Source organism: Papaver somniferum, chromosome 2 (assembly GCF_003573695.1).
Source record: "Papaver somniferum cultivar HN1 chromosome 2, ASM357369v1, whole genome shotgun sequence".
NCBI lineage: Eukaryota > Viridiplantae > Streptophyta > Magnoliopsida > Ranunculales > Papaveraceae > Papaver > Papaver somniferum.
The window spans coordinates 94,425,366-94,497,454 of record NC_039359.1 but is presented as its reverse complement, the minus strand read 5'-3'; the positions used below and the strand labels follow the sequence as shown (position 1 = coordinate 94,497,454).

At 36.4% G+C, this 72,089-nt stretch overlaps 2 protein-coding genes and 2 long non-coding RNA genes across 10 annotated transcripts; 3 read left to right on the top strand and 1 right to left on the bottom strand.

Moving 5' to 3' along the window:
• Positions 1 to 27,051: 27,051 nt before the first annotated feature.
• Positions 27,052 to 30,330, top strand: LOC113348449. Of its 7 annotated transcripts, XR_003359682.1 has the most exons (10): positions 27,056 to 27,423; positions 27,722 to 27,799; positions 27,924 to 28,084; positions 28,229 to 28,298; positions 28,489 to 28,666; positions 28,890 to 29,059; positions 29,139 to 29,192; positions 29,310 to 29,382; positions 29,814 to 29,921; positions 30,043 to 30,330. It is a non-coding gene; the product is annotated as an uncharacterized LOC113348449 (long non-coding RNA). The 7 variants fall into 7 exon arrangements; XR_003359686.1 differs by having other exon boundaries at positions 27,052 to 27,799; positions 28,895 to 29,059; XR_003359685.1 differs by having other exon boundaries at positions 27,052 to 27,799; positions 28,866 to 29,059.
• Positions 30,331 to 44,885: 14,555 nt separating this feature from the next.
• LOC113348447 lies at positions 44,886 to 55,458 on the top strand. The gene is made up of 18 exons (XM_026592219.1): positions 44,886 to 45,478; positions 46,611 to 46,856; positions 47,561 to 47,751; positions 47,853 to 48,024; positions 48,693 to 48,830; positions 48,901 to 49,090; positions 49,788 to 49,933; positions 50,189 to 50,365; positions 50,598 to 50,708; positions 50,828 to 50,947; positions 51,268 to 51,424; positions 52,237 to 52,400; positions 52,543 to 52,629; positions 52,795 to 53,123; positions 53,236 to 53,314; positions 53,520 to 53,659; positions 54,218 to 54,485; positions 54,799 to 55,458. The coding sequence occupies exons 1-18, from the start codon at positions 45,188 to 45,190 to the stop codon at positions 55,129 to 55,131; spliced, it is 3,339 nt and encodes a 1,112-aa protein (XP_026448004.1). The 5' UTR covers positions 44,886 to 45,187; the 3' UTR covers positions 55,132 to 55,458.
• A 205-nt stretch (positions 55,459 to 55,663) lies between these two features.
• Positions 55,664 to 57,633, top strand: LOC113348448 (U-box domain-containing protein 15-like). The gene is made up of 2 exons (XM_026592220.1): positions 55,664 to 56,124; positions 56,659 to 57,633. Exons 1-2 carry the CDS (start codon positions 55,847 to 55,849, stop codon positions 57,473 to 57,475), a joined length of 1,095 nt encoding a protein of 364 aa, XP_026448005.1. The 5' UTR covers positions 55,664 to 55,846; the 3' UTR covers positions 57,476 to 57,633.
• A 212-nt stretch (positions 57,634 to 57,845) lies between these two features.
• Positions 57,846 to 61,420, bottom strand: LOC113348445. The gene is made up of 2 exons (XR_003359679.1): positions 60,085 to 61,420; positions 57,846 to 59,254 (listed from the first exon to the last, which is right to left on the bottom strand). It is a non-coding gene; the product is annotated as an uncharacterized LOC113348445 (long non-coding RNA).
• Between the last annotated feature and the right edge of the window lie 10,669 nt (positions 61,421 to 72,089).

Here is a 72,089-nt window from a genome sequence, read left to right as displayed (position 1 = left end):
CAATTAGGGGGAAACTTGGCTAGCCCAAGAACAAGTTTTTCATCTCCTACACATTGCCTATTTATACCCAAATTAACAAATTAGGGTTTCACACACATTTTTCCCAAAAGTATCAATACACAGTACAATTTAGGGATAAATTATTACCCAAAATTTGGCCTCCAAACTCCAAAAATTGCTCGACCCATGCTCTGAATCGTCCTTATGATGCTCTTCCTGCTCCTATTGTCCCCTAATTTCTAGCTATTTTACTCACCCCAAAACCTAGGGTTTCAGAGGTTGTGAGATGAAGAAAATAGCTAGGCTAGGGTGTTGTCGGGTGTTGGAGATGGTGGTGGCAGTGATGGAACTGGTGGTGGTGAAGGAAGCTCGAGGTCTGGTGGTGGCAGTGGGTTGCAGGCGATGGTGGTGGCAGGACATGGTGTTGCAGAGCCTGTGAAGGAGAAGGTGATGGCAGAGGTGGTCGATGGGTTTGAGGAGAAGGATCTGTTTGGTTGGGTGTAGGTTCTCGACTGCTTGAGTGTGAGGCGGGCCCATCGTATTTCGATGTCTTGCGATGCTTAGCCGTGGGGTGTGGAGAGGGTAGGTAGATCGGACGGCTAAGGAAGAGGCAGCTTGTAGCGACCGTAGGATGTAAAATACAACGAAGTCAACGGTGCTAGATTGAGTTAGGTGTTGTAGTGTTAGGCGGAATCATCGGGAGTTGATGCACAGGCATAGGAGCGACCGTTGGATTCAACTACCATCTAATCTGAAGGCTTGGAATTTCAGCGCTGTGGTGCTCGGCAGAAACATCAGATTTTGATGCTCTATGAAGGAGCGACCGTCGGATGCTCCTGAGAACTGATCTGATGGCTGAGAACGGAGGCGCTTTTGTGTGTAGAAAATGAGGTTGTGCGCACCATTCTTTGCGGTTTCCTTGCGTAATTTCTCCCGGCTTTTCACTACTTTTCTGCTCTTTTCGCTCCACGTCTCATCCGAACTTTATTTATTACCTAAAAATGCAAAATTAATTAATAAAAATATTTATTCTTGAAAACAATGAAAATACAGAATATGGGATAAAATGTAGAATTAATGCGCAAAAGATGAGTTAAATGCCAACAAAAATGGATAAATATATACAATATTTGGCACTCATCAGTTAATAGCAGAAAGGGGAACCGATCCTATGGACATGTGAAACACATTCAAGTTAGATACCATATATATGTGGGGAACCGATCCTAGTACCTAGTCAACCGAATTTTGGAAAGCTGGTGTGACTATACACAGTACTCACATGGAGGTAGAACTGAAACTTATTTTGGTAGAACTGTTACACCCATGATTTGTGATTGAATGTTATTTGATCAATCACATAGTTCTTGAAATTCAGATGAACCAATTATAAACTTGTTTGGAAGTGTGGCAAATCGGTTTCAAGGTTGTAAGTATGAAAGAGAACCTACAAAGTTAGGATGTCGATATACTTTGAACACGTGCTGTGAATGTTTATTATTTAATTGTTCAAAGTTATTCCTTAATAGCTAGGGGAAGAGAATCCCAGGATCGAAACATAAATAAGTTAACAATCTTTTAATTAAGGTTATTAATTTCATTTTTAGGAAAATAAGAATTAGTAATGTGCATTTACTAATTAAAGATTTTCCGAGAGATTTCGATCATTATTTTTGGACAGAGCATTTCCAGGAATTATGAAAACCGAATATGTGCGTTAATGAATATCTTGAGAATATTTTCGGTTTTGGAAATTCCTTGGTGTCCAAACTTCCTAGTCTATAAATATTGAAGTTTACATTTCTAGCAAACTAATCCTTCGTAACAACAAACTACCTCTTGTTGTGCTACTACTGGTGAAGCCGCCTATTCGGAGATGAGAGTAACCTAATTAGGCGAAATCTCTTACGGCCGCTCGGTTTAAAGTCTTCTTTGGGATTGAGAAGCTCTAGTCAATACCGTTAGTGGGAAACTAGATAATTGCAGTTTATCTTTTGTTTTCATTGATTTGATTGACTAACGGTGGTTGAACTTTGATTGCACCTAGTTTGTTTATGCTTGAGAATCTTCTTTTCTGAAATAAGATTCACTCAAACTAGTTCAGAGTTTCGACAGGGATCTTTAGACTATTGTTAGTTCTAAAGACGATATTGTGATAATCTATTGTTAACAGACTCTATTCTGTGCGTGATTGATCACAAGAGATTCAAGTGATTGTGTGCAGGTATTTATTGAAGATATAAGAATATTTGAAGACGAAGAAGATATTGAAGATTTCTGATTTGTGAGTTCATAATCTTTGGTATGCACAATACTTGTTTCGGTAAAAAGAGGATCCAATTAATAATCGGTTTTATTCTTGTGATAGAATTAGATTGATTAATTGAGTAGATCGGCATCAACACAATTCTTTGGTTTAAGAGTGTTGATCGCAAAACCTTAACGGTTACTTTGGTAATTGAACATAAGATAGATATAAGGACCTGACAAAGAAGTTTATGTTAAGATAAACAAAAGATCCTTTGTCCGACTCATATCACTTGGTTGAAGAGAGTTAATACCAAACAGATTTGTTGTTCCTTTAGTTTGGAATACAAACCAAAGGAATTGGTCCAAGTACGTGACTTATTTATAAGTTGGAGGCGTGGGAATACAGACGGTACTAGGTGAACTATAGGTTTAGTTGCTTGGTCTCAACTATACGAAGTTGGTGTAATTTTGTGTAGCGGCTTAATCCTGAGAGTATTCAATTCTAGACTAGGTCCCGGGGTTTTTCTCGTTAACAAAATCATGTTGTGTCATTTACTTTTATTTTCCGCAATTATAATTGTCTTTATTATAATTTAAAGTAAATTACACAAACTTTAATTCCTATTTACTTGATAAGTGAATCCTCTTGTGTTTGGTTAAGTCCGAACCTTTTTATCAAGTAAATATACTTCGTTGTTGTATTGTCTCGATCTCGTATCCATAGACGATCACACGAAGTGTGAACCGATTAGTTGTATTGTCTCGACTTAGTCCATAGACAATCACTTTCGGAGAAAGAACTCATAGGTAGGAAAAGTTTAGATTTAGGTATATTTGGGTACCCTCGTCTTTTCAGTGAGGTTGTTATACCCCCACTTTTTCGATTGGTATCAGAGAAGGAAAACACGTTTAAAGACCTCATAAGTCTGTGTTTGTAGCGATCTGACTCTATGGACACAAATTATATATCCATAAACGTACCACCAGTCTTCGATGGCTCAAACTACTTGTGGTGGAAAATTGCTATGCGTGCTTTTCTTCAAACTCGTGATTTTCAAACATGGGTACGTGTTGTTAATGGCTATACACCTCCGGTTGATACAGAAGGAGATGTGTCTAGCCTTAAGGATATTGGTAGATATAGTCCAGAAGAAATCCTTGCTGCAAAGAAAAATTCTGATGGCTTAAATGCTATCATACATGCCATTACCTCAGATCTTCAGCATCATGTGACTACGTGCACAAAGTCTAAAGATGCCTGAGATATCTTAGAAACCGTATTTGAAGGGAATACCTGTGGAAAAAAGCTAGGCTTCAAAACCTAAATTCGAATTTGGAAAACCTTCGTATGGTAGATGAAGATTCATTTGATGAGTTTAATCACAAAGTGTCTAAAATTGTTAATGCATCCTTTGCAGTGGGTAAGACTATTCCTGGAAAGGACATTGTGATGAAGATTCTCAGATCTCTGCCAGATACGATTCTAAGAAGCATGCCATCGTTGAAAGAAATAACCTTGATGAACTTTCCAGAAAAATTCTCTGATTGGAAAGTTAATTTTTTTTGATCTTAATCAAAACACAGTCAGGACATCTGAGTTCAATGCTGTGACCAACGCAAGTGAATCTTCTAACTTGTCTTGGGCTGACGAATGTTGTTCTAATAATGTTGATTTTGATAAATCACTGATAACAGAAAAGATCAAGGATTCTGTAAAAAAAAGTAAAAGATGTGTTAAATGTCTCTCTCTAGTTAATGCTTCGGATGATTCAATACAAGAAAAATCTTTCCTGGGTGTCAACGTCTTGGATGCGTCTGATGTGTGCAATGAACTTTCAGCTCTTGCAGTAGAAACCTCCACCTACTCAATTTCTGATTCAGAGCTTGAGTCTGACACAGAGATTTGTGAATTCTTGAATAAAAGTAGAGAGATTCACCAAGAAAATCTCCAACTAAAGGCTTCGTTGAAGAAACTTGAATTATCGCTCCAAGTGAAAAATCTTGAGATATATTGTCTTAATGATGAATTCACCAGAACCGTGTCTCTAAAGGAAAAAGAGATTAATACTCTTAAGAATGACCTACAAAGGTTATCCGGAAGTTATGACAAAATCTCAGCAACGTTATTCAGTCAGAAGTCCTTTGGAAACACAAATGGTTTGGGGTTTAAAAGCAAAACTGTAAACACAAACAACTCTCTTGTTCCAACTAATGCTGGAACAATGTAAGTTGAGTGTTGTGATAAACAGAAGGCAATTCAATGGAACAAGAAATCTTTATTGATTTGTTCGTTTTGTGGAAATGCAAATCGTGTTCAAAGTATGTATTAGAGATTCAAGAGGAAAAACAAAAGAATTGTCAAACTTCAGGAGAACATGCAGAGGATGAATCTTGCGTTGGATGATTAATAAGATTTTCATAAAAAGTCCAGAAACTCCAGATTCGGACGAGGTAAGAAATCTGTTTATTCAACAAACCTTGATAAGCCACTAGTCGGTAAAAGATGTGAGCATTCGGCTCGCTCCGTCACTGTCTAATACCAGTGACGTCCGCGTCCGCATCTTCATCTTTAGCTTGAGAAAATGAGGCTTGCATCAAAAGTGTCTCAAGTCCTTGTATTTGTGTATTCTTTTCTTATTTTTTTTAAGAAAATAATCTCCTAATAATTTAGATAATGGATAACAAACCATGAAAGGCTTTTTCAAAGTTCCTCTAGGGTTTTGATAGCCATAGTCTATTCATAATCATTTGTGATCAAGTCTTTCTTATCTTTTCCCCTTGAAAGATACAGTTTCATGGCTCCTGTAACTAGAGGTACCACAAAAAGGGATGCAGTCGAAGCAGTTAATGTGTATCTGTGTGAAGGAATCACTTCCTCAAGGAAGAAGAAAGAGAGATATACAAATGATGGAGAAGGTTCTTCCTCTAACTTCCTATTGTCAGTTTGTCACTTTGATAAGGACTTTAGAGGTATGGTGAAAGACTTCATCACCAAAAGAAATGATTTAAAATCTCTAATTGTTTCGTCTTTAGAAAAGATAACTCATTATGAGCAAATGTTGTCTCTAACAAAGAGCACCTCGTGTGAGCTAAAAAGAGAACTTAGTGAGTTGAATGATATTTCTGAAGATTTAGAGGAATTGAACGATCCCATAATCAATGGGTTTTTCAATAATGAGAAGGAATTCTCGGTAGATGCTCTGAGAAATCTCTACAATGTCTAGTAAATCTTCTTATGAGAATTTTATTCTTGTGTTTCTAAGAAGAATAACTAGAATTTGGAGTATCCATTATTGTGATTACACATAGCTATGTCCAATGTTTTTCATCTTCAATGTTTTTAGATTTATTTATTTAAATTCTAAAGTTTGTTTGGAAGATGATTTTGCAGTACTAATCTTTATGGTCTTATATATTGCAATTTTTTATGGGATATGTATGTTTGCGTCTGTGAACTATGATTGTCCCATACGTGGTCAAAAGTTAAGTCTTTCATATGTCGATATGCAAGTATTGATAAAAGATTGAATGAACTTTTGACAAACAAAGGTTAAACCTTTCATGTCATTATGCAAATACTGATGGAAGAAATGATGAGATTTTGTCTACAAAGATTAAGTCTATTGTATGTCACTGTGCAAATAGTGATGAAATATAGAATGAATCTTTGTTTATTCCGCAGTATTGATCTTCCCTGATCCATATATTATTTTTTATGTATATACTGTGTGGCTCCGTAAGTTCTCTTATGTTGAGCATTTCCGATTAAATTAATCATGGGTTCTCTTGTGGTTAATTTAGTTGAGTTTTTGGATACAAATTCATATTCTTGTGTGATTTGTTGTTGTCCAAAGAAATCCTTCTTTTCTTGTGAAAGTAAGGTCGCTCTTGTTGTTCTTTAGGGAATGACATTTTATGGGGGTGAGTTCTTAATTGAACTTGTGCTTAATTGCAAAATCGTTGTGGGGAGTGTGGTTGTGGAATATTATAGGGGTTATCTTGTATCTTTATAAACTCCTTGATGAATACATTTAGTTTCGGCTATATGATTGCATATAAAAAGTTGATATGTGCTTTCTTTTGGTCATGAAGTGTCTCTGTGGAAATTTCATTAGGATCCTACTAGTTTTCGTACCTATGCCAATTTTATTGACAAAAAGGGGGAGAATTAATGTGTTGTTCACACTACAAATACATATGGTTTTCAGATCATTATGTAAGGGGGAGTGGTTTTCATGTGAGATGAAGTATTGACTAAGGGGGGGTGATACATATCACCATAGTATTGTTGTCGAAGTTGTGATACAATTGAACTTTGATGTTGTGTAATAATACTATGACACTGTATAACAATGATTGAGAGCTTTTGTTTTCTCATTGTTATGGCTACGGATCTTCAACAAAGATAATGTTGCATTGAATATCTTTGGAATCATTGGAGTACTTGGAAGTGACGAAGATTTCGAGTAATGTTGAAGAACCAAGGAGATCATGCATGTGGAAGGGAAGCTGCAAAGTTTATTTATTTTGTATTCCGTATGTATTGATAGTTCTATCACTAAATTGGCAAAGGGGGAGATTGTTAGAGCACTGCTCGGTCGAACTTGCAAGCGTTGTTATCTCAAGCTTGTTTGTCATGTTTAGTTGCCAAAACTATAAGTCTTGATTTCTAGTCTACTTATAACTAAGTCTCGGACTAGGATAGAAAGTGTAGTTGAGCTCTAGACTCCACGGCGTTCATCATGCAAAGACGAAGAACTACTCAATGAACTGGTGGATTTTCATCGACTAAAAGGTATGTGGACACTTGAACTTATCTATCACTCAAAAGTCCATCTACTCTATCTCCTATCTTGAGCCGTATTGCTATATAGACTTCGATTATACACATTTGCTATTTCGAGCCGAGTTTATCTCGCTTATCTATTTCTCGAAATATGTGTTGGTAAGCTTTCGCTTTGGCCAAGTTCATCTTTACAAGCGACGACATCATGTTGATTATTTCAATATCTTGAAAATTGCTTTGATGAAAAATAGTGTGTGAATAACCTCTATTTAACATCCTATAAGAATGTTTCAATGATTGAAATGAGAGTTTAGAATATATAACCTTGAACGGATATAAAGATTGTATGTGAACTCATACTTGTGTAAGTCCAAAATCCTTGAACTAAAGTATGCGTACTTTACTGGTTCAGGATGTCCAAAAGCTAAGTCCACGTACCCGTACGCGTACTTCCGGAAGTTCACATCCCGTGAATTTCTGCTGGAGTTTGTGAACTGAATACAAACTCACTCCGGGTACTTAAGTATGCGTACCGGTATGCATAATTTAGTGGGTTATTTTCTAAAAACGGTTTATTCGTGAACTAAAACATATATAAACTAAGGAATGCATATTTACAAACCGTGGCTATAATGTTCATGAATCGATTCGAATGAATCAAAATTGTTTTTGTTTAGATTGTGTCTTATATACTTCTAGGAGATCTAAGCAATTGAACAACTCTATAACTAGTTCTTTTGAGTCATTTGAACTAGTTACGGTAAAGATGAATAAGGTTGATATGAAAGTTCTCATATGGCTAACCATTGGTTAACTACTGTTGAACCAACGACTTGTACACGTTTAGGTACGATTACGCAAACCTAAATGAATGTGCATTTCAATTGTGTATAACTAGCTAAGTTTGATCTAACGGTTGAAAGATATTAGCTTGAATCTAATCAGGTTTTCATCTAACGGTGAATATTGAATGCTTTGTTACCGAGGTACCCTGATTTTAAATATATATAACAGAGAACTATAGCAAGTGGGAAACCTAATCCCCACACCTTTTGTGTGATACTAGTTGTATAAGCTAGAGTCGATTCTCCTTTATCCTTAGGTTTCTACCGAGACCCTGTAGGTTAACGACTTGAAGACTTCATTGGGATTGTGAAGCTAGACCCAACTATTTTCTTCGTAGTTGCGTGATCTGATCTTGATGTTTCTATCGCTATTGAGTGCCATAAGATTGGCTTGAGATTAATCTCTCCGATAGGCAAGATAGAAAAGTAGTCACAAACATCTTCGTCGTATCGTTTGTGATTCCACAATATCTTGTTTCGCTAGTCGATTAAGATTATTGTGAGGTGATTGATATTTTTAGGCCATTTTTCGGGAATATAAGTCTGGTATATCAATTGGTTCTTGTTCACCTTGATTTATCAAAAGACGGAACAAAACTCGTAGGTATTTCTGTGGGAGACAGATTTATCTATTCTTGTAGACTTTTCTGTGTGATACAGATTTGTTTATTGAAGTATTCCACTCTGGGTCGTAGCAACTCTTAGTTGTGGTGAGATCAGCTAAGGGAATCAAGTGCGTAGTATCCTGCTGGGATCAGAGACGTAAGCAGCGCAATTGTACCTTGGATCAGTGTGAGATTGATTGGGTTCAACTACAGTCCAGACCAAAGTTAGTTTGTAGTAGGCTAGTGTTTGTAGCGGCTTAATACAATGTGTGTTCAATCTGGACTAGGGCCCCGGGTTACTCTGCATTTGCGGTTTCCTCATTAACAAAATTTCTGGTGTCTGTGTTATTTCTTTTCCGCATTATATTTTGTTATATAATTGAAATATCACAGGTTGTGCGTTGTATCGATAAATTGGTAAATCCAACCTTTGGTTGTTGGTTGAAATTGATTGATCCTTGAACATTGGTCTTTGGTACTGTTCAAGTTATTTCTCTTGTATTCAATTCAGACTCGCATATTTCTATTTGTTTGAGTTGGGATTTAATCGAGATATCGAGATATAACTCTTTGATATACTTTTTATTAAGATTGAGTCTGACTGTCTAGTTGATTCTCTTAAAAGTATATTGGAGTTTAGTCCATACAGATTTCTAAGCGAAATATTGGGTGAGGTTGTTGTACCCCCACTTTTTCACTATTTATTATGATCTACTGTCAGACAGTGGGGACATAAGTTGTGTGGTTGTCGTTCCCAATGGTATCTTACCCAAGTGACACCTCCATCCCTTGTATTCCACCAACCACCTCTGAAGAGGGGTTTGCTTAAGTCTATCTTTACTCTAGCATATATCATGCTCCCAAATGTAGGTCTACAGTTTTCAGGATTAATCCAAATCTTTGGACCCAACTACCAAGGCTTCATTAATTAACTGAACTGAATGATTCTCAAGTAGTAAGTTTTTGAATTGATTAGTCTATTCTTGATAAGAAACTTCCAGTCTTTCAAAGGGATAGCATCATCATAAATTTGAAGGTTGAGGTGATACTTACAAACATTCCAGGGTCTTCTTTTGAAAACAACTTCCATAAATTCTTTTGAGGGAAACTTGAAAAGAAAGATGTTTCTGTCCAGAGCACGAACCTCTCTAATTTATATGGCTTCTAGAGACTCTTAAGTTCCTTCTTAACCAAATCTTTTTCCATAGGATCTTCAACAAACAGTTTACCTATCAAGGTGTGACCTCGTTCTTCAATTGCAACCGATAAAGCTTTCACTGATCCAACTTCCCTTCTTAACTTCATAGCAGAGATGTCACGAATGTTAGCATTCTGCAGTTGATTAGTGATAGCAGAGACAGGGTTTTTAGATGAAGATGCCATTGTATTTCCTTGAGAATAATGCAGAGTAAATTCTAGAAAAGGATAGTGATTAAGTCTCTACTTTTTTTGGTTATAAAGAGTGAAGGTAGCGGCTGAATAATCAAAATTGGTTATAGAGAAATAGGGGAGATATTTTATTTTTGTGTAGTCTATAACTGTGAAGACTATTAACGAATATCTGGCATTAAAATGGAATAATATTGTTAGAGCATTGCTCGGACGAACTCGCATGCGTTGTTATCTCAATCATGCTTGTCAATGTTAGTGATCAAAACTATAAGTCTTGATTTCTAGTCTATTATAGATAAGTCTCGGACTAGGATAGAAAGTGTAGTTGAGCTCAAGGACTTCATGGAGATTCATCATACAAGTAGAAGAACTACTCAAGGAACCGGTGGAACTTCTCGACAAAAAGGTATGTGAAGACTTGAATTTATCTATCACTCAAAAGTCTATCTACTCTATCTCCTACCCTTTGAGACAACAAGTCGTATGCTATATATATATAGACTTGGATTATACACATTTGGTATTTGGAGCCGAGTATATCTTGCCTATCTATATCTCGAAATATGTGTTAGTAAGCTTTTCGCTTCAATTAAGTTTATATTTACCATGTGACGAAAGTCATGATATGTTTCAATCGTCTTGAAAATTGCTTTGACGAGAAATGGTGTAGCAACTATATAACGTCCTCTAAGAATGTTTCAATGATTAAAATGAGAGTTTAGATTACATAACCAATGGTGGACATAAGCATTATTGTGGAAACACATTTATGTATAAGTCATATTCCTTGAACCAAAGTTTGCGAACTTTGTTGATCAAGAGAACCGGAAGAATGGCGTGAGCCAAGTCCGCGAACTCAGTCCGCGAACTGCCGAAGTTCTCAAACCCGAGAAATTCTGCTGGAGTTTACAAACTACTTGCGTGAAGCTAAGTCCACGAACCCAGTCCGCGAACCGGTGAAGTTCTCATACCCGAGAATTTCTGCTGGAGTTTGTAAACTATGCCCGATAACTTAAGTCCGCGAACCTAGTCTACGAACTTGAGAAGGTTATATATCTGAAGATGATTTCTGAACTTAAACTTAAAAAGACTAAAGAATGTAGTTTGCAAACCGTGGCTATAAAAGTTCATGAACCGATTCAAGTGAATCAAATCATCTTTGCTTCAATTGTGTCTTGTGTAGTACATAAGATTTCCTTACAATTCAACAACTCTCTAACTAGTTCATTTGAAGTCATTTGAACTAGTTATGGTGAAGAATAACATGGTTGATATTAAATGCTAACCATTTGGTTAACTATTGTTGAACCAACAAGTGCATACGTCTTGGTATGGTTAACAAACCTAGAAGCGTGCATTGTCAAGTGTGTGTAAAAAGCTAAGTTTTCGATCTACCGGTTGAGAAATATTAGCTTGAATCTAAATCAGGTTTTCATCTAACGGTGAATATTGAATGCTTTGTTACTAAGCTAACATTGATTGCAAACCCTGATTTGAAAGACTGAATAAAGGAGACATCTAGTATTGTGCAAAAATAATCCCCACACCTTACCTGTGATACTAGTTTGCATACAGAGTCGATTCTCCTTTAACCTTTGGTTTTCTTCTTCTAAAACCAGGTTAACGACTTAAAGACTTCATTGGGATTGTGAAGCCAGACCGATAGTACTTTTATCGTAGTTGTGTGATCTGATCTTGCATCTTCTATCGTACGAGTACAATCAGATTGATTGGATTGAGATTGATATTTCCGATAGGCAGGATATAAAAAGTAATCACAAACATCTTCGTCTCATTGTTTGTGATTCCACAACATCTTATTTCTCTACCATACGATTAAGATTGTTGTGAGGTGATTGATAACTCTAAGCTGTTCTTCGGGAATATAAGACCAGAATATCAATTGGTTCATGTTCACCTTGATTATTATCAAAAGACGGAACAAAACTTTTAGGGTTTATCTGTGGGAGACAGATTGATCCTTTGATAGACTTGTCTGTGTGATACAGATTTGTTTATTGTCAAAGCCTGCGATTTTGGGTCGCAGCAACTCTTAGTTGTGGGTGAGATCAACTAAGGGAATCAAGTGCTCGGTATCCTGCTGGGATTAGAGGTGTAGGAGCATAATTGTACCTTGGATCAGTGGGAGATTGATTGGGTTTCAACTACAGTCCAGTCTGAAGTTAGCTTGGAGTAGGCTAGTGTCTGTAGTGGCTTAATACAGTGTGTGTTCAACCTGTACTAGGTCCCGGGGTTTTTCTGCATTTGCGGTTTCCTCGTTAACAAAATTTCTGGTGTCCGTGTTATTTCAATTTCCGCATTATATTGTTTTATCTTTATAATTGAAATAATACAGGTTGTGCGTTAGATCATCAATTAGAATAATCCAACCTTTGGTTGTTGATTGTCATTGATTGATCCTTAGATATTGGTCTTTGGTACCATACAAGTTATTCCTTGTATTTGATAAAGACTCGATGATTGTTATTAGCTTGAGTAAAGATCAAATCAAGAGAGAGATATTAACTCCTCGATATACTTTAATCTAGATTGAGTCTGACTGTCTAGTTGATTCTCTAGCAAAGTATATTGGAGTTAGTCCATACAGATTGCTAAGAGAAATATTGGGTGGTGTTGTTAGACCCCCGCCTTTTCAAATATTGACTTAGAAAACGTAATATACGCTTTGATATTTTTCTAATAAACATAAACCGCATTGAATGGATATAAGAAGTACGACGAAATGACCGTTGAGAAAATATAATGCCTCTAATCACGGGTTTTCAAATTTTGAATTTTTTGCGATTTGAAAGACATTGTAGAAAAGAATCGAATCAGAAGAACTGAGTTAACAAGCTGACTATTATAAAAATCAGTTGTGACATTGAAATCATATAGATGATTTACTACAAAATACTGGAACATACTGTTGGAATCCATCATGAGAATGATGGTATTCAAAACTGTCGGAGAAGACGATGTGCATACTGCTTTTGATTGGAACAATACTATTGGAACGAGGAGAAGAATAAACCAGGTCCAATAATGGATGCCATCCATGATTAATGAAGGATGAGGTCCTGCAAGAAAATTTAAGAACTCATTAGAGAAATAATAAGAACTAAATAGACATATAAGAAAGAAAAAAAGCAATTGATTGTGAAGAAATGGCTACTTGAAAACAGTAAATATGGAAGAAGATAAGGTAGGTCAATTCAAATAAAGAAAAACGAAAACAAACTAGTTAAGACAGGATAATATGATGAAATCATAATGGAAATCATAAAGGATTTAGTGAGTAATCGTGAGAAAATAGAGAAGTGATGAAAAGATTAAGAAACTGAGTTAACTCAGTTTTTTGCCGGGATTAGTCATGACTCAAATGCCGTGAAAAGTCATATTTGTTAAATAGAAACTTCTCTAGGGTACAAACGCCCCATCGAATTATTCGTTACAATTACATTGATGCAAGTTGGGCATGAATAATTCCAGATAAAGGTGTTACATGCACGTTTCTTTTTGTTGTCTCTTTATCACAAAATTCGTCAATCCATATGCTCTCTGGTTTGCCTATCGATGGGTATGTGTTAGCTTGACTTTTTTATTGAGCGCAGGTGATGTTGGATTTTGGATAGCATATTTCAAATGATCCATGGTATTTGAGTATCAGCTTTCTCGATTAACTCTTGTTTCGAACCAAATTTTTCTCCAACATTGTGCAGTTGCCATCCTTACAACATGAAGGAAATCCCAAGTTTCATCCACAGGTGTGGTTGTTTCTCCTATTGGTGATGTCATTGCCATTACCACCAAGCTTTATGAGTTTCTGCACATCCATCCTGCCCCTGCAATTTATGGTATACCACCTGGTAAACATCTTCTTGCTTCATCCATATTTATCTTTAGCCAGTCTTTAGGTGGTGGGTACCATCTTACCTATCCTCTTTTCTGATGGTACATGTCTGTTGTGGAGATTCCACTGCATGCTTGTATTCGAGAAGAGCATGGTGTTAATGTGTTTATATGCCCATCAGTATTCTTGTGTCAGAAGCAAAGCAACCTGGAACGTCTGATTTGATACCATAACTAGAAGTTAATTTCGAAATTTACAAGCAAGAGAAATTTACTTTGGTAAAAAATAAACCTTTGATTTTAAAATTTGTTGCGAACTTGAATGATTTCCGAATTTTCGACTTAGTTAAAGTAAAAAGTAACTTCTTAAAGTATACCCAAAAACCTTATTAATTCAGAAACCTGCCCAAATAAACATATCCACTAAAAAAATAGTATTAGAAACTTAACCGGAGTTCAAAGGTGGATATTATCAACTTAAAAGCAAAGAACAAAGAAGGGACTCGCAGGAGGCTCATATGTCCTATATATGTGAGGGGGAATTGGACTCACTCGAAAGAGGGCAAGGCGAGCGAGTTATGCGGCTCCCATTCTAATTCATTAATATCCGTACCGTGAACCTGATTCCCCTTCCTGCTCATGTTCAAGTTCCAGTTCTCGTTTCAGTTCCTGCTTCCGTTCCAACTTCAGTTCCTGCCGAGTGAAGGTCTGAGCAAGATCATCCAAGAGCGTATATATCGAAGTTCCAAGGATATAATTTCCCCAGGTTCAATCATAATTACTTGAAAGTTGAAGCTGACAAGTTTTAATATTTTAATGTTAACGGTTGTGAAACTACAAAATTTTAAAATAGTACCGTTACTTGAAACTGACATATTTTTGTTTTCTGGCTACCGACTATAAGTGAAACCCGTCGACCAATACCGAGCGGAAATCAAAATAAAAGGAAGATCACCATACAAGCATACTAATACCATATTTCTTGCTAAATTTAGCTACATTATCCATCGACTTATAAAAATCTCTATTTAGAAAAGACAAATTCATTTATTAAAAGACAATAACCTAGTTGCAGCATCAAAGAAGAGTTTTATGTCAGTCCAAATGATATTGTTATAATTTCCTTTATGATACTCTGTGTGTTAGAGCATTGCTCGGTCGAACTCGCAAGCGTTGCTATCTTAAACTTGTTGTCAAGTTTAGTTGCAAAAACTATAAGTCTTGATTTTTAGTCTACTTATAGCTATGTCTCGGATTAGGATATAAAGTGTAGTTGAGAATTAAACTTCACGGCGTTCATCAATCGAAGACGAAGAACTACTAAGGGGAGCTTGTGGGACTTATCAACAAAAGGTATGTGGAGACTTGAACTCATCTATCAATCAAAAGTTTATCTACTCTATCTCCTATTTGAGACAAAAATCGTATAGCTATATAGATTTCGATTATACACATTTGATATTTCGAGCTGAGTTTAACTCGCTTACATATATCTCAAAATATATATTGGTAAGCTTTCGCTTTAACCAAGTTCATCTTACATTCTTGACGAAAGTCAAAAGATGATCATGTTAAAATCGTATGGTAACATCTTACATGATTTGTGTGAGACAATCATTTGATGTAGACTCGAAATGTCTCGTATTGATCATTCGATCACTTGAAAATTGCTTTGAAGATAATAGTTTGTGTGAGACAGCTATTGTCGTCTTCCGAGAATGTTTCAGTGATTGAAATGGGAGTTTAGAACTATTAACCATGATTGGATATAGCACAGTATGCGTACTTGTATGCTAACTGTTGCAAGTTATTCCAAGTCCGGGAACCATGGTATGCATACCCGTATGCATACTGATTGGTTTAATGGAAGTCCGGGAACTTAGTATGAATACATGTATGCGTACTGGCGTGAGTTTCAAGTTCCGGGATTTAACTGAGTTTGGAAGGTATGCGTACCTGTTCGCATACTGGCAAACCCAAACTTAGTCCGACCACTTAGGTATGTGTACCCGTTTGCATACTTGAGTAGGTTATGTTCTAAAATCGGTTTGTTCATGAACTAATACATTTATATATTAAGGGATGCAATCTTTTTCAAACCGTGGCTATAATGTTCATGAATTGATTCGAGTGAATCAAAATCGATTTTGCTTGAATTATGTCTTGTATACTTCTATAAGAATATAAACAATTGAACAACCGTAGAACTAGTTTCATTTGAATCATTTGAATTAGTTATGGTTAAAATGAATAAGGTTGATATGAAAGTGTTCATATGGCTAACTTCGGTTAGCTATTGTTGAGCCAACAAGATGTACACGTTTAGGTACGGTTACCCATATCTAAATAAAGTCACTTTTCATTTATGTGTAACAAGCTAAGTTCGATCTAACGGTTGAAATATATTAGCTTGAGTCTAATCAGGTTTCATCTAACGGTGAATATTGAATGCTTTGTTACCAAGGTAACATTGATTGCAAACCCTGATTTGAAGACTATATAAGGGAGAACTCTAGCAACTGGGAAATATAATCCCCACACCTCCTATGTGATACTAGTTGCGACTAGAGTCGATTCTCCTTTAACCTTAGGTTTTCTCCAAAACCATGTAGGTTAACGACTTGAAGACCTCATTGAGATTGTGAAGCCAAACCCGACTATTTATATGTAGTTGTATGTTCTGATCTTGTTGTTTTCTATCTTGATTGAGTACTATCTTCTCTAAGATTTGCTCGAGATTTAATCTCCGATAGGAAAGATAAAAAGTAGTCACAAACATCTTCGTCTCATCGTTTGTGACTCCACAATATCTTGTTTCTCTACCATACGATTAAGATTATTGTGAGTTGATTGATATTACTAGGTTGTTCTTCAGGAATATAAGTCTGGTGTATCAATTGGTTCCTGTTCACTTTGATTTATCAAAAGACGGAACAAAACTCTTAGGTATTTCCGTGGGAGACAGATTTATCTATTCAATAGACTTTTCTGTGCGAGACAGATTGGTTTATCAAGTCATCGACTTTGGGTCATAGCAACTCTTAGTTGTGGGTGAGATCAGCTAAGGGAATCAAGTGCGTAGATTCTTGCCAGGATTCAGAGGCGTAAGCAACGCAATTGTACCTTGATCAGTGTGAGATTGGTTAGGCTCAACTACATTCCAATCTGAAGTTAATTTGGAGTAGGCTAGTATCTGTAGCGGCTTAATACAATGTGGTGTTCAACTCTGGACTAGGTCCCGGGGTTTTTCTGCATTTGCGGTTTCTGCTTTAACAAAATTTCTGGTGTCTGTGTTATTTCTTTTCTGCATTATATTTGTTTATATAATTGAAATATCACAGGTTGTGTGTAATTTCAATCAGTTTGTGACTCCTACTTTGGGTTGTTGATTAAATTGATTGACACTTGGATATTGGTTTTTGATACCGTCCAAGTTATTTATTATATTCAATCAGGCTCGCAAATTCCTATTTGTTTGACTGCAAATTGAATTGAGATATAACTCTGGGATATACTTTTCTTAAGATTGAGTCTTACTGTCAAGTTGATTCTCTTGAAAGTATATTGGAGTTAGTCCATACAGATTGCTAAACGAAATATTGGGTGAGGTTGTTAGACCCCCGCTTTTTCACCGTGATTCCATTCAAATCAGACTCAATCACGAAGTATTAAGGCTTCGGTTATACGCACCACAAAATAACTTTACAAAGGCGTGGCTCTGGCTTGTTGATATCTGGGCGCCTGAGATTGTAGAACTTTTATGTTGACGTTTTCTCCATAATAAAAGCTTTCTTGGTCTTGACGAGTTTTACCAACGTATATACTTTTGCCGCGAGTATGGTTTTATATTTATTTCCGCTACTTGATTTGCTTCCGGTTGATGTGGATTAGTGGGTCATTTACATCCTTCAGAATCAACTACACGAGTATTGGTAACAATATATGCTTTAATACTGACATTAGGGTTTGGTAAGTTTGGTTGAGTGTGTTACAACATAGCTCGGTTGAACCCACCAAGCGTTGCTATGTCAAGTTTGGTTGTCATATTTTAGTGCATCAAAACTCATTTAAAGAGTCGCTTGATTATGTACTAGAGTCAACTTCGTATAGGTTAGCTTGAAAGTATTAGGATATGAGACATTACAAGTATTGCGAAGACTTGAAGAAGTGAAGAAGCAAGGAGCTACAACGACAACATTATCCTTCCACTTGAGGTTAGATATATTTGACTTGAACAGCTTCATTCCCTAACGTATCTTTCAAGTCGTGCATATTGAAAACAAAATTACGAAGCATGATTGAACTTTAGATAGACATAGTATTAAGGAATACAATACGAGGTTTATTGCTTAACCATTAAACTTTATAGATAAGACATCGACATAATCGTTTAAATGCTATTGTGATTATGTATGGATATGAGGTGAGGATTTCATCCTAGGAAACAATGTTTTCACATGTGTTTTAAGGAAGTAAATTCATGAACATGTTTTGTGAATCGAAAAGTAAATCGCCATCCGTTATTGGTACTGTTATTCATTGCATATCTTTTGAACAACCAATATGTGTGATTAGTATAACCACTCATGACGTGTTTGTGTTCTTGGTAAAACTATTCACAAAGGCCTGACTTATGTATTGGTGTGACTTTTATTAGTGAAACCGATCTTAAGTAATCACCTGAGATGGTATGATCGAGTTTGTGATTTGTATAAGACTAACTATAGGTAAAGGGGAACCGATCCTAGTAAGAGGTGCAACACATCGCAAAGGGGAATCGATCCTTGTATGAGGTGCGACAAGTTTATAGCAGAAAGGATAACCGATCCTATGGACATATACAACACGTTTTTAGGCAAAAGAGAACCCTATCCTATGGACATGTGCAACAAATTCAAGTTAGATACCATATATATGTGGGGAACCGATCCTAGTACCTAGTTAACCGAATTTCGGAAAGCTAGCGTGACTATGCACAGTACTCACATGGAGGTAGAACCGAAACTTGTTTTGGTAGAACCGTTAAACCCATGATTTGTGATTGAGTGTCCTTGATCAATCACATAATTCTTGAAAGTCGGATGAACCAATTCTAAACTTGTTTCGAAGTGTGGCAAATCGGTTTCAAGATTGTAAGTATGAAAAAGGACTTACAAAGTAAGGATGTCGACATACTTTGAACATGTGCAGTAATGCTTATCTTTAATTGTTCAAAGTTATTCCTTAATAGCTAAAGGAAAAAAGTCCCAGGATCGAAACATAAATAAGTTAAGAATCTTTTAATTAAGGTTGTTAATTTTATTTTAGAAAAATAAGAATTAGTAATGTGCATTTACTAGTTAGAGATTTTCCAAAGAGATTTTCGGTCATTATTTTGGACAGAGCATTTTCAAGAATTATGAAAACCGAATCTGGACTTTATTGCATATCTTGAGAATATTTTCGTTTTTGGAGATTCCTTGGTGTCCAAACATCCTTGTCTATAAATACTTGAAGTTTGCATTTCTAGCAAACTAATCCTTCGTGACAGCAAACTTCCTTGGTTGTGTTTTTACTGGTGTAGCCACCTATTCTGAGAGGAGAGTAACCTAATTAGGCGAAATCTCTTACGACCGCTCAGTTTAAAGTCTTCTTTGGGATTGAGAAGCTCTATTAGTACCGTTGGTGGGAAACTAGATAATTTCGGTTTATCTTTTGTTTTCGATTGATTTGATTGACTAGCGGTAGTTGAACTTTGATTGCACATAGTTTGTTTATGCTTGAGAATCTTCTCTTCTGATATAAAATTCACTCAAACTAGATCGAAGTTTCGACAGGGATCTTTAAACTGTTTGTAGATCTAAAGACGTCCTGTGATAATTCATTGTTAACAGACTTCGTTCTGTGCGTGATTGATCACAAGAGATTCAAGTTGTTGTGTGCAGGTGCTTATTGAAGATCTAAGAAGATTTGAAGACAAAGAAGATATTGAATATTTCTGATTCGGGGTTCATAATCTTTGGTGTGCACAATAATTGTTTCTGTATAGAGGATCCAACTATAATCGGTTTATCCTTGTGGTAGATTGGATTGATTAGTTGTGTAGATCGGCATCAATACAATTCTTTGTGATTAAAAGTATTGATATCAAAATCTTAACAATTACTTCGGTAGTTGAGAATAAGATAGATCTAAGAACCTGACGAAGGAGTTTATATGAGATAACAAGAGCCTTTGTCGAAGTCACATCACTTGGTTGAATAAAGTTGCTACCAAACAGATTTGTTGTTCCTTTACTATTTGGAACACGAACCAAAGGAATTGTTCCAAGTACGTGACTTATTCATAAGTTGGAGGCGTGGGAATACAGACGTAACTAGGTGAACTATAGGTTTAGTTGTTTGGTCTCAACTATACGAAGTTGGTTTATTTTGTATAGTGGCTTAATCCTGAGAGTATTCAATTCTGTACAAGGTCCCGGGGTTTTTCTGCATTTGCGGTTTCCTCGTTAACAAAATCTTGCTGTGTCATTCACTTTTATTTTCCGTAATTATAATTATTTGTTATTATAATTTAAAGTAAATTACACAAACGTTAATTCCTATTTACTTGATAGCAATCCTATTGTGTTTGGTTAAGTCTGAACCTTTTATCAAGTAAACATACTTCGTTGTTGTATTGTCTCGATCTCGTATCCATAGACGATCACACAAAGTGTGAACCGATTTGTTGCATTGTCTCGACTTAATCCATAGACAATCGCTTTTGGAGAAAGAACTTATAGGTAAGAAAAGTTTTAGCTTGAGGTATATTTGGGTATGATAGACGCAATTATGTGTCTAATTTTATATCTATTTTCTATATTATTAGTACCCATTTTTGTACTTATTTTGCTATTTTGTGTTTTTGTAGGTGTTTTTTGGGAAATAAAGCTCGATGGACTAAAATGTGAAATTTCGCTCGTAAAATGGAGGAAATGAAGTGACTTATAATTTAATAGGTTAGGCCCAAAAGGAAGAAAATGTAGAATCATTTCATTTGGTCCAATTATTTGGATATGAGAGTGTGGAAAGTGTGGAGCCCATTATGTCGACATCGTTTTCAAGATATTAAAAATATATTTTACTTATAATGAAGAAATAAAGGTGTTGGTAAGAAATCTGCATGGAGTAATTAAAGGAAATTAAATATATGAAGAGTATGGAAAGAATAATACTCTGTGGTTGGATTTAATAAAGAATAAATAATTCTCAATTACAACTGCATGAGAATTATACTATTTGACGCGTGGCAATATCTTATTGGAGGAATTTGCATTGTATTGACATGTGGCGCATTTTCATTGGTGATAATGTGGTACTGATAAATAGAAAAGGAAATTATTTTCCTTTGGAATCCATAAATACGTTGTGGATACAAGGAAAAAGGGAATCCGGTGTCTAAGGAAAAGAATAGAGTTTCTATTTCATTCTTTTAATTTTCTTTTGTAATAATGGAGTAATTTCTCCGTTGGGGCAGAGGAGATAGCCAATTATGATATGTAAGAACCTAAGGTATTATCTAATGAAATATTCTTTTGGTTTAAATTGTTTTATTAATTTCTCTTCTAAAAAGCTTCGTTCTTTAAACCGTTTTGAATAGTCTTCGGCTATTGATATTTTATAAGCGAAGAAAATTATACTATTTTAGGTTTGCAACAAAAGTTGTATATTTATTTTAATTGCAGCATTTTCCGAGATATGAGATTGGTTTCGATACTGTCTTGTGATAATATGAATATTTTTTAGAGATGAAATGAGAACTTTACATGATTAGTATGGTGGAATCCAAAACCCTAGTATTCTTTTCTTTACTAGTTTGTTTATTTTCCTAGATTTATTAATATCACTTCCTTTATTATTTTTATTTTAATTAGGAATTCAGAGATAACAATTATTTGGTCCTTGTGGAACGAACCTGTATTCTGCGTACCATCTCATCGATAGCCGTGCACTTGCGGTATTATAATTAAATCCCATCAAGGTACCCTCGCCTTTTCAATTGGTATCAGAGCAGGCAAACACGAAAGATCTAACAATCTGTGTTTGGGTACGATCCAACCTATAAGATATGAGTCAAAAGAAAGTTAAGCGAGAGCGAAAACTTAAGAAGGATTCAGTTAACGTATCGCAAGAATTTGGAAGTCTTGATTATAAAAAATGCTTAGAAGGGACATCCTCATCGAGTTCTACGAGCTCAGTTGAAAATACTTCTGAATATTCTCAAGATGAGATTAAGTTAAGTCATGTACTGATGATCAAGGACCTCGAGTCTGAAAAATATTTTGTAGGAGATGAAAAGGTTGATCATGTGAGTGTAAAAAATTCCGAGCTACAAGAGTTAAAAGAATATTTTGACTCTTGTGCAACTGAACTCACTCTTGATCTAAAAAGATAAGGAAAACTTCTAGAAGAATTAGGTTGTTTGCAAGATGAAAATGAACAACTTGTTCATGATCTTTCCTCCGTGACAACGGAATTAGATTCTCCCAAGAATATATCTTCCTTGGAGATTCAATCCTTGGAAGAGAAACTTGCTGAATCTAAAGCAAGGATTAACTCTCAGTAAAAGAGTTTTGAAGAGAAGCAAGGTACATATCTCTCACGAGAAAAATGCCTTGAGGTTGAGCTGGATGTTGCTCTTGATAAAATCAAGACGTTGGAAGGAGAAAATTTATACTTGAAAAAGTTCAATGATAGCATAAAAAAGTTAACCTCAATGTTAGAAGCAAGCAGAAATCATCGTGATACACGAGGATTGGGCTATAAGGGAATATATGCTTCAAATATTAGCAAAGAGGTAAAATTCGTTAAAACTACAAATTCTTCTAAACCAGAGGCTTCCACCGATGTAAACGATGCTCGTATTTCTTGTAGAGAAGTAAAACCAGTCAAGTCTAAGAATTGTGTTCAACCAGCAACAATCAAAGAGAGCACTTCTGCTAATGTCAAGAAACCAACAATGAGAATAAGAATAAGAAGAAGAAGAAGAAGAAGAAGAAGAAGAAGAAGAAGAAGAAAAATCGTCGATCTCTAATGCAAGAGGATCCACAAAAAGGTAACATTAAAACTCACACTTCGTATGTTACTAAGCATTGTAGTTAATGTGGTAATAAAGGGCATGTAGAATGGGGATGCAATATTTGTAAGTTAAAAGACACACTTTCTTTTGTATCAAACGAATTGGCTAAGATTTCTCCCCAAAGGAACTCAGATCGGTATTGTCTTAATTTTAGGAAAAAGAATTATTATAATGATATTTCAAATTTTTCATATCACTCGAAAAGGTCATCTCATAAAAGACCCGAATATAGAAAGAGAGATAACTTTGTAAATGCAAAGACAAGATCTGATGTTCCAAATTGGAGAAAGGGATTCAAAAGGACAATGATCCTAATGGTATGAAGGAGAAGGCTACTCCTGTGAAGCCCAACTCTAAATGGGTCCCGAAGTCCTCTATAGCCAAGAAGGGACCAAAAGTTAGTCACAAGAATGACTCTCAGTTGTTAATTGTTGGTGACAATAATTATAAGAGTCTTCTTGAAAGACTAAAGAAATACATCATGTCTGAAATCTCTTGTACTAGTGAACGTTGTGATAATGACACTCTTCATCACAAGTCAAAGAAGAAAAACAAGAGATGGAACAAGAGAAAACAAACCAAGCAAGATGTCAAGAATGGTGATTTTGTCTTAGTCACTCGTGACGAACAAGACAAGGATCAACTCAACATAGCCTAGTTGTGTTAGAATGTGCATACTCACCTTGGTTCTCAACTTTTTTAAAGGTGAGGAAGCATATGAAACTGAGCACATGATCTCTCGGTTATTATATGACTAATTAACATATTTAGGAGATTTCTTTTCTTCTATACTCATACTTTATCTATCTATATTTGAGGTTTTGATAGAAACCGTAATTGTGAGTTTATGATGTTGATATCTACTGATCATATACGTGTAGATCTTGTTTTTACGGTTAAAACGAGCCAAAAATCACTAAATTCGGACATTGTATGCAAAAATTATGTCAAAAAAAGTTTAGTATTGTGATCCTTCACTAGCAACACATGGGTACCGATCCTAGAGATAGGTGCAATATGGGTAACCAATCCTAGTGAGAGGTCCCCATACGAAGAAGTGTAAAACTGTTTTGCCCATAACTTCTTTGTCCTAACTCGGAATGACCTCATTCTTTTTGCGTTGTTTTCGCAATTCAATTCCCTACAAGATAGAGATAATTGCAATACTTGATTTCATATTGAATATTTATGGTGTATTGCAAATTGATTTATGAGATGTATGTTTTTGGTTTTACTACCTTGACATTCGATCTCATAATGTTGTGAACCCTTATGGTTTGGGTGCCTTTTTGATTTAACAGGATTAAGTTCTATCCCATGTTGGTAGGCTTTATCAAAGGATCATGAGGGGTTCTGATATAAAAAATATGTGAAAAGTCACAATATGTTGAATCGGTTTTGGTTTAGCATAAAAGCATATATGTTTCGGCAGTTTTCAACTTTTGCTTGTAATTGTTAAAACCGATTTTCAACCTTTCTTTGGTAAAGGTTGGTTGTTGTTATTCTTTTGTTTTGCATAAGGATGACAACATAATGATACTTCGATATCAATTCTCCCTGGAAGAAGATGCAAACATATTGGAGAATTGGATGCGAAATTTGAGGTAACAATCTTGTTAGTTAATTATTTTCCTGTTTAAGAAAAACATGATTTTATTTCATATATTTATTGCTTTTGCTTAACAAAGTTTCGGTACAATTGATGTTTTATTCCATTATTTGTGTATGGATGTGTGTGTGATTCGATTAAGAAAAACTATTGTTATCTTGCTTTATTGTGTGGTATCAATTGTTTAGGCTTACAAAATTTCGGTGCAATTGCGGTGCTTTAATGTCTATGTTGTTTCATTTGTTTCCGGTTGAGGTGAATAATTATGCAAGTTGATTTATTTGGTTTGTATGAATTATTTATGGATTAACGAAAGAAAAAGTTTACGGGATGGGTTGTTTAGTCCAATTCGATTCCGAATAAGAGAAACTAAGTTAATTCTGATCTTAGTTAAACTTATCAAAGTGGAGGTTTCGGTTACTCAAGTCTACTCGAATTCCTTAACAAGAAATGCTAGTTAACTAACCTAGTTTATGTCTTGTTTAAAACTTAAAGGTCTAAGTTATATGGATAATTAGAACTTGATGAGAAAAATAGAGTTATCTTTATTTTGGTTTTATCGAACAAAGCGGTTGTATTTGTACAATCGGTTTAGCAAAGGAACTAAGGTGCTTAGTTGATTTTTGATTTTCTAAACTATTAGGGAAAATTGTTTCGGAAAATTGTTTCCTTAGTAACATATCAAAATAAAACTACTTGTAGTTTCGGTTTTGATATTGGTTATCAAAAATGGTGTGTGGAACCCTCGTGCTTAACTCTATAGGTTGCAAGTCTATTTTGAGATTTGTAAGATTCTTTTCGGTTTTTCCTTTATTTTTTTCGTTTCTTTGTCATTTGTGACAAAAAGGGGGAGAAATATATGGAGTAAACAATTGATACTGGCATTGATTTTATATTGATTGGTATCACTAAGAAAAAGGACAATGGTGCTTAAACGTTTATCTAATGAAAGAGTGAAAGCATAAACTAAGGGGGAGTAACATATCATTACCAAGTGAATATAAAAGACGTGCAGATTGAAAATATACCTATCTTACCTTTAGGGGGAGTATTATCTTTTATTATAATGTCAACATCGACATTTAAAGGATTGAATGTATACAGGTTATTGTGATGTTGAATTCGGGAATCAAGCGTATGTGTAATGAATTCTTGTAACTTGTTTATCCATATGATGTAAGAGTTTTGTCACTAAAATTGACAAAGGGGGAGATTGTTAGAGCATAAATCGGTTGAACCCACCAAGCGTTGGTATGTCAAGATTGGTTGTCATATTTTAGTGAATCAAAACTCATTTAAAGAGTTGTTTGATTATGTACTAGAGTCAACTTCGTATAGGTTAGCTTGAAAGTATTAGGATATGAGACATTACAAGTATTGCGAAGACTTGAAGAAGTGAAGAAGCAAGGAGCTACAACGACAACATCATCCTTCCACTTGAGGTTAGTGATATTTGACTTAAACTGTTTTATTCCCTAACGTATCTTTCAAGTCGTGCATATTGAAAACAAAACTGTGAAGCATGATTGAACTCTAGATAGACATAGTATTAAGGAATACAATACGAGGTTTATTGCTTAACCATTAAACTTTATAGATAAGACATCGACATAATCGTTTAAATTATATTGTGATTATGTATGGATATGAGGTGAGGATTTCATCGTAGGAAACAATGTTTTCACATGTGTTTTAAGGAAGTAAATTCATGAACATGTTTTGTGAATCGAAAAGGAAATCGCCATCCGTTATTGGTATTGTTACATCTTTTGAACAACCAATATGTGTGATTAGTATAACAGCTCATGACTTGTTTGTGTTCTTGGTAAAACTATTCACAAAGGCTTGACTTACGTGTTGGTATGACTTTTATTAGTGAAACTGATCTTAAGTAATCACCTGAGATGGTATGATCGAGTTTGTGATTTGTGTAAGACCAACTCTGGGTAAAGGGGAACCGATCCTAGTAAGAGGTGCAACACATCACAAAGGAGAATCGATCCTTGTATGAGGTATAACAAGTTTATAGCATAAAGGGGACCGATCCTATGGACATGTACAACACGTTTTTAGGCAAAGGGGAATCGATCCTAGTACCTAGTCAACCTAATTTTGGAAAGCTAGTGTGACTATGCACAGTACTCACATGGAGGTAGAACCGAAACTTGTTTTGGTAGATGTTTATGGGTGAAAACTGTTTCTATCGGTTTTGGTAAATTTGGGTATATGGGTGAGAAACGAGCCTAAACCTTAAACAAATGCACTACACTAGAGTACTTTAGATTCGAGAGATCAATCTGTACAATCCTGGCCTAAACCAAGAAATGATCGTTTCAGTCTTTTTTCGGTCACAAAGTGAAGGAGAAGGGTTCATTAGTGGAAAATGGATATTTTAAGTCTGTTTGGGATTTATAAATATGACTTCCTAGGACTTTCTTAATTGATAGAGCTTCCAAGGAAAGACGTTTCTATACAAAAAATTAGGAAAAGTGATAAGAGCTCCCTTGGGAGTCTTAATACTAGGGGATATTTTAGTAAACCGGAGGAGCTTCTAAAAGAAATACAATTAAGTCCGTGTGTGGACTGTGGATATTGTTTCCGTGGTCTTAGTTTTAGGCGATATGCCCAAGGTTAGAAGATATTTTCCCCTTTCTTTGATTTATATCCCTGCCTCTGCTACTACTGGACACATATTCTCTCTCTCTCGATCTCTCAGATTTTTTTTTTCTTCCATTCGATTCATTGTCATAATATTTAATCGAATATCTGTTCTCAACAAGATTAATCAGAGTTATCTTTCCTAAACCTATATCTCAGAAACAAACCGATCTTCAGAAACCAAACCCAATCTTTCAATAATCCATTTGAACCCTAGAAGTTTGATTTTCTCCGACATGATCCCTAGAAAACGAAATCTCTATACTCTATGCACGACCTATTGCTGACTAGTCCAAGAATATGAGTTTATAAAACCCTAGATTCTTCGTAAGTGCTGATGCTATGAGTCTGATTTTTATATATATAGTAATTTGTTTTTTCAAGAATCCTCAATTTTTATGCTTCTTCATTTGATTTCATGGAGTTCAAATAATGGGTTTGGTTCTAATTTCAATTTTATGATCTGAGTTGTGAGTTAGGTTACTATATTCGTGTGCAATCTGGTTGTATTGATTTTCTTGGGTTTATTTTTGTTTTGATTTGGCTTGTGTTGATAGTATTCCATCATTTAGATCTAAAATTTGTTGGATTTACAATGAATTTAGTTTGTGTTTCTTTTGAGAAGATATTGAGAAGATTAGTCAAAAGAAGATAAGTAGGAAGAATTAGATTTTAGGGGGTTCTCAAGCACAACAGTTCCATGGTAAGCTAGATTTGTACTCGATTTATCTACCTAAAGATGAGTCTTCTACTTGTTTTGTAATATGTATTGCACTTTCATGTCATTGATATTACAATTTGGTGTTATGCTTTTTTGGCTGTTACAGGTGAGCCATCTAAATGACATTGGTAAGAGATTAGACAGTGAATCAGTGAAGTGCAACCCACTTTAACAGAAGACAGTGAACCATTTATGCTTCCAAGCCGTGTTCCAAGCGTTGTGGAATACCTTGTCAAGTGGGAGGAATTATTATCTACGCTGCACATGGTATGTCTTCTTAGAAACTGATTATGGGAAACTGCGTCCCTTTGTTATTCAATGAATTGGTAGTGGCATTTAGTTGGGTTCTTCCCTTTACTAAAAGGCCTTTCAGCATTATTTAAATTGTTATATTACTTTTCATGCTTACAGAGGATAAGAATCAGATTTACCTGTCATCCGTGAAGCATCCAACGCAATTGCATCAGGGAGCTGAATTCGGGTGAGCTTTTGGCCAAACAAAAGTTTCATTAGTACCAAATTCATTAGAAAATTGTAGCTTTATTAGGATTTGCTAATTGCTATTAATGTTACTACTTGGGATAAATTGTGAGCTAATATTTCCAGTTTTATTAAGATTTATGTCAAAGTGATTGTTTTACTCTTGAAATTGAGTTCTTTTTTGTGTACAGATTGATGGGGGATCAAATGTTGAGAAACTTGGGGTTGCAAAACATCCAAACTTTTATTAAAATGGTGCTGGCCTTTATGTTAGCATCTCTCTTTCCTTGGGATTGCATCAAACTTGGATTTGATCTTGTATTGGGTACCTCCAATGTAGACGATGGATTGTGCGGTCACTTAACAAAGGTAACTCACTTATCCATCCATTCTAATATGAGATACTAAGATGGTTTTTAATTCCCACTTTTGTATTTAAGGGTAAGGCATGTACCTTAAACCTTGTTTGCTGAAGCTCTACAAGTATTCTCAATTTAAATTACTTGCTTTGTCATGTTTTATTAGATACCATTTCCTAGTAAACAAACTTGAGCAACTGATTCGACAGGCAAGTGCTTTTACTGTGTTGCAGTATAGTTGCCGCTCTGGAGATATAAGTCACAATTAATGGAAGCATTGATAAGCAGGATCTTCGAGCATTTCTGAATTGGGATGAAGTCCATCTCGATTTTTCATTGTCAAGATGCCCCTCCAACTCATCCAACTGATAAGTTGGAGCCTGTATGATTCAATTATAGTCAGGTATATAACTTAATGCAATTTTGATACTCTTTTGTTGTTATATAACTTTTAATTTTGACCATTGTCCAGTGTTTATTAGGTACTGGTTCATTGAGGGTTGGGTTGAATTCTTGACAATTGCAGTGTCTATCAGGTCCTATTTTATTGTGAACCACCTATTAGTTTTTTTTTTTGTAATGTTGGTACTGCTTTTCATCCTCATTAGGTATTATTTTTACTCTTAATGTCTATACCTTTTGGTTTATTTCAGAAGCACAAGATAGATAAACCTATGGATATGGGGCGAAATGTTAATTGTAGAGCTTGTCAAAGGTAACCACTTGGTAAGTATTGTATTGTAGACGTTGCTTCTACTATTGTTGTTAAAAACGCTTTAACATATAAGCTGGTTGAACTAGACACTTGATTATTATAGTATTGTGGAAGTAGAACCACATGTAAAAACTCTTAGATGATAATCACTATAAATTATAAGGCAGTTGTTTCTGAGAACACTTTATATGTAATAAAGGTTTACTTGTACACCATACTCTATCGTTTAGAATGTTGTTAAATTAGTAATGATCAGACATATTTTTGCTACATGTATGTCATACCCATTAGTTAGGAAGCTTAGGTATATTGATTGTGTTGCCTTCAAGCTATGAGTTCTTCTTTTGCTTTTTAGTTCTGATATAAATATATATGAGTGTACTTGTGTCCATTTTAGCAAGCGTATAATATATTGGCTAATAGATTCTATTTGTGATTGTAGGTTCTAGATATTGAACTGGAACAACCTAAACTCTACATGGGTGAAGCAAAGTTGGAATGGCAGAAGTAATTAAACCGGGAAAAGTTCTATATGAACTATTAAAATCAGGTTGGTCACTTCTCTTTGCATTTTCAAAATGTTAAATGAATACTTTATCCTTCAGGGTGAAGGTCATTTTGTTTCTGTTATCTAGCTATACTTATAATGAGGAAATACTTTTGCTCTGCAGAAGAGGAAGCTAGCTGAAACGTTAGGATCCAAGTGGAGGAGCAAGGATGAGCTTAAACGCTTTTATGAAGCATATGAGAAAGACTTCATTTCTGTTTTTTCTTGTATCTGCTTTGTTACTTATGTTAAAAATAGTAAAAATGGCAAAGTAACAAATCTGGATCTTGGGTGATTGTTGATTCTTGAATTAGTATAATATGTATACAAATTATTCTTCACTATTATATTTGATTCTAGTTTTGTATTCTGCTGAATCCAAAGCTGATTCAGCTGAATCAATTTTTATGAATTTGTAGTGTTTCAGACACAGTCGTTTTGGAAAATAAGACTACAATATTAAGGCTCCCAAACACAGTCATTTTTAGCGATTATAAGTCTATTTTTGGCAAACTTTTTTTTTTGTATTTTCTACTAGTGGTTGGTCTTAGGGAGGGAAGCGAAGAAGGTGTTGAGATCAAAATGGTTAATTCTGAAGGTGTGGCTTTTTATGACTTGTATCAGAATTTGAAGCTGGCTTGCGGAATGTAAGCTATCAGTTCTTTGGTATTTTCTGGATACTGTGTTGTTGACCAAACTGTTGTCGTTTGGTTGAAATAGGTAGAACCTATTTATACAAGTCATATTGAACGCACCCCGATCTCGTAGAAAGTGGGAATGATTGAGTGATGGAGAAGTGGGGTCGTGTGTAAATGCCAGAAAACCACGTTCCCGTTATGAAGGAGACGTATTAGTTTACACTCACTACTTCTTGTTTCCACTAACTGCCCTGCTTTCTGACACTTTCTTATAATGGGCGTGTTGCACGACGCACGCTGTAAACCGCCATACCAATACCCTGATGAGTATCCCCCAGTTTGTGACATGTTTGATGTCTCGAGTGTTTTCGCGTGTAGCAGGTTGCTGTGTGTAGAAAGTCAAAGTCAGGAAACTTTCCGCAGGAGAATATCATGTGATGCTATTAGGCTTGTCTTGGCTGGTCGCCTAAGACTTGGCAGGGCCTGTCAATTCTGTGGAGAATTTGGACGGCTAAGATTGTGACCCATAAGAAAGGGTGGCCATTGGTTATGGCCACATTCCGTTGGCGCCTGATAATGACACAATGGCGTGGTTGGCATAATTTGTGCATGCCAGTGGCACGGTTGTGCAAGTAGCGCCTGGCGTAGCCATGGCCGCTAGATTTTGGCATATTGGTGTTAGACCCAAATATGGCTTGGCAACATTAGTTCTAGTTGCCACATCAATCCCAATGCTATGGGTAGCATGATTTGGCTTGGTTGGCGTAGCAACTTCGCCTAAATTATGGTTTGGCATGCCGAAACCCTAATTAGTGCGTGTGGCATGCGGCCGCGGCATGGTAACGCTTTTTATGCAAACGACGCCATAGTCATGCCAAAGGAACTATAGTAAGGCCATAGTGTGGAAACGGCCACAGGAGCAAGAATTGCTATGAGTGACTATGATATGGCGCAATTCCTAAGGTTTCCTGGGTTCCCTCATGGCTCATGGCATGTTGTGGGGTCCAAAGTGGCGTAACTTGAGCCACAACTGGAAATTAGGGTTTTTGTTAATGCGCCTAAAGCAGAGTCGTGCTTCTGACTAGAAAACCCTAATTTAAGCACATCATGGCGTAGGCCACGAACAAGAGGTAGGTTAGCACGTAGGGCGCTATTTACAGCATGTTGGCGTGTTTTGGCATGCTGCCATAGCAAAGTGGCACGTTTGGCATGTTGGCATGCCGTTTAGCCTATCGGCGCAACATGGCACGTTTGGCATGTTGGCGCGGTGTTTGGAAAACCAATGGCTTTGTGACCATTTGGCGTAGTTTGCCTCTTTTAACACTGTGGAAAGTTTGGAGCAACCTGATTGGTTAATATAAGAGAGGCCATCCAAGCATGGGCGTGGCCACACTTCTGAAATGTGTGTGGCAGATTTAAAACGACATGATTGGTTGATGGGAAATAGGGCCGACAAGTATGGGCCCAACCAGCGTGTGGCGGGTTTAAGGCGACCTGATTGGTCGAAGGAAAATAGGGCCGGTTGGGCAACATGGGGCGTGCCTAAAGCATGGCCACACCTCCCTTTGTTGCTGCTCCTATTCCGCGGCTCCTTTCTGATTTTGGGTAGGATATTGCACCTACTAATCCATGGCGGATTAATTGCTTAGTTCACATAAGCTTAATTTCGACCAACGGGGTCTAATATATTGCGCGAGGCGCAAAAACCTAATTTTTGCAAATTAGTCAGGGTAATATTCGAATCTTGTGAATTATCACAAAATTGATTGAATTCTATGTGTTGACACAGAGTTCTTTAAGTTTATTGCTAGAGAGCGGAATGCTTTCTGATTGAGTACTTTATGCAAGGACCTTAACCTTGATACTTGGAAATTCGTGTTACTTTGCTGCGAGTGAACACAAATTGTCATGGCATATTAATATTAAGGGTTCGGCCGTCGAACATAGCACATAAAGCATTCAAAGAAACTTATAATAAAGGCAAGGCAAGGTGCCGAAATTTACAGAATCTCTGGGATTGTTGCTACATGCACCATTCTGGATAAATTTCATATAAAAATATTGAATTACTCAATAAATGCGCCAGTGAAGAGGTTGAATCACTCATCACTTTTATATGGCTCCGTTTCTTTGCAGAGTGACGGAATATTAAATGCAAGGTTTACAATTTTAACCCTGAACTAAAAACCACCATCAACAGTAGAACCATTAAACCCATGATTTTTGATTGAGTGTTCTTGATCAATCACATAGTTCTTGAAAGTCAGATGAACCAATTCTAAACTTGTTTGAAAGTGTGGCAAATCGGTTTCAAGATTGTAAGTATGAAAAAGGACTTACAAAGTGAGGATGTCGACATACTTTGAACATGTGCAGTAACGTTTATCTTTAATTATTCAAAGTTATTCCTTAATAGCTAAAGGGAGAAAATCCCAGGACTAAAACATAAATAAGTTAAGAATCTTTTAATTAAGGTTGTTAATTATGTTAGGAAAATGAGAATTAGTAATGTGCATTTACTAGTTAGAGATTTTCCAAAGAGATTTTCGGTCATTATTTTGGACAGGGCATTTACAGGAAATTATGAAAACCGAATCTGGACTTTATTGCATATCTTGAGAATATTTTCGTTTTTGGAAATTCCTTGGTGTCCAAAATTCCTTGTCTATAAATACTTTAAGTTTGCATTTCTATAAAACTAATCCTTCGTGACAACAAACTTCCTCGGTTGTGTTGTTACTGGTGTAGCTGCCTATTCGAAGAGGAGAGTAACCTAATTAGGCGAAATCTCTTACGACCGCCCAGTTTAAAGTCTTCTTTGGGATTGAGAAGCTCTATTAGTACCGTTGGTGGGAAACTAGATAATTGTTGTTTATCTTATATTTTCGATTGATTTGATTGACTAACAGTGGTTGAACTTTGATTGCACCTAGTTTGTTTATGCTTGAGAATCTTCTCTTCTGATATAAGATTCGCTCAAACTAGATCGAAGTTTCGACAGGGATCTTTAGACTGTTTGTAGATCTAAAGACGTCTTGTGATAATCCATTGTTAACAGACTCCGTTCCGTGCGTGATTGATCACAAGAGATTCAAGTTGTTATGTGCAGGTGTTTATTGAAGATCTAAGAAGATTCAAAGACAAAGAAGATATTGAAGATTTCTGATTTGGGGTTCATAATCTTTGGTGTGCACCTTACTTGTTTCGGTATAGAGGATCCAACTATAATCGGTTTATCCTTGTGGTAGATTGGATTGATTAGTTGTGTAGATCGACATCAATACAATTCTTTGTGATTAAAAGTATTGATTGCAAAATCTTAATCATTACTTAGGTAGTTGAGAATAAGATAGATCTATGAACCTGACGAAGGAGTTTGTATGAGATAAACAGAAGAGCCTTTGTCAAACTCACATCACTTAGTTGAAGAGAGTTGCTACCAAACAGATTTGTTGTTCCTTTACTGTTTGGAACACGAACCAAAGGAATTGTTCCAAGTACGTGACTTATTCATAAGTTGGAGGCGTGGGAATACAGACGGAACTAGGTGAACTATAGGTTTAGTTGCTTGGTCTCAACTATACGAAGTTGGTTTATTTTGTATAGCGGATTAATCCTGAGAGTATTCAATTCTGGACAAGGTCCCGGGGTTTTTCTGGATTTGCGGTTTCCTCGTTAACAAAATCTTCCTGTGTTATTTAATTTTATTTTCCGCAATTATAATTTAAAGTAAACTACACAAACGTTAATTACTTTTTACTTGATAGTAATCCTATTGTGTTTGGTTAAGTCCGAACCTTTTATCAAGTAAACATACTTCGTTGTTGTATTGTCTCGATCTTGTATCCATAGACGATGACACGAAGTATGAACCGATTTTTTGCATTGTCTCGACTTAGTCCATAGACAATCACTTTCAGAGAAAGGACTTATAGGTAGGAAAAGTTTTAGCTTGAGGTATACTTGGGTACCCTCGCCTTTTCAGAGTGGTTTGTAACTTTGTCTTATACTGTGGATTTAGGTTATGGACACTATTGCTTGAGAAGGTTTGAGAAGTTTTTATGTGAGTTTCAACCGTGTTATGCTCTAGAGGTTACTCCATTGTGCGTTTCAACGGTAAGAGGAATCCAAAAGACTTTTCCCCAATTGCATAGGGTTGAGTGTAAAGCTCTCCATAATTATCCAGCGTCAAAATGCATTTACTAAAAAGCTAACCACTACACCCAAGTAGAGATAAGATAAATACTAAGCTAAAACACAAGTAAAGAGATACTCATTGTATAAGAGAAGATTTCATAAAGGCTCAAAGGCCAGGGACACTTAACTTGAAGGTTAAGCATCATATGTATAAACTTCCTGAAGACATGCCCTTTAAGATGTTACAGGGCAAGACGATACAGTTGGTTATGAGGGTGCTCCTCATGTGCTACCCCCTTCGAAACCTATTACGCATAGGTACATGTTTATATTCAGAGATTCTAAGCGGAACCGAAAGCACTCAGTCATACGGCTATAGGTGATTAAATGCCTACGCTAAGTATTTTGGTATAAAGTAACAATAATAAGCATAATAGTCTATCATTCTTTCATATAAAGGATTTGGAATGGTTTGAGCATTTGATATGAATATTCTACTCCCACCTGAAATTATTATCCATACTTCTATTAAAAATGAATATTTAAACAAAAGGTGTTATGCCGATTCACAATGCTGATGACATATGGAAAAATTTTGATCGATGTTGCCACAAGTAAAACATCAAACTTTGTTTAGTATGAAAAATATCAGATGATAAGCAGTTCTTTCAAAAAAGATCCATTATGGGCCATAAGTTCATGATTCCCCATATATTAGGCCTGTTGGAGTTAGTACCCTTGATACTTTATACTTAATTTAGACGTTGGTTTCTTATTTCATAAAACTTGTTGCAAGTTGTCTTGAAAGTGAAATCACCATGCTTTGTGAGTTTCCAAATAAGTTGATCCTCCCGTTGTGTGATATTCTCAAGGTTACCATTTAAAAGTAGAAAGCATGCTCAAATATATCTCACTAAGATTCATCATTTGTACTTTTAATTATTTTGCAAAGATTTTAGAAAATCGTTTATGAATATGTGAGATAAAAAAGATACTAGATTTATCAAAATTCACTATCTGACCTGAATCAGAACGATAAACTACAAGTTATTGCCATTATTTGTGTCTTATTTGGTGAGATACAGACAATCGTCTGCCAATTATAAGTGAGAAACATAATTGATCAAAGCTAGCTATTTAGATACCTTGGATATGATTATGGTTTTCAACAACATTTAATACTTAAAAAATAACCTCCATAACTAATATGAAAAGATAAGGAGACAAATGATCTCTTTGTCTTACACATTTTAATGGTTATAAAACATCACAAAGATAACCATTGAAAAATAGATAAATTTTGGTTGTACTTATACGTTGATTTATCAAGGAACACCAAGAAGCAAAGAACTCCATTTATTTAATGGATTTAATAATAAACATTTATTCAAACCTGTCGAAAGCCTTTGACATATCAAATTTCCTTCAAAAATAAGTTTGTCTGTGATATTACCTAAAATAATTGGCTTAATTCATAAGGATATTGTGTAGTTTTAGTTTTGGAAATAAGAGTTAGGTTGGTTTCATTCAATTGTTTAAATTTGAAACTGGAAGAGATGAATCCCTACATCATATCCAAAATTTGGTCACCCTCAATATCTCATTGAGTTGAAAAAACTCAGGTGGAAAGCCATCAGCTTGGAGCTTTCCTAGGCTTCATACTTTTTAAAACTCCAAAAATTTCACCTAGGTTTGAGTTATTCCCTATTATCCTTATTGGGGCATACATTGAAGTACATTATCATTACTCTGAGGCAAAATAAGAATACTAACGCTCTTGTAACGATAAGTACAAAGCCTTTGGATCATTTCAAATAGTGCTCCAAATTCCATCTCTGGTTTTTAAAGCAAAATTTTATTTATGGATGTTATATTAGGTAAATAGCGAAAGTGTTTGGTATTTTTGTATCGTTCAAGATAATATCGATCTCTTAATTTCTAGTCCCAAAAATTATTATGTATTTGTTTCCATTTAAGAATCCACACCACCTTTAACTATTCGACACAGGTAATAACACTAACAAATTTACGAAACTTCCACAATTGTTTTAATGGTAGTGTTCATGTGATGTGATATTCGTGAAGTCTAGACTCACTTATGCTTAACGATGCTGAATAATAAATGATAAATGTTTAATCTTTTTAAAGAATGAAAACAATCATGTTGCCAAACTCTTCTTTACATCTTACGATCTTGTCTGAACTAATTTTAACATTATTTAAGTTTTTTTTTCCTTTTGTAAAAATCGCTTAAGGTATGTATTCTAAACATTTAAAATTTTAGTGAAACATAACTAGTATTTTTCTATGAAGTAAACTGATACATAATAACATTAAAAACGACAATTAATTTATGTTTACAGTTGCTATAATGTTCCGTTAACTATAGTTGTTAGTTACAGTCTTATCTTTCAGTCGGTTATATTGTAATGCTATAATGAGCTGTCTCTTATGACATCTCTGATCATGTCTCTTGTATAAAAACCTTTGTTCTTTCTGTAATGGTCGGGTTGGATTTCTAATAATAAATCATTTTTTGTAAATCTCTAGGGTATCAGAGGGAAAACATTATGTTTTCCTTCTCGATCCTGGTTTCCGCAATTCAATTCACCTCAATAATCTTTTATGGATCTTGTTTTTCTGATCGTCAGATTTTTCATCTTTTTCGATCGTATTTTTCGATTTGTTAAATGATACAAACCTTTTATGATTCATATATTCCTACAATGTTTAATTCTTCATATATTACTTCAATTCATGTTCATCAACTTGCAAATTTAATTCAACTCAAACTCAGAGATGACAATTTCATCACCTGGAGAGCTCTTCTGATGCTAGTGATTCGTAAATTTCATATCTTACCTTTTCTTGATATAACAAGTGAATATCCATCTCAATTTACTGGTCGCGGTGCTAATCAGTCTGAAAATCCACAATATAATACTTGGTGTTAAAAAGATCAAACAACCATCTTATGGATTCAATCTACCATCTTTGAAGCTGTAATTTTATACTTTGTTGGTGCTGCCACTTCTCATGAACTCTGGAGCAATATTACATCCATATTTGCAAGAACCTCCACAACTCATACAATTCAATTACGCACACATCTTCAAAGTACTACCTCCGTTTCTGAAAAAGTGTTACTTTCACTTTTTCATTTTATCCTAAAAATAGACCAAATTGAAAAAGTGAAAGTAACACTTTTCCAGAAGCGGAGGGAGTATTAAACAAGGTACAATAAATGTTTCTATCTTCTTGGATGAATTCAAGAAACTCATAAACGAATTAGCTGTTGCCAGATCCAAGATTTTTAGATGAAGAACTTGTTGTTATCATCTTAGGAGGTTTGGATCAATCTTTCTCATCTTTTTGCACTTCTATTCTAATCCGTAATCCTCCTGTCTCTAGTGTTGAACTACACAAATTTGTTGATTAGTGAGGAAGGAGTAGTCTCAGGTCATCAACAAAATTTATCTACTACCACAACCCTTTATGCTAATAATAATAATTCTACACCTAGGTCTCTTCCTACACATTTCAATCATGTTAGTGGTCATAGTTCTACAAAGGAAAGAAACCATTCAATCAAATATAAAAAGGGCATACCTCTTAAAACTCATTCAATGCATCTAAATCTCAGTATAACTACCCTACAACACCAAATTTCATATCAACTTCAGTTCTAGTACCACATGTTAGAGTATTGCTCGGCTGAACCCACAAGTTTTTCTATCTCAAGCTTGTTGTCAATATTAGTTGACCAAAACTATATCTTGATTTCTAGTATACTAAGTCAAGTCTCGGACTATGTTAAAATTTGTGTATCATACATCACCTTTGAAGACTGAAGATCGATAAAGGCATTTGGATAAATTTTGTATCAGGTGTGTGAAGACTGAACCATTCTATTTTACTCACTATCTTACCATTCTATCTACTGAGACTATGTCATATGACTTATAATAGATTTACAAAGAAGAAGTTTCGAGTCAAGCTTGTTTTGTGAAAAATCTCGAAATATGATTTAGCAAAGATGTTCAACGATCCTTAACAATATTAGTTCTATGAATTAATTTGTGGATCGATTGAAAATTACCCATATAGATGATTTATCACTTGGGAATATTTCAAACATCATAAGAAAGAAATATTGATCTTACTGATATTTCTACCCAGGGTAGGTTGGCGAACCCATTCGCAAACCATAGACATATGAGTTTCATAAATACAGGAAGGTTGGCGAACCAGTTCTCAAACCGCAAGTTCAGGTGGGTACAGTTCTTGAACCCGGTTCACGAATTGTGGTGAACTGAATTTCAAAGTTAGTATAATAGGCTAGCAATTGGCGAACCTGGTTCATGAACCGTTGTCAACTGAGTTCAGTAGTCTAGTAAGGTTGTCGAACCCTATTCACGAACCATTGCACCCCGACTCGGAACAAGCCAAGCGGTTCACAAACCGTTCAACCAACTATCCTACTATATATATATTTTTTTAGCAAATGCTCAAAGACTTATTTTGAATATGTTTAGTATTGCTAGAAATCTATTAAACACTTTTTAGCTCCACTGATCACTTAAACACTTATGTCTGTGTATCATGATTAAACTCTTGGGTGTTTAAATGAACATCAAATTGTTTTTAGTTCTTTGGCTAAGTTACCAAACCGAACGATTACTATACACGGTTCCGTGACCGGACCAAAGTGTATATTTTATTGTATTTTTCAACAATAAAGTTGTTTAATTCTAAGCAATCCATGGTCTTAGAAAAACTATAAATAAAGATGGCCTTTCAACCGGGAAAATCAATTCCTGACACTTTGTGTCTTAGTTGATTCTAGAGTCGTCCTCTATTGACATAGGTTTCTTCTGAGAAACATAATTAGGTCTATAACTAAAAGACTTCGCTTTAGGGATTTGTGAAGCCAAGTCCGACTATCTTTACCTTGATAGTTCATGTATCCTGATTTTGCTTTTTTATTGTCGAGGATTTTGTAATTTCTTTCAGGCAAGATAAATTTTAATCGCAAAGTTTTTTTCGGCTCAGAGTTTGTGATTCCTCAAGATAGTTATCTGAAAGCTTATCTTAATTGATCTTTTGAAGATTTTTCCTGATAAGTGGTTAAGAATCTAGGATGCTCTACGGGAGTCATAAGTTATGGATTTGTGAGGTTTGCTAGCTTTGTCTATTGCAAACATATTTTTCCACTTTGATCTTTGATCCAAATAGAAATCAAGTAAGCTTATCTGTTAGAGGAAGATTGACATCAAAAGTCTTCACTTCGACTGAAGTAACTCTTAGGATGTAAAGGAAGTCATCTAAGGGAATCAACTACATAGAGCCTTCCGAGGTTCAAGAGATGTAAGGAGCGCGACTGCAACTGAATCGCTTGGAGGGTGGGTTCGGTCTCAACTACATTCCAGCCCGAAGTCTGATAGTAGGCTAGTGTCTGTAGCGGCTTAATACAATGTGGTGTTCAAATCTGGACTAGGTCCTGGTGTTTTTCTTCTATTGCGGTTTCCTTATTAACAAAATTTTGGTGTTTTCTGTTTTCCTTTTTCTGTATTATATTATTCATCTTTATAATTGGATTTACACAGGTTTGTACGTATTCAATTTAAGTAGATACTTCCGCTTAATTGTAATCGATTACGAGATTTGTTTCTTGTAAAATTCGTATCTTGAATGATTGATAATAAGTATAATCACTTGGAAGAATTCTGATAGGATTATTTGGATACGACTAGATTGATATTGGATATTGATTTTTGAGATCGTCTAAGTACTATGCTTAACAGTCAGATTCTCCGACCTTGTGTCTATACTTATACTGATTGAGTAGAGGTTGAGATATAAACTCTATATACATATTCTCAAGGATCATTCAGTTGGCTTACTTGTTATTGTATTAAGTTTTTTCTATATAGGTTGCCGAACGAAAAAGTTAGGTGTATTTAGTATCCCCTGCGTTTTCACGACAATCCTTCAATTATAAGAAACATGTATGTCAAATATGTCATAAAGGTGGTCATACTACTGATGAATGCTACAATAGGATGGATTTTTCTTTTCAAGGCAGAAGACCACCACAAAACATAAGGGCTATGCTTGCTGCAGCTAACATTGGTGGAGAAGATGCATGGTTTGTTGACTCTGGTGCAACTCACCATATTGCTTCAATTACTTCAGATCTGGATAACATTGGTTCTTATTCTGGTGGAAAGAAAATTAACACAACAAATGGTCAATGTATGCTTATTTCTGGTATTGCTAATACTTCTGGATACTTACATGGTAATAAGGTTTCTTTACCAAACATATCACATGTCCCACATTCTGCTCAGAACTTAGTCTCGGTGTATAAATTTACAAGTGACAGTAACTTTAGTACCACTTTTAAATCTGATGATTTCAATGTGAAGGAGCTCAAGTCAGGGAGGACAACTTTCCAAGGGCCATCTAGATATGAACTTTATCATATTTAATTTACTTCAACTCCAGCTCCTCAAGTCTTGTCCTGCACCACCATCACATCCACTCAGCTTCACCAGAGGCTTGATCATCCCTCTTTTCAATCTTTACAAAGGATATGTCACTCATCAGGCATTCCTTTGTCTACATTTTTTTTTTGTATTGAATTTAGTCTTGGTAGATCTCATAAACTACCATTTTCTGTCTTTATTTCCCATTCTAGTATTCTATTGCAACTATTACACATGGACATATGGGGACCTGGTCCTATTACTTCAATTAGTGGATACAACTATTACTACAACATCATTGATGATTTTACCAAATATTGTTCGATTTATCCCATGAATAAAAAGTCATATATACTCATTTTCAATTCTTTTAAGCTTATGATTGAAAACTTCTTTAATTGCACTCTCAAAATGCATTAGGTCAGATGGTGGTGGTGAATTCATTCATCCTGAACTAGACTCACTTTTAGATGCTTCTGGCATATCTCATCAGTTTAACTCTCCACACACTCCAGAGCAGAATGAAGTAGTTGAGTCAAAACATAGACACTTTGTGGATCTTGGTAGAACATTACTTTTCCAATCTAATTTTTCTCACTCATTCTGGGTAAAATCATTTCAAACTGCAAATATTATGATCAACAGGTTACCAACTGCTTCACTTTCTTTTATTTCTCCTTTTGATATGTTATTTCACTCTAAACTAGATTACACTTTTCTTAGAGTTTTTGGATGTGCATGATTTTCTTGGTTAGACCATACACTTCAAATAAACTTGAACCAAGAAGCAAAATCTGTCTTTTTATTGGTTACTCATCCTCTCACAAGGGCTATAGATTCCTGACAGAGTTTATATTTCTAGACATGTCTCCTTCAGTGAGACTTTGTTTCTAGCTATGGCCCACAAACTATTTGTTTCTCAATCTACTTCAGCCACTCTTAATCAATCTTTTCTCAATCCTCCTGTAATTCACGCTCACACTCAATTACCTTCATATGAGAATGTCTCTTCCACTCAGACTGAATTACTTCTTCCTGAAACAATTACTTGTACTTCAACTATATTGCAACGTTCTGACCAAAATACCCCTACTATCATCTCGGTTCATTCTGATCATGGTGATACATCTGACACACTTATTGTTGGTACCTATACATCTCCTTCTACTTCAGACACTCACATTATTGATACCATTACTTCCATGCATCATATGATCACTAGGGAAAAGAATGGAATTTACAAACCAAAAGCTCAACTTTCTATAAGATATCCTCTTATTTCTGCTTATGTTGCTCATGTCAATTCTGCTACTCCTCCTACTTGTTTTACTCAAGCTAACAAACATCCCAAGTGGAAGGTGGAATTTCATGCAGGATATATTGCTTATATTCTTGCTGGTACTTGGTCCAAAGTCTTTGTCATTCTCAAAACCCAGTTGGTTGTAAATGGGTTTTCAAAGTTAAACAAAATGCAGATGGAACTTTAGACAAGTATAAAGCCAGACTTGTTGCTAAAGGCTTTTATCAAAAGGAGGGTATGGACTATTTAGATACTTTTAATCCTGTTATTTCTAAGCCTACAACCATCAGACTTGTTCTTTCTCTTGTTGTCCAGTTTGATTGGAGGGTTAAGCAACTTGATGTAAGTAATGCATTTCTTCATAGAGATTTTAAAAAAGAGGTTTATATGGTTCAACTACCTGGATTTATGGATCCAGATCACCCTGACTATATATGCAAGTTACATAAATCAATTTGTAGGTTGAAACAAGCTCTAAGGGATTGGTATGATAAGCTTGTTGAGGTTGTTCTCTCCATTGGTTTTTAAATTTCTCATGCAGATACTTCTTTATTTGTTCATAAAGCTGGTACACAAATTACAGTACTTTTGGTGTATGTTGATGATATTCTCTTGTCTGGTACTTCTGAGCCTTTCTGCAATTCTGTGATCTCTGACATCAAACAACACTTTCCTATTAAGGACATGAGAGATGTACATTATTTTCTTGGTCTGGAGGTGAAGATAAATCACACTGATACGTTCCTTTCACAAACCAAGTACATCCTTGATCTTCTTCACATAACCAACATGCTTAGTGCCCAAACCTTGTTCTACACATGTCATTGCTGATGTCAAAATGAGTAAACACGATGGCACTCTTCTCGCTGATCATAGTGAATATATGTCTCTAGTTGGTGCGCTCCAATATATCACTTGGACAAGACCTGAGATAGCTTATTCTGTCAATCAAGTGTGTCAACATATGTCTGCACCAACTGACACTCATCTTACTACTGCCAAAAGAATACTCAGATACTTAAGATTTACTCTTAACTATGGGATTGTTCTGCAGAAGGGTCTTGTTGCTTTAAATGTATTTTCAGATGCTGATTGGGCAGGTAACCTAGATGACAGGCGCATCACAAGTGGATTTTGCATTTTCTTTGGGAAAAATCCCACTACATGGAGCTCTGAAAAGAAAGCCATTGTTTTCAGAAACTCCACTGAAGCAGAGTACAGGTCATTAGCACAAACAACTGCTGAAGTGGTCTGGGTTTGTCAACTACTTCAAGATCTTCACACTTTTCTTCCTTTCACTCCTACAATTGGTGGGGATAATATTAGTTATATTTCTCTGGAAACTAATCCTGTCAACCATAGTCATATGAAACATGTTGTTGTTGACGTCCATTTCATCAAAGAATCGGTGAATTCCAAGACTATCAAGCTATATTATATCTTCAACAGTTTCCAAGTTGTAAATATTTTCACAAAAGGTCTCTCTGCAGCTAGATTTGTTTTTCTACGAAACAAGGTGAGTGTTCATTCGACTGTCCAGCTCAACTTGCGGGGGGCTAATAACATTACAAACGACAGTTAGTTTCTGTTTACAGTTTCTGTAATATTCCGTTAACTATAACTGTTAGTTACAGTTTTATCTTTCAGTCGGTTATATTGTAATGTTGTAATGAGCCGTCTCTTCCGATATCTCTGATCATGTCTCCTGTATAAAGACCTCTGATCTTTCTGTGATGGTCAGGTTGATTTTCTAATAATAAATCATTTTCTGTAAGTCTCTAATACATTGTCATTTTATGTAAATCTCTAATACATTGTTGAGTATGTGAAAACGTAGCCATACCTACTTCAGAGGTTAATTTAAGTTAACTACATGTGAACTAGACTGGATTCTAAAACTTCGATAATACTACTTATGTTTCTGAATGAAGTGATAAGCTCTTTTTTTCGAAAGAAGTACTAAGATAAGGATATTTCTGAAAAATTCTATAAATGAAGGATACTTTTCTAATTCACTACTATCTTATATTATTTTTGTTTCTAAATAAAGTGATAGTATCTTTTTTTCCGAGAGGAAGTACCCAGGATAAGGATATTTACGAAGAATCCTATAAATGGAGGCTACTATTCTAATTCCATATCATTTTACTTTATCTTTCCCAGCATTCATTTTAAGTTCATTTTACTTTATCTTTCCAGCATTCATTTTAAGTTCCAGGTGGCGAAGGTTAAAAAAAAAAAGAAAAACATACAAATCTACTATCTCATTTAGGGGTTTATATTAGTTTTGTTTTTCAAAGAAGGGCCGCAGTCTAAATAATTTCTTTTAAGGGGTAAATATCAAATTATCCCTTGATCTGTACTAGGAAAGAGGTTCTTGATGTAAGTAAAAGATTAAGGATATTATTATTAACGAGAGTATATCTTTGTATCTTCCTTTCTTCTTACATTTTTCTAGGTTTTCACTGTAAACTTAGTAGTTTCTTCCTTAAACGATTCGGATTGTAAGATTGATAATCGTAGGAAGGAAAGATCTCCTTAACTAAGAAATCTAGTTATCATAACCTTGTTTTTGATGTCAGATTTGAAGTGTAGTTCCAAGGTGGTGGTTGTTCAGTAACAAAATGGAAGTATTAGATTTTAGGTTTTAACTGAATCATATGTACTATGTTTGTTAATTTTGTGAAGTATTTGTAACAAAAAAAAATGGGAGGATTCAGTGTGAGATGTAGAGTAGCAATTGTAGTAATAGTATCAGTGTGGATTGGTCTGGCTGCTTTATTTAATTTGTTTAAAAATGTTCCAAATGGTTGTATCATGACATATATGTATCCAACATACATTCCCATACCTACACCTGCAAATGTTTCTTCTGTAAAGTATGGATTGTTCTTGTATCATGAAGGATGGAAAAAGATTGATTTTAGTGAGCATATCAAGAAACTTAGTGGGGTACCTGTGCTTTTTATTCCGGGCAATGGTGGTAGCTATAAACAGGCAAGTTGCTTTTCCATATGTTTCATAATTGTGTTTCTTGAATTCATTTTGTTGCTTTGTTAATTGTTAGTAGTTCTTCGTTACTTTACAGTTCACACATTCTTATATAAAATGTCAAGTTAGTTATCACTACTTAAGCTGAATTGGGAATTTATCCAACAATTTTAGGGTTGAGAATAGGTCAATGAATATGTCGCGTTCTGATTTTATTGTGTCCTGCTTAGAAATTCTTTGTTGAAACTGGATTTGTTCAAGAAAAATGAATGCCGGATTTGGCCTGCAAGTGATCTCAACGAATATCAGCTCATCTATGAGATTCATCAGTATTATCATATAGAAAATCATATAAAAACATAATTCATGTCTAATGATGGATAGGGTCTAGAAGGAAATACTGCATTATAGAGTGTTATCTATCCTAAAGGTACATCAATGGATTCCACCAGCTTAGGATTACTTTAAAATAAGCATACAATTAAATCTTATCCTAAAGGTACATCAATGGATTCCACCAGCTTAGGATTACTTTAAAATAAGCATACAATTAAATCTATATACATGAATACGATTTGAGGTTATAAAAATATCACAAATGGAGGCATATGAGCTTGTGGATTTCTATTTGGCCTGCAACACATAGCAACTGACACCAACGTCACAATTATAATGACATTATCCTTATCTTAGTTTGTGGCATAGAGATTAATAAGTGCTAAATTTCTAGCAAGTGACTGGTTGCAAGCCTCTCCCGATAAGTAAGAAGAGAGGTTGGCAAAGAAACAAAACTTCAGCTGCGACTTTGGTTATTTAAACCACTTAGAGGGCATGTATTTAATATCTCAAATACTAGAACTCGTTAAAAAACTGAGGTAATCTGGCACACCTCTTTTCATCCTACTTTAACTTCCTGACAATCTTTCCTTTTAGAACTGAAGATAAGCACCTGCTAGTATGATGTATCCCAACTTTTGATATTGGTATTTTTCGTACCACCTATTAATTTGGATATGTCAAGTTAATGCCTGATTTCTTCTCCACTATGCTCGTCGCATTATGGTCTTTTCATCCCACCTATCAATTGGGGCTTGCTGGTATCCTTATATGTATTTTCTTACCTTTCTTTTTGTTCCAGGTCCGTTCTGTGGCAGCAGAATCTGATAGGGCATATCAAGGGGGTCCGCTTGAGCGCACATATTATTACGAAGCATCATTAGCTTCTGAAGAAAGTGAAAATAGGGATATCTATGGTTTTACGTTACCCAACCAATATAGTTCAATGCTGGATTGGTTTGCTGTTGATCTTGAAGGAGAGCATTCTGCTATGGATGGTCGAATTCTTGAAGAACATACAGAATACGTTGTATATGCTATCCATAGGGTACCTTTTTTCACTATTTGTGTCAAGCATTGTTTGAATTTACCTAGTTTTCTCCCGAAGAACTATTAGTATACTGTTTCATCCCCACACATAGTTATTGCCCTGTTATCAGTTGTTTATCTACTTCTGCATCCAGAGAAATCTTCTATTACTAGTATGTTGGATTGTCTGAGTTTGTATGTGCGTGTTTATTGACCGAGCATTATGTTTTCTTTGTCTGTATGCATCTGTTTGGATTTGATGGAGGCTGGTTAAAATGGTTTGTGAGGGGAGACTCTTAATTTTTCAAAATTGTAGGACATTGTTATGTTTCAGGCTATAGAAAACCTGACCACCTTGGTTTTTGGATACGTTTAGGATACTTGAACTGATGGTAAAAGTAATGTGAAATGTCGTGATAAATTACAATAATAGTCACTGTACACAAGATTAGTTCCATTCATTTTTCGGGTTTTTTAAGTAAATTACGTGATTGGGGATCTGCATTCCTGGTCTATCACGGAGAGAACCATGGGTGCAAAACTGTTAATATTGGGCTTTTATGCTCTACCGATTTACCAGTAGTATTGAAGTTTTTACATTCTTGAGTTTCTTTGTTAAATCAGCATTTTTCTAGTCCTACTTGCAAACTGCCTCCTTAATCTTCATTCTTTTGTGTGCTCTTGAGATTTCAAGTTATTTTCATTTTTATATATTGTTTGCAGATATTAGATCAATATAAAGAGTCCCGTGAAGCTCGGTCTAACGAAGGTGCTGAAACCACTGGAAGCTTACCACGAAGTGTAATATTGGTTGGTCATTCCATGGGTGGTTTTGTAGCCAGAGCTGCAGTTGTGCATCCACATTTAAGGAACGGAACAGTACAAACTGTTCTTACACTTTCAAGCCCACATCAGTAAGCTTTATTGATAATGAACAACGTCATCGTGGTTTTACGAACTAATACTTCGGCTTGACCATCTTAGTGCTTAATGAGATAGAGTTTTTTTCTTTCAGGTCGCCTCCTGCAGCACTACAACCATCTTTGGGTCACTATTATTCTTACATAAATAAAGAATGGAGGGAAGGATATGAGGTCCAAGCTACCCATGCGGGCCGCTTGTTGTCGAAGTCTACGCTCTCTGATGTTGTCGTTGTCTCCATTTCAGGCGGTATTCATGATTATCAGGTTATTTTCCATTGCCACCTTTGGCGCTTCCTTTTACTGTAAAGTGAAACTTATACATAAAGTTTGTCCAACCACTTCAACCTGTAATTTTACAAAGATCGTGGGAAGCAGAATCAGGGTAACACTGCATTCTATAATATACAGATATAATAATGTGTGCTTTTGTTCGTTAATAAGACTTCTGTATAAGACATTCCTGAAGAATACTCAGCAAGGTTATATTAGACATTCATAATAAGACTTCTGTATAATCATATGTTTGTAGAGGTGCAGTAGGCTGCGTCTGTACCAATAACAAAAGTTACCTGTCTTTGCAATAGGGCCACAGCTCTGTATATCTGATCATGAATGTTGCCTGACTTTCACTTACCTTATTATGCCAACTATGGATAAAACCCAGCAACTCTTGGTTGTAGATGATCATGCATTTGCTATAGGAAAAAAAAATTAACACAGTTCATTCTTGAGAATATGCAAAGCATTATTTCAGCTGAATTATTTCTTTTAGCGAAAATATGCTTTATGCAATCTTGACAAGAGCAATGAAACAATTTTAAGAGGTTTTGGTCTTAATTTCCTTTATAACATCAATCTGTTTTTGGTATTACTTTTGAGAAGCTGTGCACTGTTATTTGCATTTTCTTATAATTGTCTTTCTCATGTTGCAGGTTCGGCCAAAGTTGGAATCCCTTGATGGAATCGTGCCCTCAACTCACGGTTTTACGATAGGTACCATGGGAATGAGGAACGTGTGGGTTTCCATGGAACACCAGGCTATTCTATGGTGCAACCAAGTTGTTGTACAAGTGAGTGAAGTTTATTCTTGAAAACACAGCTTTTCTTACGGGCACTGATGGACTTCACTTCTCATTTCAGGTGTCACACACTCTTCTTACTATGATTGATACAGAAACTGGTCAACCATTTTCCAGTGTACCAAAAAGACTTACGGTGTTCTCCAAAATGTTTCGTAGTGGGATACCACAAAGTTTTAACTGGATGAGGCAGCTGCAACCTTCCAAGATTTCTACTGAAGTTCCTATTTTGGATAAAAAAATTGCTGCTGGTATTGTCCAAACATTTACTTATACAATTATGCTGGCTAGGATGGTCATGTAAGGATTTATGATTTACCTAGTTTAATAATGCGGAAGCTATGTTTAGTTGGTTTGCTCGTAATGTCTCAGGAGGAAGCCCACCGTTTTGATTTTCTAGCTGCTCTTTATTGTTGCTCAATCACCAAGATTCTCTTGTACAGTAGCCTGTCTTTTGCAATTCTAAGATTCCATTTAAAATATTACCTGGGATCCTGCCACCTTGACCATCCTTCTATCAAGCATAAGCGGCTGCAAGCCACAAGAAAATAAAATCTTATTGCGGGAAGTCAACATATGCTATTTTATTGTAGAAAAATCAAGCATATAGCTATCTCAAGGGTGTCTCACCACACATATATCTACATGACGTTAGGTGATGATTTGAGACATGCTATGTCGGCGGATCATATAAGATGATTCTGCCTACAGAAAGTTATTAAATTTTGACACAACTGTTCTTTATGATCTTCAGCAACATGCATGATTAATTTCTAAAATGAAATGTACAATGTGTTTGTCCAACTTTGAAGAATGTGGTCATGAAGGTCTTTGCTGTGGTAGAGAAGAGTTTTAATAAATTATTATTGATGCTTTAGAATTTATACGGTCATTCTATTATGATGTCTTATAAGCTTTTTATCTAAAGCCTCTTCACCGTGTTTGCAGGATCTAGGGAAGAGACTCTCTCCCCTTGCCCCAAATCAGTCCATTGGAATGATGATAGCCTTGAAAAGGACCTTTACATTCAGTCAACTACTTTTGCTGTTCTAGCAATGGATGGGAGGCGGCGGTGGTTGGACATCAAGAATCTGGTGAGCTTGATCAAGTTTGTTTAATATGTGTGTATTTATGGATTGTACATTATCATCTGGATGGTGTCCTGATATTAGTAAATGTGGAAATACTGTGCCATGGTTGGGCATCAAAGAGCTTCCGCGTCGAAACTCGTACTAGATTAGGGAGTTAACAACTTTCGTATTATCCAATTTTGATACTTTTTCAGTGTAGTGCTTGCTGTTGTATTTTGTAAAAGAACATTATATTGACAGTTTGAGTTTCATGCTTAGGGATCAAACGGAAAGAGCCACTTTATATTTGTCACAAACCTTGTTCCATGTTCTGGGGTTAGACTTCATCTTTGGCCTGTAAAAGGCAAAATGTCTTTAGAAGTACCTTCAAATCAAAAAATTATTGAGGTTACTTCGAAGATGGAGCAGATTCCAGCTGGACCAGCACCAAGGCAGGTACGAAGACATGGATAACTCTCCTTTTCTCTTTTCTCTTTTTCCTTTTCTTTATTTAATAGTTATAACCATGAAAATACCTAGATGGTTATTGAGCAAAGCCTTGCTTACATTTTTGTTACGTAAATGTCTCCCGAAGAAAGGCATCTAGTATAAATTTATACTAGCACCGAGCTTAATTATGAATGTTGCAGACTTGTAGTTCTGTGGACTTATCCTGTTGGCTTCGCAGATAGAACCAGGTAGCCAAACTGAACAAGCACCTCCATCATCAGTATTCCGCCTGGGACCTGAAGACATGGAAGGTTTCCGGTTCCTGACTATCTCAGTTGCACCTCGTCCGGTATTTTTCCGTACTGTTTAGTAAGAATATTATTGGTATTTTATGGCGATAATAATTCAGCATTTATAGGTTGTAATGAAATCATAAGAACTAATTGTTCATAACCATTTTGTCATCAGAGTGTGTCAGGTAGGCCTCCACCAGCAGCATCCATGGCAGTTGGTCAGTTCTTTAATCCCGAGGAAGGGAAGAGGGAATTCTCTCCTTCGTCTCTCTTACTTTCTAGCTACATTGATCAGGTTAAATTTTGTTTCTTCATTCCCAGCTCTTAGTGGTCCATTTGAGTTATTGACAACTGGATTTGTAACTTCGCATGCCATGTTAACGTGTTCAAAAGGAACATCGGAGGAGTTTAAACTTTTCGCAAAGAATCTGAGAGAGTTTGTGTCTTATCTATAATTGGTTGATCAGGATGACAATACATTATATCCCTTGATTAGGATTTCAGAACAGATCAGGGAATGCTCCTATGTTTCCATATTGTGTCATTAGTTATGAGGCTTCAACTCGTTAGTTTAGCATGATGTACTTTTACAGAATATTGTTGCACATCATGCAGGAGTTGCTGTTGGAGGAGGACCATCCTCTTGCTTTCAATCTATCATTCTCCGTAAGCTTAGGTCTTTTGCCAATTAGCATGTCTCTAAAAACCAGAGGCTGTGGAATAAAAAATTCTGGACTTCCAGTGGAAGAAGCAGGTGACGTCGAACATAGCAGTAAGGGTTCATACAAGCTTCTAACCTTTAGTGTAAACTTCTTGAATATTTGCTGTAGATTGAATTTAATGTTCTTGGTCGATTTCTTATTGCAAAAATTTATGTTATAACATTGTGATTGCTGTATTGGCATGCAACACTCATATACCTAGTGAAGCCTAGATCTAATCATTCTTGAGATATTTATAATTATATCCGCGGATCACGCAGTCATGTTGCTGACTGTACTAATCATTATTAGGAACTGACACCAATTTTGTTTTAAGGTATTCTTTTACCACTTTTGAATGTCGCAGATGTGACATGTTTCACTTAATTATGCAATTTTCTTTTTTACTTGCTCTGATTAAATCGATTAGGCTATGAGTGTTTGGGACACAAATTGATGTCTACAATTTTTACCTGATTATCTTTTGGATTACTATCAAACTTCAGAAACGATGTTTGTCTCTATGGTTGGTATATCTGGATATCATCTAGGTGTTAGTATTCAGTTATTAAATGTCCATCACATAATTGATGTATGTCATTATAAACTGCAGCTCATTCAATCTCGGCAATAAGTTTCACCACCCTAGTAAACATTTGATGGACTAATCTTATTTCTGAATAATTATGCTCCACCATACCGCTACATTCAGTTTCACGTGTGATAAATCCATAGGATAGACCCGTCATTCATTCAAGACTATAATGAATGAAAGATTATCTCAGAACTCCGAAGTCTTAAGTCATACATTGTTTAACTCCTTAAATGCATTTGTAAAAGAAAATGCATTTGTTACTGATTGCTCCTTTTTCTTTCTGTGTAGGGCTTTGTAAACTTCGTTGTTTTCCACCTGCAGCTGTGGTTTGGGATCCAGTATCAGGCCTTCAGATAATTCCAAATCTCTATTCAGAGACAATTTTGGTGGATTCTTCACCAGCCTTCTGGGCATCGACTCCAGGGTCTGAAAAGACCACAATTATGTTAATGGTATGAAATGACAGTATGAATTCATTCAAATCACAAATTACTCAAGTGTTATAAGATCATTTATATGAATACGGACTAAACAGAAATAAGTATATTCTTATTCCCGTATTTTGATTCATTAGGTGCTTTTGTTTGCACTCAGGTAGATCCGCATTGTTCATACAAAATCAGTGCGTCCGTATCTATTACTGCTGCTGCTGGAAGATTTTTACTTATGTACTCCTCACAGGTGATAATTTTCATTGCACACCTAATTAGTACTATCATCTAGTTCACTGCTAGTCAATGGATTATGAATCTGTTCTCAGCTCACTTGGTTATTTGGAAGTCATGATGCTTTAAGGTGTAATCAATCAGGTCTCAAAATTTTCATTTGGGGGTGTGCTTCTTGCAGATAATTGGTTTCTCCATTGCCGTGATTTTTTTCGCACTGATGCGGCAATCACGTGCGTGGGAGCTTGACCTACCTCTGCCCTCCATGCTGGCTGCAGTAGAGTCCAACCTCATAATGCCTCAATCCTTTGTGCTTGTGGCAGTGTTGCCTATTTTAATTTCATTGGTTATTTCATTGATAATATCTCAGCCACTTCCCCCATTCTTCAGCTACATTACTGTCTCTCTGATTTGCTATGCATTTGCAAATGGGTGCGTCATTATTCTGATTTTGATATCTCAACTAGCCTTCTTCGCCGTTGCCATGGTGCATACTTTCCTCAAATTAAGGTTAGTGGTGTGTGTCTCATGTATTAGTGCTGGATCTTATTTTACAGTCGAAAGAAATTCAACTGCCAAATATTTTAATGGTCAATTAGCTGACACACGTGGTCCTTTGCAGATGGCGAGGGTGGGAAGAAAATCTTCGTTTTGTAGTTTTTAGACGGTTGCTCACAATCTATAATCTCTTTTCCTTTAAGGTAAGCTCTGACACCCAATGCATCGAAATTAGTTCATATCGATTGGCTATTGCTTAAACAAGATCGCAGAACATTCTTAGTTTATCCATCTTGAACTTTTAAACTGATTTGGTCAATTTGGCTATCAGCCTATCACATACTCATCAGATGATTTACGTAGTTGAAACTTGGGCTTGAACTTTAATTTGTTCCATACTTAAAACAGGCGGTCAGGATACTCAAGGGAAATCCAACTCTTGTTACTGCAGTGACTGCAATTATTCTTGTTTCTTTTGTTCATCCCGCTTTTGGTCTGTTGGTACTCCTTCTGTCTCATGCTCTATACTGTCATTCGGCTCTCTGTAGGTACGTGCTTGGTCTGTGCAAGTTTTCTTCCTCATGTGTAATGTGGCTTGGTTTCTGTTTGAAATTGATGACTTCTCATTTAAGCTATCGCAATCCTTGGTTCACTGCTTTGTACTTGATTCATGATCGACAGGTTCACCACTTTTTCATTTGTTTTGTGATTGGTAGAATTAATGTTAGTTGGAGAGACATGATTTTATGAGAGGATGTGAGTGACATAGGTTAACCATTATACAAAATATTGTGAAGTCGACTGCGGAACTCCACGTCTCATGGTATGTCTGGTCCCACATTTTCTCCACAAAAGAGAGCGTGTTTTGTAGTTCTAATTATGGATATGCGGGCTTGATATATTAGCGCTGCCTGTCCCATGAAAAATAGGATCTATAAAGAGTACTCCTGAATTACGATATTACGTGTTGTAGGTTACTTATTTTGTTTCGAGGGTGAAGTTTTGACGTCCTTTTCTCTTCTCTAATTGGTTTAAGTAATAATTTTCAAGAACTCCAGTCTTTGAGATAATGCAAGATCCATAACTGTCACATGTTTCTGTAACAGTTTTCTTGGGACTTCCTTTCGCACCCATGCTCAAAAGGAGCAGCAAGATTCTAAAACCAAGCACAATGACAGGTCCCAGCATAAGATTAAATCCGATGGTGGGCTGGACCCACTTCTTCCTGTGGAGGAGAACCCTCTCAATAGCCCAAACTCTGCAAGAAGCTATAGTGATACACAATTAGAGATCTTCAACTTCCGACATGGTATGCTAATTTTGCACCTTCTCGCGGCTCTCATGTTTGTCCCATCACTTGTCGCTTGGCTACAGGTATGCATCCTTTTTTGCTATGTGGTTATAAAGATCATTATTTTTCTGCAAATTACATCCCCCATCCCCGAAATATTCTAGTTTAGGAACCACCCTAGGTTACAACGCCTGGTTAACTGGTGTGTAATATTCAAATTGTAATTTACTGATTAATCGTAGTAAATGCGTGTGTTTGTGGTAATTGTGTTCCCCATATGCCTGATACCTTATTAGTGAAATGTCCACCTTATACATGCATAACCTTCGTGCCTTCTGCATCTTGCTACATTATAATTCGTGGTTCTCATGCATGGATCTGTTTTAATTCTTGCAGAGAATTGGGCTTGGTCAGAGTTTACCATGGTTTTGGGATTCTGGTATTTGTGTATTTGTCATTTTCCACGGTCTAAGTTCAAGACCTGGATTTGATTCCCTCTCATTTCCCTTACCTGGTTTCCGAGGCAGGGAAGTTGGTTTGAGCTTCGTCTATCTGCTCGCTGGATATTATTGTTTTCTCTCTGCTCTTGCTTTAACTCCATACAGATCCTTTTACTCCATGGCTGTAGTTGGAATCGTATCTACTGCTGTGACAGTAATAGAGAGAAAGAGCAGAGAAAAGGGAGAGATTCATTTAACCTCCAGCAGGAAACATTCTCACAGACATTAACAAACTCCTTGTCAAAAAAGCTATACACATACCTAAATCTTAGATGGGTACAAGTTATGTTGTAAATTTTTCTTTGTCAGGTTATATTTTCTGGTATAATGATAAGCATCACGGTTTAGCAATTTTTTGAGTGAGAGATCTTTGGAACCAAGAGAATAGATTAATGTAGAAAAAAAGATGAGGGAAGCTAATTGTTTCTGACAGGGTTTGTGTTTCAGTACTGTTTTGTTTGTATCGTTGTTGTTGCACATTTCATTGAATTGGACCAAACACTGCACAGAACTTATTATATTCATCTTCAATATACTTGATCAGCACTGTAAACAACATGTCAGAATCCGCTTCCACTTGGGCCATTTAAACAAAGGCCCTGTGTGCCACTTGCTCGGAACATCTGTGATTGTATTACAAGAGCTGGATGCTCAAAATCTGGGACGTCAATATCAAGATCGAGTAGGATTTGCCCAACTAATACACAGCTTCTTATTGAATCGAGATCCCCACAATTTAAGAGCTTGTCTCAAGGTCATGGCAAGCACATGCGCATAGTATGTGGTTCCGTACCCTTCCTCGTTGGAAGGGCCTGCCTGCCTTGTCTAGCTGTATCTGTCTACTTCCCAAATCTCAGATTCATACTAAAAACCCAACATTTCCGACTTCAGTGACTCGCTCGGTCTTAATGAGTCAAAGGTTTATAGAGTGAAGTGAAGTGAAAATGAGAGTTGATCAAGAAGAAGAGACTTGCAAATCAAAAAGAGAGATTCTGATCAGAGAATTGTCGTTGAAGCTTAATAATAGAGATGAATTTCTACAAGTTAAAATCCAAGCAGCTAAAGATATTAGAAAGATTGCTAAATCTTCTGTTAAGGCTCGTTCTTGTTGTGGAGTTGCAGGGATTGTACAACCTTTGATTTCTATGATTTCTTGTTCGAATTTAGAAGCTACTGAATCTGCATTGCTCGCTCTTCTCAATATCGCTGCCCGGAATGAACGGTGAGTTTTTTTAATCTCTGGGTTTGCTCTAAATCCCTAATTTTTTGATTCATTTGTGTCGGTAAATCATTGATGTTTTGTGTATTCATTGTTCTGAAATTAAGGGTGTTTCATTTATAAGATCTCTGAATCTTGGCATGTTTTGGATTAATCACTATGTAGATTTGAGCATCTCACAATGTTTTTGTAATGCCTTCAGATCTAGGATGATTGGTGGTAGTAGTGTTTTAGAGATTCTTATGTTCAATTTCTTGAAGACAAATTTTTTTCTGTTTGTCAAAATCTGAAAGTTGGGATTTCCATCTGTCTGTGTTATCTTAAAATCAGTATGTTCTTGTAATCTAGATACCATTGTCTTAGTGTTGTCTTTGCTGTTGTTGTGAAGTGTATCTTGCTTCATTTCCTGTAAATTGCTTGCAGGAGTTGACCTGTTTGTTTTCTTTACTGTTCTCTTATATCTCACAAAATGTTTGTTCATCTGGTGAGATATATTTGTCAGCTGCTTTCCTGATTACAGTGGTGCTTTCTTTTCAGAAACAAAGTCATAATAGTGACATCAGGTGCGGTTCCGTCTCTGGTCGAACTTCTTAAATCCCAGAATGGTCATTTAAGAGATTTAGCTACTGCAGCAATTTTGACACTCTCATCTTCACCTTCTAATAAACCAACAATTGCGATTTCTGGAGCTATACCTCTTCTAGTTCAGACTCTCAGCTCTAGTAGTGTCCAAGGAAAAGTAGACGCTGTCACAGCTTTATACAATCTCTCTACCTGCACAAAAAATTCGACTCCTGTTATCACGGCTGAAGCAGTTCCTCCTTTGCTTACCCTACTCCAAGAGTGCAAAAAATACTCCAAATTTGCTGAGAAAACAAGTGCGTTACTCGGAATCTTGGCCAACTCCGAAGAAGGACGGTTAGCAATTTCGGACTCTACTATGGGAATTCTGACATTGGTTGAAACTGTGGAAGATGGATCTTTAATCAGTACTGAGCATGCAGTTGGAGCGCTGCTGTCTTTATGCTGGAGTTGCAGAAATAAATATAGAGAACTTATCCTGAAAGAAGGTGCAATTCCAGGTCTCTTGCGATTAACAGTGGAAGGCACAGGAGTAGCTCAAGAAAGAGCTCGAACACTGCTTGATTTGCTCAGAGATTCTCCGCAGAAGAGATTGCCGGCATCTTCATTGTTAGAGAGTATTATTTCGGATATCGCTCTCAGGGTGGATGGGGCAGACAAAGCTGCTGCTGAAACAGCTAACAGGTTATTACTAGACATGGTTCAGAGAGGCATGGAACTCAGCATTTGTCACCTCCAGCTTAAGGCTGCATCTTTTACACCTTCACAGTAACCATCTGTATGGAACTTCTCTAATTTGATAGATTTCAATAAGCCAGTTGAAGCTATCCCAGTTGTATCACTTACGCCTGTGAGTCATTGCCACAATCGAGTAAACGGCTCAAATAGAATGCAAATATTTAGTTCGCAATAATGGAAGTGTGCTTGCAAGGATTTTGCCTGTTTTTTTAATCTTTAGACCCGTTAAACTCGGCCCCAAAACACATCTATAATATCATATGTATCATAACAAATTGATCAGTCAGAATCATTTGTTCAAGATATGAGATATCTAAGACGTAAATATTGATTCTGACTGATGAAATCCTGGGTTGCCAACAGTGATTTGAAAAAGGAAAATTCATGACAAAAAAAAGGAATGATTCAAAATTTTCAATTTTCAAGCACTTTGAACAGTTTCACCACTCAACCGAGAAAGAGACCAAAATGTGTCATATAATGGGTCAACTGCATAAATTCATAAACACACGCACATAACGAATCTAATGCTACACAGAAAAAGATTACATGGCAAAAGGAGGCTAATATATTTATCCGGGCACGCTGAGCCAGTGAAGAGATTCACCTGAGATCTCTGACCAATTAGGTTCAATCCAACTGCAGTTTAAATCCTCCTCCGAATCACAATGTCCACCTGAGATCTTTAGCACAATGTCCACTCCCAAAACAGTGATACATACCTGTATCAAGGGAATAGTACAAAATTCCTTTGTTATGCAACCTTGGAAAGGAGACTTTGTTCTCCATTTGACTTGTCTGAGCAATTGCTGAGATACAAGAGGTGTTGCTAATGAACAAGATATACCGCCCCAAATGCTTAACTTCAACCCAAACCGTATCATTGTGCTCCAACCTAAAAATGCGAACCCATTTTCCGAAACGGCCTAAAAACACAGATAAAAGTTTTCCTTCACACTCCACCAAGAAACTCTTATAGATAAACTCACAGTTAGGACGAGTCACCGTGTCTAATATTTCCCAATTAATGCCATGCTCCAAATTACATACTCCTAAAGTTCCATTGATGTCTAAGCAATAGAATGCTCCACGATAAAAAAACTGGACTGTTAAAATCCGCCTCAAATTCCATGGGTTTCCTATCGGGAAGCCAATAAAAACCGTCAAAGGAAACATTTGTCCAATGTTCATCTCCACGTTTAATGTAGAAAGTGAAAACATTATCCCCAATTTGTTTACTGACGCCAAAAACTACACAATCTGAAGAAGTGGGCGCGGACGAGAATGAGATACCTGAGAAATCATAACAATGCTCATCTGGTAATTCCGGAAGTTCGATACTGGATCTTGTGAAGGGATTGTAGAAGAACAATGTCTTGCCTTTTGATATGAGCAACCACCCACCTTTGGAAAACCGAATTCTAGAGCCTTTTAACGATTCAGGGATTTTCATAAGGTAGTTGTCATTATTATGCATAGAATTTACGAAATTGTAGACGGATCGATTATATATAGGAAAAACCATCCATGGGGACAAATCTGGGGTAGTCCAAGTAGAATAGGATCTTCTCAGACTTAATATCGATCGATGCTTTTTACTAACTGCACGTAATTGTATGTAATCCACTGTATGGAGATACTTTGAAATCGACCTTACCATATCATCCTGAAGCATCGTCCATGGTCCTGCTTCTTCAACATCCTCTTTCTGACCATCCTTCGCTACAACAGCTATGTTTTCGATTGCCTGTACAACTTTATCCTTGTGTTTGTCCTTTCCTAAACACAGTCTGCTGTATTTTTGTTATCAAACCTACAAATGAGAAGATGCAAGACATCGTTAAGAATTCTGATGACATTACTACTTTAAAAGAGAGCATGTATGACCTACACCCACAGATGTAGAGACCATTCGTTTATATATGTGGCGATTCGTTGTAATTATAGGAATAGAAAAAAGCGAAAAGCACACACACAACAATTTATGGTAATGGCATTTTTCCTTGTGGTCTGAACCAGATAGAATTAAGATAAATAAATTATCCAATCATTCCCCCGAGCTTTTGAAGTTGCATAGTAGCCTTTTAGCATGTGAAGCCGTTCATTAGTTAAGGGAAAACAAAAATCTACACTCATACAAAAGACTGAAGCATATGTATACAGATAAGTCTGTAATAGGATTGGCCAGTTAAGGGTGCTACATATACATCTTTATTATAAAACACAACCGTCTTTGTTCTAATCATAAGTCGAGTCATAAGTTGTTTGTACAGTCATAGTCCCAGTCGTAAGTATCTCTGGCTCCATACTACTTAAAAGTCATTGGATAATAAAAATTAGGGGTGCTGAATAAGGAAGTCTCTCTATTCTAAAGCTCTGTAAAACAACTAATTCCAATCTATTTAGTCTGACCATACTACAAGGTGTGCCGGCACCTAGTTGTGTCACTGGACCTTAACTTTCAACTTTCTATCGTAACTCCCTGAGGTCCTCCTTTAAGTGAAATAGTTGGACCCTTTTGGTAGAGTAATTACTCCCACAGTGGCCCTGTGGATGAGACACCTCCCCATAACAATTGCTCGAACATATCAATAAGGATAGATAACAAAGTTGAAAATTTGAAGCACGACTTTTAAAAATTACCTTGGAGTGGTAGTAATCATCAGCCATTCAGGCGTGTCCCATGGCATTGGTAGCTCAGGACATGGTAAAGAAAGTAAAATACTTCCGTCTTCCAAGTCATATCTGTAAAGGCACATTTCCCAGTCTTGTGTGTAATACACGCACCCCTTTGAAAATCCCAACTCCGAGGCCAAGCAAGACAGTTGTGTACGATTGCCTAGAAAGAAGACATAGTCATCCAAACTATTCACTTCCTCCCAAGCCATTGTAGAGAAATCCAAATCCAATTTTGATATTATTATTCGGGTTACACAGTTCTGATAAGCACCTCTCGGAATGTAACACCTTTCTACTCTATAAACAAAACCGAAAGACTCCACCCAGTACTGTTGAACAAGACAATCCAAACCCCCCGCTACTGATTCAGGTTCGACATTGTCATCTATCCACATAAATTCACTTATGCTAAGGGTTTCATATCATCAATATCAGACCCTCGTCGTATTGCAATCTCCAAGTAGAAACCACTCACACACATTATAAATAACTTACCATTAGTAATTAACATTGTGCGAAGACTTTCAGTAATATTAACAAACTCATGTTTTCTCCAATCTTTTTCACCAGGGTGACAATAAAAAAGAATATCAGGCCTTTCACATCCTTGCAATAGTATATAAACCATGGAATCATCACAGATACTACCACCACCACCACCACCACCACCACCACTGGTGCTGCTCTTAGGAGGTGAAGATAAAAAAGCCTCTTTGACATAATATTCATCAAAATTGGTACTATTTAGACCATGAAGTAAATTAGGCAACATGACAGTGTCCAGTGATACAGGATTCATAGGAAACAATTCCCAAAATTGAATTTAGTTTCTACATCATCATCACAAACAACGGTATGGATTTTTTGTAAATTTTGTTCATGGGATCACATATATTATAGAAGGTTTGAAACTTACTATCTTTTCCATGTGGGAAAACAAGCCAAGGTGCAACATTTGGTGATGGGGGGAGTCTACGTTCACCTCTTTGATGATCTGCTTCCATGGAAGTTCGAAACCCTAACTCTGGTAACTGAAGAAGAAGAAGAAGAAGAAGAAGAAGAAGAAGACGAAGTGATGCCCAGCTTTGTCACTGTTGTCAGTAATAACCAAAGCACCTTCATCAGTGTATTCATAAACGGGTCTCCTGATAGATTTGAGAGCACCAAAGGGTTGCGGGCCTGCAGTAAGTCCGTCTAGCCGAGTCTTTAAACTTGCTAACTGCTAAGGCATGGGGTGGATACAGGGATGTTGGGTCTCTGACGAGGGGTACTATAAGTCATTCGCAATTCCCGGATGGCATTTTAGTTTTTCTCGGTCTTTTGTCGGCTCAAATTATTCATCAGGAAGTGATAGACGGACCGCGTTTTCTCCCGCAAACCTTTCAACAGAGATATGATTCTAACAGTTGGATGGTGAAAGTGTACAGTGGGTCCCAATATTTGGCTCAGTCGGTGGTTTTGTCGGGATAAAATGCTTGGTCAACGTAGCATTTCCATTCATCTCAGAAATATCTTATTGTGGTTTTGAGTTTTAAGGTCAATTTCTACGAAAGTACGATGTAGCAATGAGCCAAGTCCCAGATGTACCCAATTTTATAAAAAAATTTGGGTGTGTGGTTGATTATTATTTCCAATCTCTTATTTGAAGCTCCGATGAACATACAATTATTTATCTAAATTGAAGTGGGACATTGTAGTGGAGAAAGGTCGATGTCAAACCTTTCTAGAGGTGGGAAGTTGATCTTATTAATATTTTTTTTTTCTTTTGAGGAGAACTAGCAAATTTATTCATTTACTGGAAATAAACCCTGATGTTTTTAGGGTAGGTTACAACATTCATATCATTAATAACAATTCTTTGGATACAAGGGGGCACTAGAATTCCCAAATAAGCGTAGCGTGGTTGTTTGGTTGTGTTACTGTGATTCCACTGCATGATTTGCCAAAGCGTCCGCTCCTTGATTGACCTCTCTGTAGGCATGTTGAACCGTATGTTGTGGTATCCGTTGTAGTAGAGCAGTCGCCTCCTCAATCATTGGTTTGATGTACCAAGGTGGAGATGCTTGATTTTTGATAAATTGTACTAGTGATAATGAATCTGCCTCAAAACCTATTCTGTTCCAGGTATGTTGAGTTGTTGTTCTAGCTGCGATAATGAAAGCCCAAGTTTCCGCCGTTAGTGCTGAAGTGATGCCCAGCGGTGTGGAGATGGCTTTGAGAGTTTTACCAAGATGGTTTCTGCATAGGACCCCTGCACCTGCCATTCCTGATGCTCATTTTGTTGCACCATCTGTATTCACTTTAATCCAGTTTTCTACAGGTGGTATCCATCCAGTTGAGATAGTGCAAGATTGGCGGTTATTACTAATGATGGTTGGTGGTGGTGTGAACGGTGTCGGGGTGGTAGATGATTTCTTGCCCCAGACATATTCCGAGTGCAAAAGGAGAATGATCTGGAAAATTTGTGCTGGTGTTTGGGTTGTGTTTTTGTAGACGGCTGAATTTCTGACGAGCCATAATTTCCAGGTAGTGAAATATAAGATTGTTTTTTGTGCTTTGGGGAATGGGAGGTGAAGAAGTTGGTGCATGTTGTGAACTGGTGGGATTGGGTTTTGGTTATTAGGGCTTCTTGGTAGGTGACCAAAAATGAGATTCCAAACATCTTCAGCCACACGACATCGGAACAACAGGTGTGTTGTTGTTTCAGGTGCACTCTTACAAACTGGGCACTGGTTGGTGGTGGTTATATGCATTCGGTGGAGGGTTGCGAAGGTGTGTAATCCTTCAAGAGTGGATTTCCACAAGAAAAGCTTTATTTTTGGGGGGCATTCAGCCTGCCAGATGAATTTGAAGTTGGTTGATGGTGGTTGTTGGGTCTGGTGGTGGGTGTTGATGGATTGGTTGGTGATTACCTTGTACGCTGTTTTTGTGGTGTAGTTTCCTGTTTTTGAGTATGGCCAAATCAACTTGTCCGGTGCAGGTGTTGGTGGAAGGTATGTACTATGGATGTGATGTGTCGTGGTTGTTGGGAAGTCGGTGTTGATTTTATCGTGTAACCAGGTGTTGGAGTGAGGGTCGATGATGTCTGAGACGAAGTGGATTGACATGTCAGGGCAAGGGTCTGGTGGGGGTTGTTGAATCCAGTTTGCAGTTTATGAGAGTATCTCTGCCATTACCAATTTGATGAAAAATGTGTGACTGCAGAATTGGAGCTAACTTACACATATTTTTCCACATGCTGCTAGCTGCGTTTGGAGAAGATATCTGAGAGATCAAGATGTCTTGATTCCTGACATATTTGTTGTTGAGGACAGACGAGCAAAGCGAGTTCACGATTCATGGAGCTGTCAGAGTCTTTTAAGAATGAGTGCCTTATTATAATCTGCACTAGCCCGGATTCCAAGACCTCCTTCTTCTTTTGTTTTGGTGAGTTTAGGCCAGCCAATTGTATGAGATTTCATGGTTTGCTTATCGTGACCCCAAAAAAGGTTTTTGGTAATCTGGTTCATCTGTTGATGAATGTGAGTTGGTAGCAGCTGTGTTTGCATGATGTGGTTTGCCGTTGGAGTGAGTTATGTAGTGATTAAGACGAATCTGCCGGCTTGATTCACACATTTGGTTATCCAGCCCACCGCTTTCCTATTCAACCTGTTCATTAGATCAATAACTATATGAGACGAGTTCCTTCCATTTTTGCAAGCATTGGTTTGCAAAAACTCCCACTTTGGAAATTAAGAAGCTTAAAAGACTGTTTAAATATTTTATTTAGAATGACAAGGAAAATCATCACAAGATGTACCACCTGGTGAGATGGAAGGTTCTCATGTGTCATAAGGGGCAAGGAGTGAAGGAGTTCCAGGTTTCAAATAAATTTAGTTTTTTCGAATATAACCTTACTTATGAAGTGGTATGGAGATTTGGAAGTGAAAAGGCAGCGCTTTGGAGAGTCACTGTAGTTGAGGAGTATGGTGAAGATTCCGTTGATTGGTTGTCCAAAATCCCTAAGAAATCTCACGGTTGTAGTGTTTGGAAAAATGTAGTATCATATTCTATATGTTCTCCTAAGTCGAAAAGGCTAGTATTGTTGTAGGCGTCGAGCCCGATTCCAAGTCTAGGAATACTCTAATAATATATGTAACTTAGCAAATATACTCCCTTACGCTTAATCTAATGGGAGGGTAACATTCATGGTTTTTGGTGAACCCCCATCACCAAAATTCAACGTCCTACCGCAGCGGGGATCCAATATTCAACCTCTAGACGCCATTAGGGTTGGCGCCATACGCCATTTCTCATGGCGTCTCCTCGTAACTTACTCAGACGCCCACCCTAATGGCTTCTTGACTTGGTTGACCGGTCCAAGCGCCAACCCTAATGGCGTCTCAGTTTCATTATTTTTACATCCCGACGAACAGAACCTCCCCTTTCTCTTTTCCTTTTATTTTTTTTCTTCCAAACCGAAAACCACTATTTTGCATCGCTAGATTGATGGGGATTTAGGGTGTTTTTGTGAGAGATTTTAGAAGGGTTTGTTCTAGTTGCTGTGGAGAATCTATTGGTGGTTTTTTGGGAGATTTTCATCATCAAATCAAGTGTAGGTATGAAAATTAAGTTTTGATTGATTTTATTGATGTTATGTTTATGATCTAGGTTATAAACGTTTGATTTGGATTCCATTGAATGTATAAAGATGAATATGTTTTCATGGAGTAGTAGCTCAAGGTTTCCATTGAGTTGAAAATTTGAAATACAAATTTAGGGTTTTGGAAATTTGGGTTCATTTAGGGGAAAAAAATTGGTTGAGATATTAGTTACGAAATTGATTGATAGTAACTTGGCATGATTCAATTGTGATTTGGAAGGGTTAATGTATTTGTAATTTGATATATATGTTAACAAATTTTTGAAGGGTCCCTTTTTCATGAGATTGAGGATTAACTCTTGATAAGTTGATGTGTTAATGATTATATGGGTGAAATTGATGTTTTTAATATGATTTTGTTTGAGGGTTTTCAATGGAGCATTGTGCATACCCTACTGTTTGCTTGATTAGATAATGGAGGATATCGATTTCTCTAGGTTTGAGATGTTGTATGAAATATCTCAAAGTAACGGGTGGAAACAACATAAATGTGAGGACTTAGGTATGAGAATTTTTAAATTTACGAGTAGTTGGTCTATGGTGAATGACTTTTATAATACAGTGGTTAATGACAACCCTCGGGCAATGCTCCTTCTTCAGATGTGTGTTTTTCTTCCTAATTCAATATAATTTTAAGTATGCGGATAATGGATTATGTGAAGCTATATCTGAGAGGTAGTGGAAGAAGACTAGAACCTTTCACTTCCGCGAGATTGAGATAAATTTAACCCCTCTAGATTTCTATCGATTGACCGGTATTCCAATAGGAGGAGGTAAGACAATCCCAGAATTACCTAATGAAAACTCACGTCAAAAGATTATGAAGTTATGAATGATAAGTATTTTTGGGGTGTGTTAGATAATTTGGGATCTAGAAAAAATCAGCATTTGAAAAGTGGAGAATACGACTCAAAGGCATGCACTATACGTGTTTCTCACTTGGCTAATTACATACAAAACAAAAAACCTCCGGTTAACAACGTTGAAATTGCCGATGAATTGACTAGAATGTTCTTGCTATGGTGTATCGATGCATTTATGTTTGCAGACTGCCGTAGAAAAATAGATAAATGATGGTTTCTAGTTTTGGATAATTTGGAAGAGGTTGGGTCTTATGATTTTGGTACTCCCGCTTTGGGTAATTTGTACAAACGTTTAGATGGGTGGAGTTTGTACAAATGCATAGATATGAGTGGGATGTGGATGATCATAAAATTTTGGTATTATTTCTATTTTTGTAATTGTCAGCCAGTGTTGAGGGAGAGCTTAAGAGATGAGCAACTCGATCCTCATCCTGCTATTTGTCTATTTAATGAGTTGAACCTTAAGGTCAGGGGGAAAAAGGATCTACGGAAACACTCTGTAACTGATGCACGCGCGCAGATAAACATGAGGATGGGAGATGTGGTTATTTAGGACCCCTTGTTCAAGGATAGTGTACAACAACACACTCAAGAATTTCAAACAACACTCGAGACGTCTAAGAGGAGAATTGTTTTCAAGGATATTGTTAAGGGAACAAGTTCATGCTTATTTGGCCTAGAGATGTATGAGGCAGGTGGTAGGGGAAATAATTATCCCATGCAACCACCTAGTTTGGATTCGGTATGTGAGGAGATGGATTTTGATAATGGTGACCACTTTCATTATGTCCCGGAAGAGATGTATTCCCGGTTTTGGATAAGCCATAGCGTGAGAGCTCTTAGGAAAAAAACAACTCACATAGATACACATGATGATCTCGGAGTTGGCCACAGCGGTGTACCAAGGAGTTTGATGCCCCAATACGGTCTAGTGATACACACCATTGGATGTAGAGAACCGTTGGTGATCCAACGGTGCAAAAAGGAGATGCCAACCCTAATGGCGTCAGACGCCGACCCTATAGGCGTCCTGGTTTTGAAGCCGAGCCTTTCCAGCAATGGGGGCGTATATGAACCGTTTGATCACCAAAGGGACAATCAATCCGAAGGTTCATATCATTAAACTGTTTTTGAATCCCAACGTTCGAATTTTCCACACTCTATAAATAGAGTTTGGTTTCAACCAACCAAAACACACCAAAAACATTTCTAAACCTCTCTCATTCATTCTTCTGATTTATTTTTTCTCACTCGAAAACTTCCTTTCCGTTATCAAACATGGCTAAATTTACTAGAAACGAAGATGTGGCAATAATCGGTGCTTGGTGTGCGATAACAAGTCACCCGGTTATAGGTAAGGATCAAGGAAAGATAGAGTCCTGATCTCGTATTGTAGTTGAATACCAAGCACAATGGCGGGGCGACACCAACAAAACTACCAAGTCCCTCCAGCAAAGAGTCGACACTTTGAAAAAAAAAAGTTAAAAGGTTTGTTGGCCATGTTAGATCCGCTTTCAGGAATGATGCCAATGGAGGCAACCCGGAAACGGCGGTGAGTTTCAAAACCTTAATTATTTCATAAATAAAAATTCCTGACAACCTAGCACTAATACCATTTAATAAATTTGAATGCAGTATCGAGATGGCGAGGTGTTATACGAGGATGATAGGGAACACGGAAAATGTTGGAGACATCAGAAGGTTTTTGAAATTTTGAAGATGCACTTTTCAAGGGAATATGATCCGTCAATCTTAGATCCTCAAACTCCAAGCCAAGACAGTCAACCAAGCCAACCGATGAGTGGGGTGGAAGATAATGATGAAACGTTTCCTGATTCACAAAATACCACCGGTAAATCCTCGGATTACACCCTAAGAAATTTTTTTTATCGGGAAGAGGGTCCCCCAAGGGGTCCTGAGAGATTACAAGAGAAACGAAATAGACTAGAAGACAGAAAGATAACTGATGGGGTGAACAAAACGTAAGAATATTTTAAACATAGGGACGAACAAAGATTACAATGGGAGCAACAGGAAGCTCAAGAAAGGATGAATTTTCTTCGAACAGACTATTGTGGTCCATCTATTAGTAATTTAGCGGCCATCACTAAGTTGTTAGCAACCAACCACCAACGTGAAACTGACATGAAGATAATGAATATTGACTTGAATACTATTACCGACAAAAATGAAAGGAATTTCATCGTGGGATTGAAAAACGAGATTATGATTCATCGTGCGTCAAACCGCCGGTATACCTAATGCCGAACAGTGAGATGTGTTTATCTGTTCTTTGATAAGTTTAAGAATTTAATTACCCGTGCGATATTATGTAATTTGGGTTTATTGTAATCCGTTATAGTATTTAATTTCCGGTTTTGAATTAATTTCCAATGTTGCAGTTACTTAATTCGTTGTACCCCTGATGATGTTCTTTAAATTTTCAATTTTAATGAAACAACTTTAAACCTAGTAGCATTAAAAAGCACAGGATTTTATTATTAGCATTTCATTACACGTATTAAAAACGGACAACCGCGTTAGTCGATTTTATATGGCATTTCCAAATAATTTGTTTGAGTCGGAATGTATAAACGGACGCATCTGTTCAGCTGCATACATGACCATCGCCATATCCTTATCACCATTTGCAAGAACTAGATACTACCTAAAGAGCATCGTGCAAAGCCGGTGTTGTAGTTGTTTTAAAATCCTATAATTATCACGGCCATATGTACGATTAAAGTCGTTAGTAACTAGAGACCAAAATCTCCTTTTCGTTGGATGGTTTCCTGATTCCGGCAGCCCACATAAAATGCCACGGTAGCTTAGGACAAGGGCTTAATCCACCACAAGTGTAAAGGATAGCATTTCAGTGATTATTCTAGCAGGTTAAAAATGTGGAACTAAACAAGTTTGGGATGACAAGTTAGAATATTGAGAGGCTGATTTTATATAATGGTGATGTTGTAGAAGTTACTGGCAATATAACCAATTAGAATTATTTAATTCTCTCCCATGTGACCGACATCCTAATTAGCTTTTAAATAATAAAGAGACGTTACTAAATAAAGGAAATGGTGGATGATGTGTTGTAGAAAGTGGTAACAAAGTTCGTTTCTCAGACTTGTAGAGATTTGATTTTAGAATTATATTTTAAAATAGAAAACTCAAGACGATGTTGTTATGAAGATTTTAAAAGCAGTGAGGCTCGGGATTCCACCAATCTCCAATTTCTATGTGATTTAATCTAATCAATATTCATGCAACTCTTTACGTTTAAAGTGATTCTAATATTTTCGCCTAGACAAGTAGATTCTCAAAACAATAGTTGTAAATCGAAAGCATGGACCATCAAAAGACTTAACCTAAGCATGACCCATCAATTGAGAACACAACCACTTAATCAGAATCATATATTCAATTTCAGTTCAGTGTAAATAATCATAAAAGAGATTGCAAAAATTAATTAAATAGAAATTATCACATAGTAATTGGAAAAATCGCTTCCTCTGTCGCATCAACTAAGGAGTTTAGCTCATCATATTATTCACGTGCTCAAAATATGTGTTCATGGCTCAAAAGGGTGAAAAACAAGAGAGAATTAATAAAGTAGACAATTTTCAACGGTTTACGGGGTTTACAAACTGACTGTTGCAGAGAACTGTTGAATAAAAACTGTTACAGGAAATGATAGAAGAGATATGTTGTGGAATAAAAGACTGTTCTAAAGGATCTAATGTTCTTCGTGTTCTTCCTTCTACACCAACAGAACTCGACTTCATGCAACTCTTCCTGTTGATCTCTATGGTGTTCTAAACTTCCCCTAACTTCTTCTAAACTTCAATACCTTCTCCTGGAACTCGAAAAGTCCTTTTATACCATTCAGAAACCTCCAAATCCCGATTAAATTGCTTATTTACTTTCCGTGAAAGTCACGGCAATAATCTCTTATACACGTCTTTGTGTGGTCAGGATTCTTTTTTAGGATAAAATACGATCTTCTGAGAGTATTATTGACCAAATCTCCACGTACTTATCGTGTATATCACCAGACAGAAAATGAAAACCCGAGAGTATCTTATTGCCTTGTTTTATAGAAATCACGTAGAAATCTTCTTTGTTTCTGATTATAACTCGAGCCCAAACTTTGTTTAATCTCTACAGGCCAGCACAAACCAAATCCAACAAGAAATCCCGCTTGAATCTTCCCCAAATTCAATCCAGGGAATGATGAAATATCCTCACCCTTGTTTTGCCTCAACCCGAGTTATCTAGCCCATTTACTTCGATCCAATCAATAGTACCAACCCTGTTATGATATAAGAAGTCCAGCCCACCAAAATTCCGAGATTTAATCTCTTTAAATCCTCCCAAAATTTCGAACCCTAAGTTGAATTGTCCTGCAACAATTTTTCCGCCATAACTTTAAATTCAAAATGTGGAAGAAGATGCCCCTTATCTAGATCAGCGGTGCGAATAACTATGGGGGGAGGGTAAATAGCACATATGGGGTGAAAATAGCAGTGAGGTTGCCCCTTAGTAATTGAAGTACCCCTTATCCAATCTGAGAATCCGAATAGTAGGTGTCCTCCGGGTGCCTTTATCAACTTTTCGAGCCGATTTTCCCGCAAAAGCTTATTTCTCCAGAAACACCTACAGGAACATAAAATACCAAAATAAGTACAAAAATGGGTACTAACAATATAGAAAATCGAGATCAAAATAGATACATAAATGCGTCTATCAAATACCCCCAAACTTACGATTTTCTAGTCCCGAGCAAATCAAATCTACAAAATAAAATCCTAACACACTGTCGCAGGCATCGTCGGTTGCACTTAGCATGTGCAACAAGCCTTTAAACCCCTAGGTGGCCCTAGTGGTCGAGTTATAGTCTCAGGAGGGCTTACAAGAGATATACCCACAAAACCTTTACTCCAGACCCTAGCTATCTACGCAGAACCTTGGAATGCACTAAAGAATGTCCTTGGTTAGCATACTTATTGACTACAGGAGGAAGTACCCTGATGCGAAATTCCAATTGTTATACACGAGTTTGCACTCAAGCATACTAAAATTAACATATAAGTGACAAAGATCTACTCAGATAGTCGCACTATGGACATCAATATCCGGAGTTAACAAGTCACATGGATAGATTAAGAGATGGATATAGAAAAACATAGATGGTTTTGATATTGACTAAGTGAACAATGTTTCTCATATCTGTCTGAAGGCCACTGCCAAAATGAACCTATCCTATTGGACTTAGATACTGGTCTGACTATTATCAATACAACTAGCATATACAAGGGAACCAGTGATCGATATTCCTAATTCTAGATCAACTCAGCTGGCATATACAAGGGAACCAGTGGTAGATTTTATTGAATTTATTCCGGTTGGTCTAATGGTCTGGTTTCAATATTATTTTTTTTCTTTTTCATCTTTTTTTTTTCTCTCTTTTTTTTTTCTTTTTCATTTTTTTTTGGAATCTCAATCACTCTATTTCACTCTAGCAGTGGTAACAACTTAAATCGTGTGCCCCACCAAATCACTTAGAGAAACATATTTTAAAAAGAAAACAAAATAAAAACAGAAGTGAAAAGGAATCAACGAGATATGGCGAAACTACCATGTTATTTCTAACACCTGAGCTCCGTGCTTTTATGAATAGACTCTTTAGATGTTTCCATCTAATCATATTGGTTCCTCAACTCCTATAACCAAGATGCTTCCATCCACTTAGATTGGTTAGTGATATCCTTAATAAGAATAAATTTCTAGGCTCTGGAGTTTATTTATTTCAACTAAAAAGTTTCTCCCATACCCCCAAACTTAAATCTAACAATGTTCTAAAGATAAAATTAAAAGCATGAACAAGGAGAAACTGTTACCATTTGAAGCAAAAGAGATAAGGAAAGATATTACCGTGTTGCATGAGCATGGGTTACTTCCCAAGAAGTGCTAAATTTAAAGTCTTCAGCCAGACGTTAAATACCAAAAATGGCTAGTTACCTTTTCAAATCATATATCAATAGTTGAAACAACTGTGGGTCAACAAAATCAAATAAAACTGCCACAATTATGAGACAACTGCACCAAATCAGAAAAATGAACAGACAGAGCACATCCTCATCCAAGGTTTCTTGCAAGACAACTGGGTTTTTCTGCGGTGCCCACTTGGGCTTCATATGAGTGTCTTGACAAACGGATTCTTCTGAACTATGGGTTTCTAATTCCTGGATTTCCTCCCGGACAGTATCAAGAGGATCAGGTTGTGGGGTCGGAAGAGACTCAGGTAATACTTCAGGCACACTAGGCTCGATTCCCAGGTTAGGGACTTCTAATGGGGAAACTTGACGATCACTACCCCCAAACTTAGAATTTTCGGTGTATCTAGATAGAATAGTCACAATTTTCCTAATTTCTAGACCATCATGTTCCTGAAAAAGGTCAAT

Bases quoted from the DNA above. Each gene is read 5' to 3' on its own strand.
- LOC113348448 (XM_026592220.1), top strand. From the start codon at position 55,847: ATGAGAGTTGATCAAGAAGAAGAGACTTGCAAATCAAAAAGAGAGATT. The intron at 56,125-56,658 runs GTGAGTTTTTTT...CTTTCTTTTCAG, and splicing joins ATCGCTGCCCGGAATGAACG to AAACAAAGTCATAATAGTGA.
- LOC113348447 (XM_026592219.1), top strand. From the start codon at position 45,188: ATGGGAGGATTCAGTGTGAGATGTAGAGTAGCAATTGTAGTAATAGTA. The intron at 50,366-50,597 runs GTACGAAGACAT...TTGGCTTCGCAG, and splicing joins CTGGACCAGCACCAAGGCAG to ATAGAACCAGGTAGCCAAAC. The intron at 52,630-52,794 runs GTGATAATTTTC...TGCTTCTTGCAG, and splicing joins TACTTATGTACTCCTCACAG to ATAATTGGTTTCTCCATTGC.